Below are 71,933 nucleotides of genomic sequence, written 5' to 3'. Positions count from 1 at the left end.
ACTTGACATTTTGAGAATGATATCTCTTTGATCTTATATGATAGTGCTATATATTTTGGGGCTGGCTTAGTACACCAACACCCTCTTACAAGCCTATTCTGCATGGAGCCCGAGTTTTGTTTCATGGTACGTGCGGTTTCAGTGGGAAAGAGTGCAGGGCGATGGTGAACTAAATGACAATTAACGGGCCCTTCTGCTCCACTCTTAATTTCATCGCGTCAATTCTTCTTGTGGGTTGAGAAGGAAGTTGTTACGAAGAAAGGGACAAGGAGAAGAGAGTCAGCTAGTACCACCTACTGGTTTCCATCCTCTTTTAATCATACCTCTCTCCTTTGTAGTTCGCATTTGTCGGACAATGGCCGCGGTGCTGCCCTACACGCGGTAATCAAGCAAGCAAGCACGTCTTTCGTACCCACCAAGTGCGTCTTCTTCCATTCACGATGGTGGATGCTGTTGGTGTAAGGAAGTTTTACTTGATTTCCGAGGAGCATGCATCGTAGATTAATTCTTCAGTTTGTTTCGATAACGGAGTTAAAGTTGCATTTGGTAGCTGATAATTTATTTAAATTATTAATAATTTAAAATAAATTAATTAAATTATTATATTTTATATATTTTTTAAAATAACAATCTAAATTAAATTATCTTGATAATTCAGATTGTTTTTAGGAGGTAATTTAGATTGCCTTGAGGAGAGATAGTTATTCAGATTATCATTTGTTGGACAATATTGTAAAAAAATTTTTGAACAAAATTACTTCTGAAAAAAAAATCACACAAAACCCACCCTTCAACTCTTCCTCCGTTGGTTCTCACCCTTCTCTTCTTCTTCGAGCTCCTTCGTGCCCTCGCCGTCCTCGACCACCTCCCCTTCACTTATGCCCTTATCATCTCCGACTATGGCTCCCACTTCTATGCTGACAACGATATTTTTTTCTCACCTCCATCATCGCCTCCCCCTCATCTGACAATTTAGCCGTCGCCCTCTTCTCTTGTCAGGTGTATTTTAAAAATTTTGATTTAAATTTTAAAAATAAAATCAAACCCTTCTTAGTAGTTCAAAATTGTATAAAATTTTATGAGAATATTTTAAAATTTTTATTTTATATTATTGATAATATGATTTTCATACTAAACATGTCTGTTGCGGCCAACTCCCTATCGCCTGTCGTTAGTGATGAGCATCTGCAAAAACAACGTCCTCACAGATCGAAATTGTGTCCGATGGAGATCCTTCGATGCTCAAATCAGAGAGGAAATTGGTGAACTGTAGATTTCTGAATATTGAGAGTAGCAGAGCTCTAGTTCAGAAATATCTTACCGGTGCTGATCACTTACCCTCCTTTTATAGATGATTCTGATGTAACTATCGAGCACGTGATCTTGCTTTTTATGACGCTAAATTATCGAATCATAGTTGTGAAATTAATAGGTCATTAATTTTTACTAATTACCATGACACATAGTCGATAACCGTTCATAACGGTTACAGTATGTTGAGCAGATTGGCCGACTATATGTCGGTAATATTGATATATCGGTAGAACGTCCAAGTGACCATCGGCTAGTAACTCTGATATGTCGATGGTCTTAGATTGGAGGTTGATCAAGTCGTTTGCTTATTGATCGATACTTTCCGACTGTAAGTTGGTCAACTGATTATGTGTAGGTGCGATATGTTCAGTCGGCCGATGTAGAGTCGGAGTCGGCCGTCGTAGAGTCGGAGTCGTCGTTGTAGAGTTAGTCAGAGATCGTTTGATTTGCACCAACAGTTGCCCTCCACTCCCAAGTCCAAGATGATCTGACGTGTATATCATCACATGGTCTGTTATGTTGGACGAAGGGAGTCATCATGTGTCGAATCGAGCCCCGACTTGACTGCTAGTCTCTTTGGAGTATGAGAGTTGGCTGTTTTGTCATTTTGATGACTGTAGAACTATCATTAAACAGTCATGTTGATGGGATAATTGTATCGGATGTTCGTATCGGACGTCGTTTTAGAAAAATGACTCAACGTCGGATGATACGATTCTGACAAGTAATTTCATCCATGTGTCAGAACGACATTGGATCGGAGCTGTTCACGCAGATGATGGTGAGGTGACATGATCAGAAGTAGGTGTATCGAACCGTCCGATCTACGGTCGGTCTGGATGTTGCCACATGTCGTCATCTGATGAGATTTCGATTTGATCGCTTTCATCTTGGCTGTTGAGGGATCCTATATATATATAGGGTCGCTTTCGACCAAGCTTTTACTTTGCATTTTGTCTTCATCTCTGCTGCAGAAACTCTGTCGGAAGATCGTCCTAGTGCCAGAAGACCCTCCTTCGCCTTTTTGTTTTTAGCTTCAGGTTAAGTCTTTTGTCTTTTTTGAAGCTTCCCTTCATGCTAGGGTGATCTAAGGATCGACCCCAACAGAAACAGTCGAGTGGAGGTCGATGATCGGGAAGACTTCCTCCGATTGAAGGACATGGCAGTGCCTTTGTATTGATTGCAGCTATACAGTCGAGGGCAAGAGTATCGAGCATCAATATTTATCAGCATACTACCAAGAAGAGGAGACTATCCAAAGCTGGACCTTTCCGACTGAAAAAGATCGGGCAGCTGCTTCATCTGCACCAGGAGAATCTGACTTACCATCGGCGTTAGTTTTTAAGCCAGTTTTGGCGCTGTTGGCTCGAACAGTGCTCCCTGAGGTACCATCCATTGAAGGCGAGATGTCGAAGACTATTACTGGATTTCAGACACATTCTACTCCTGTCTTACTTGCAGCGGGTGAACGAGCTACCATTATATGCTTTATATCATTATCTTAGCTATACAGCCAAGGATGCTAATGACAGTGGATGAAAAATCTGAAGCCCTTCTCTGTTCCCGTAAGAGTGGGTCAGGCTATTGATGTGATTGGCCAGGTGAGTCGGTCGGAAAGTTGTATCCGAATCTTGACTTGAGCAGCATCATCCTTCTTGCTCCCGAAGGTAGAGCTGCTGAAGAAGTCGCACCTACTGCAGACAGTACCGACAATACCAGAAGTTGTTCAAATCATCGATGCTACACCGGAGCAAAGAGATGGAGATGATGACTGATGATCGGTGTAATTTTTTACTTTCTTTTTGTAGTCAAACTATTTTATAATCGGACTTCGGTCTAATTTTGCAATGAATGAAAAAAACTTTTTTCTAAGTCCAAACTCTTTCTTTTGTATGTCTACAATGTTATAGAGTAATCATTTAATTATCGAACCTCAATCGGCGAACCGAATGTTTGATAGTAATTGTAGGATCATCCGTTGGTCGCATATTCGTTTGACATACTTTAAGCATTAGGATAAACGGTAATAAGCCATTCCCTCCATTCAATCTTAGTCGGATTAGTACGTCAGGTTATTTAATAATCTGTGGTAAGCCGAATATCCTTCGATTGATTGTAGTCGAATTGGTATGATTTCAATGCGACCTTGGTCATATTGGCATAGCATTCTGCTTAGTTAAGACTAAATCGGCATAATCGGCTTTTACAGTGAAAAGTCAAAATATGTTTAGTATCGAGGCATAGTCGGTATTATGGCTTTTACAGTGAAAGCTAAAGTATAGTTGAAGTCAGTTTTTACAGTGACAAATCGAGGTAAGTTCTGTACCGAGACACAGTCGATAGTTTGGCTTTTACAGTGAAAGCTGAAATATATTCTGTATCAAGATAAAGTCGATTCTTTGATTTTTACAATGAAAGTCAAAATATAGTCGATGTCGAGATAAAGTCGATCTTCTGATTTTTACAGTGAAAATCAAAATATATTCTCTAATAAAGTTGATCTTCTGATTTTTACAGTGAAAATCAAAATATATTCTCTATGTTGGTTTTTATAGTAAAAATTGAAATATTGATGTCGATAGAAATTGATCGTCTATCACTTAATAGTTGGCCGAATTTAGTGATTTTGAAATTTAGTATTTTATTGATGGACGTGGGCAATGCAGTATATTGAATTCATCGAGTAGTCGCATTCAGGAAAAAGTCGAGTAGAATAAAACATCCGTCGAGGTTTTATTAGCTAATTGTTGTTGAAACAACGACAGCATCGTCATGGAGAGTTTAAATTCTTCGAACATCTTCTTTCAAAAAAGTTATTACATCATCAAATTGTTGCTTTTTTGCTGACTTTTCTTTGGAAGTTGCTCCTCCAATTTGGTCATCCAGAGATCATATTAATGGCTCCTGCAATTGGTCGATTATTGATAATCTCCTCGGGTTATGGCTGAGGTTGTCGATTAGCAGGAGTTAAGTCGGTTGATCTTTTCAAAATTTTTTGAGGTAGTCTCGTCGGATCAAAGTCTCTATCTCATCTCTGAGCTGAATGCATTATTCGGTATCATGATTATGATCACGACAGAACCGACAGTACTTCCTTCGATCACGTTCTTCGATGGCACTTTCATTGGTAGGGGGTGCTGTAGGTACTTTGCTTCTTCGATCTTCATGAGAATCTGCACACGAGGAGTAGAGAGAGGAGTATAGGAGTCATACCTATCGTAGTTCGACTTTGGACTAGGTGAAGCTCGCTTATTGAGAGGTGACTGACATGATTCGGCTGGAGTTTCACTTTTCTTCTGTTTTTTCTTCTGATCTTTTTCACTTGTTTGGTGTCGGTCAGAAGCAGCTTTTTTCACATGAATGTGCTTGTATGCGTGCTCTAGAAGTTCAGCATAGATCCGAGAAAAAATTTTATCCAAAGAGTAGGCGAATCTGGATCTCCTCAGACCCCTCTTCATGGCCAATATAGCCATATCTTCATTGAGATTCTTGATCTCAAGCGTGGCTGTATTGAAGCGGGCCACAAAGTCTCTTAATATCTTAGTCTCTCCTTGTTTGATCGAAAAGAGACTGTCGGATGTTCGTGACGATCTTCGGCTAGTGCTGAAGTAGGCCACGAAAAAATATTCAAGCTGCTCAAAAGAGTCAATACTTTTCGAAATACTAGGTCAGAGCAGCTTTTCGAAGAGTTGCCAGAAAGCTAATGCATAAGAGAGTATCGATTGCCCCCTGGATCATTATGAGAGCTTTATAGCTCTCCAGGTGGTCGATTGGGTCGGTAGAGCCGTCGTATGGCTCCACTTGCAGCATCTTGAATCGAGATAGGATCGGCTTGTCTAAGATCTGTTGAGAGAGAGGTTGAATGGTGTGAAAGTCGTAGTCACTAGAGGACTTATCGATCTTTCACCTGAAGTCGAACAAGTCGATGATCGATTTTTTGAAACTTGTGTTCATTGTCGTCCAACTGCTGTTGCTGAGAAACTCTGGAAGTAGAACCTCCCGACAAGCTTGAAAGAGAAGCAGAATGTGTCCACGGACGTTTTCCCTTCCTAACACTGTGGAGATGGGAAGGAGAGGGAAAACGCCGCAAGTGGTGGGTGGTACGATGAGAGTACCGAGAATGTGGTTGTCCATCTTGATGAGAGTGTCGAGATGGTCGCTCCGAAGAGAAAGAAGATGATCGCCATGGAGGACGGTGGCTGTGCCTGGAAGGCACAGATTGTTCCACCGATTTTCCACCGGCGGTTGCTGCTATGTTGGGTTTGCTGCTGTTGGAGGCTTTTGACCACCTCCATCAAAATATTCATCTGCTACACAAGTGCAGTGATCTGGGCATCCGTAGTGACCACAGGACGTGAGAAACTAAGCTCTGCTACTGGAGGTGGGGGAGGAGGATCTTTCCTGCGGGAAGAGTGCCTCACCGAGCCAGTTGAATATTGGGCTCTGATTTTCGACATGATCGACTGCATATCTCTCCATACCTGATGCACCAATCTGTTGCGGCCAACTCCCTATCACCTATCATCGATGATGAGCACCTGCAAAATAATGTCCTCACAGAATGAAATTGTGTCCGATAGGAACTCTCTGATGCTTAAGTCAGAGAGAAAATTGATGAACAGTAGATTTCTGAATATTGAGAATAGCAGAGCTTTGGCTCAGAAGTGTCTTACCAGTGCTGTTCACTTACCCTCCTTTTATAGACGATTCTGATGTAACTGTCGAGCATGTGGTCCCACTTTTTATGATGCTTAATTATCGGGCCATAATTATGGTGTTAGTAGGTTGTTAATTCTCACTAATTACCGTGACACGTAGTCGATAATCATTCATAACAGTTACAGTATGTTGAGCAGATTGGCCGACTATATATCAGTAATATTGATATGTCAGTAGAACGTCCGAGTGACTATCGGCTAGTAACTCTAATATATCGATGGTCTTGGGTCGGAGATTGATCAAATCATTTGTTTGTTGATCGATAGTTGCCGACTGTAAGTCGATCAACTGATTGTGAATAGGTACGATATGTTCAGTCGGCTGATGTAGAGTCAGAGTTGGTGAAATACATTCAATCGACATTCGATCGTAGAGTCGAAATCGATCGTCGTAGAGTTGGAGTAAGTCGTTGTGGAGTCGAAGTCGGTTAATTTATTCTAATAATATTAATTAAAATTTTTAATAATTTTATTGCAACATCATCTATGTATATCAAATATAATGATCAATATTATAAATAATTTAATAATAATAATTGATTTTAAAATATTTTATATTATTTTCAATAATTATCTGATGGTGCATCGAACACAATCTTAAGGTATGTTTATTTTTTATAAATTTTTTATTTTTTTAAAGAAGAAAGATGAAGGAATTAAAACGGTTGGGGGGCGGTGGGTGGGGTGGTGCGCACGCCGAGATGTCTCATGAAACTCTTTTTCGAAGTGGATTGTGGAAATCAGTCAGAATATCCTCTGGCCGGATTACGCTTCGCACTCTTGACGCACGAGAGCGGCCACCCTGGAGAAGTTTTTAGCTTTGTGAATCCATTTGCCGGACCCGGCAACCCGTCGCAGTGGTAGGATGGGCCTGATGCTGGTTTTTCTATTCATCGTTGTTGATGTGGCGAAGCGTGATTAGGCGTGAGCGAAGGTGGTTCTCGTCTATTGGACGATGGAACGCAAATTGTATGTCGTCATCGGCGTCATATCTCGGCACTGCTGCGCCGAAGCGACAGGACGGCATGACTTCTTGAGCGAGTAGCTGCCGGTCGCACAAGTTCTTCTCTCTCTCAGGAGGAAAGCTGACGCGGCCACGTGGCGCGCCCCATCCGTCCTGCCGCGTAAAGATGTACGTCCGGTGACGTGCCGCCGTGCCACTCGGTGCTTCCCTCTCATCCTGAAAGTGATCGGTTTTTGTAACATGGCGATCGATCACCGTCCGCTCGGTCCGATCTCACGATAGGAGCCACTGGATATCTCACGCCAAGGAGAGGAAGGGCATCTTCACGGGTTTGCCTCACTACCGTACCGTACGTAGGTCGTCGACCTGGTCCCTGGACGCTGGAACTCCGAGGCGAGGAGGTTGCTTTATTTACCGGCCCTGACCTCATAAACACTGTGCCACACGAACAAACACTGTTTTGGCGTGAATATCAAACCTTTACTGTGTGGAACAATAATGCCCTGGGCAATCAGGAGTACTTGGGCATATATATATATATATATATATATTTATTTATTTATTTATTTATCCGCGCTCTTCCATATCTAAGGTACGATGGAGTGTGATCGATGGTTTGATGTGTGCATGAGGGTCCCGCTAAGAGCGGCCGGATTTCTGAAAGTGTTGCTGACAAACTGCAATTGGTCAAAGCGCGTGCTCTAGCTTCATCTAATTCATAAACTTTCCTTGTTATTTTATGGCACGAGATATTGTCATGTGTATGTGCTGTCATGAGATTAATTTGTTTATTTCTGATTGCGGGCTTGCTGTATATGCAATCTTCGATTTGATCATTTGTATCATCTCACATTCAAATAAGTGGCTATGTTTTATATTACCCTTATACTAAGTTGGGCAGAGATAGCAGGACCTTAAATTTAAGAGGATAAATTATATTTTCTTTCGCTTTAATGTTTCAGAATATCAGTATTTTATTTGAGAACATATTAACATACATCTAAGTACTAGTGCAAAGCTTTCTTCTAATTCCTAGTGTTCATTTTATATATCAAGTAAGTTCCATATAAGTGCATCGATCTTTCTGCTGGGCTCCTTACATAAGAAATTCCCTTTTTGGTTAAATGGTCAGCTTTCGGAAAGGAAAACATATTATTGACGATAAGTAATGACAAGTTTTTATGATAAATTACTTTGATTCGTTAATCTGAAGAAGGTGTTGTTGGGGGTAGATCCCCGCCGCTTCTGTGAGCAGTTTGCCACCTCATTCCCTATTGATTAGAAGTGTTACGCCAACTAAGCTATTGTGGCTTGTTCTAACTCAGATTATTAGATCCCGTCAGATCGGCACTTCGCCGACTACCGTTGACGATATTTGACCAATTGGAGACAATGGGCATGATTAAGTTGGTAGACTGTCTGTGGTAAATGACATTCGGTATAGCTAACTATCTCTTATTTGACATTAAGCCGACTACACCAACCGACAACAAACTGCTATCCTACGACGAGCTTATTTTACCAACTCTCCAGACACAAATTCTAACTGATTAGCTGAGAGCCAAACGTACACATCACGTCATTCTGACAGACCATGTCAGGTCACGTCATGCAGACATCATACCCTGATCAGCTGGCTGTGTGCCGTGATGACACACTATGAATTCATTAATTGCGCCCACGAGATCATTTATTACGTTCCATGTACAGTAGCATCCATCGTCGCAACCACGTGTACGCCAAATAAAAGATGCGCCCGCCGTCAGAGTTATTTAAAGCCGTCCATGTGGTGTCCTACAACAGGATGTGATTGATTGATCGTTTGTTCTCCCACCATCAGCTTTGCTCCCTCTATAAATGAAGATAAGCGAGGACCCCCCCCAGATAAGCAATACTGATCTTACGTCGAAACTCTATCGTTCTTTTTTTTCGACTGAATCACTTCACTGATTTAAGCATCGGAGGATCCTTCTTGGAGTCATCTTCAATAAAATTTTGTTTGCAGATTTTTTTTTTTTTTTCTCTGACGATGAATAAAAACTAATATCACTGTTCATTATCAGTCCTTGTTCTCGTTCTAAGCCCTGATTGTATGCATCTCCTTTGGCGACGGACTATTTCCTTTCAAAATTCTACCGTTTTCGCATTTAGGTGCGATTCTTAGTCGGCTCCTGGCTAACTGTCTTTCGACCAGAGGAAAGCCGCGACAGGTATCTTTGCTCATCTTGAACATAAGTTCCTTCATACGTATGATTGTGTTGTCCGTACTTCCATGCAAGATTGCAAGTCGTTGTGTGCGGAGTTATATTTATATCCGCTTATAAGCGAACATTTGCATTAATAACTTGACTGTCTTTTTTAATTTCTGGCCTGGTTCTCTAAAGCAAAAATGTCTAATTTTCACGCAGCTATCTTTTGGGAATGCCGTCTATATGAAATTCTCCATGGGCGTAGTTTTTTTTTTTGGATTTTTTTTTTGTTTCGAACAAATCGGAAATATTTGAAAATCATGTGAACAAACTTTGGTCCTGGTACGTACCAGGACTTTCCATGACCTTGAATGACAAGAGCTTTCGATTAAAATAAAGAGGCTCTGGAATTTTTACTCATATTAATTATAATTATAACCATTAATTAGCTTCAAACCTTGACCAAGCTACTTTGGGCTATTTTATGAATTGTCATTTTCCCATATCTCCAGGAAGGGCTACTACTTGGTTTCCAAGCCTTTCCAAATTTTTGATGAGAAATTCTTTATACACGGCAGATGGTACAAAAAATCAAACGTGGAGTGCATTACTTTATTTGATTGATTCACATAGTCATCACTTTTCAATACGTATTTATTGTTTGTAATATTTTTATTTTTTATTTAAAAATTTTGAATGACAAAAATATTTTTATTTTTAAAAAAAAATTATGATATTTTATGTGTATATTATGATATCCTGTCTGTAGAAAGTCATAATTTAGACATAGCATGTTATAATTTTTTCTAAAGAGTAAAGATATTTTCATCATTCAAAATTTTCAAACGAAAAAGTAAAACTGCAAGCATTAAATACGCGTTGAAAAGTAGTTAAATAAAAATGCTCTTCCCATATTATGATATTCTAGACTATATTATGATATCCTAAATGCAGGAAGTCATAATTTGACGTAGGATGTCATAATTTTGTGGGCCATATTGTGACATCCTACATGTAAAAAATCATAATTTGATACAAGATGTCATAATGCGATAAGATATCATAATTTTTTTCAAAGAGGATGGATATTTTCATTATTCAAAATTTTAAATAAAAAAGTGAAACTGCAGGTATTAAATACGCATCGAAAAGTAATGACTACATGGACCAATCGGACAAGGTGATGCACTCCACCTCAAATTTTCTACATTGCCACCGGTGCATAAAGAATTTTCCATCTTTGATTGGTATCCCTGAAAACAGCCCAAAAGGTACAATTGGTTCAATAGGCAGTCCGCCAGTTAGTTGATGATTATCGTTATCCTCAGGATCTCATTCAAAAGTTAGATGTTGTGTATAATAAAAAAAAAATCATCTTTTGCTAAAACCAGCTCTTAGTGATGGTTTCTTGATCATTGCGCGCGACATACCGAAATCACATATGTTGGGTATTTGTTTGGTATTTTGCATGACCAAGATGGCAACTTGCGTTGGGAGTTCTCCTGGGATCTTTGGTTTAGAGTTTTTGGTATAAGCGATTAAGCTTGTTTTAGATGTAACGGAGAGCAGGAGATAACGGACGAAGAAAAATGCTGCGTTACAAAGAAGTGTAGGAAAGCTCTTGCTTTCAAGTCTGCGCTTTTTTGATCGGAAAAACAATTCTTCATAGGGAGAGTTCTCCTATGAGACATTTATTAAGAAATAGGTGAAAGGAGACAATTTTTTTAGGGTGAAGCTCTTAGCAAATGTTAGTAGTTTTGTTCAAAGGATTCTCCTATAAAGAGATTGTTATTTTATCCATATAGAACCCCTCTGAAGTCAAAAGGGACTGAACCTAAGAGAGGGATACATGAGTGCCAGCACTCACACGAAAATAAAGATACAGATAACCGTTTGAGGTGAATACTATTGGAGGTATGCACTTCAATTATGGGGAGTTGGATGCCATTATGTTTGTGTTTGTACATGAAATTAAAGGTAGTATTGACTGATTTGTTTTGGTCTAAGCTGATTTCATGGCTCAGCGACGAGTGACTCTCAATTCAAGTTGAACAGATGGTCTGGTCGAGGGGAAGGAAGCAAGGAGGGCTTCAGCAGCAAAAGGAAGAACCTGTATGAACGCACTACCATTTTTGGTCTTTGCTTAGGAATAATGGGGAAAATAGCTAGGACTCATGAAGTAATCCTAAGTGAGATAAGGCTGGCTATTTGTTTATGTCTTAATTTCACACCTGCTCAATGATCCATGTTAAGCACGCATGGTCATGCGCAGGAAATATTTCACTTCTTATATACTGTTCCCAGAATTGGACACTTAGGCCTATCTTCTCTTTTTTTTTTTTTTTTTTCTGAAATAACTCTCCTTTCATTTTATGAATCAAGGAAAAGTGGGTTTTGTTCTGACCGTCATTTTATTTATCTATTTATAGTATTTTCAAAACTCAATATTTTGGATCCAACTGTTGCGGTCAAAGGCTCATAGCTCGGCATGTGAATTATTAACCACTTTGGCTCATAAATCTCACGATTTTGTCCTTTAAAAAACATCTCATGTGGGAATGATGGCCCTTTAAATATGAGCTAGAGTTCTCCTTGATCACAACCAATGTCGGATTTATGATATCCTTTTTTCTACACCACAATATAGCCTCCTAATCAAAGAAGAGTCTGTATACGGATGGAAGGTATCCTCCTTATTTTTACCACAGTCCCTCCACTAAAGGAAGAATCTGTGTACAGATGGGAGGTGTCTTCCTCCTTATTTTTATCATAGTAGTATATGGATGGAAATAGCTCTACAGTTTCAGAGATAATTCCCTACCTAGTACACAACTATTGCGGTCAAAGGCTCATGGCTTAGTATGTGAGGTATTATTCGATCTGGCTCATAAGCCTTGCGATTTTGCCTTTCAAAAGACACTTCACATAAAAAGGATGATCTCTTCCTATATAAGCGAAAGTCTTCTTTGACTCACAACCAATGTATGACTTATTGGGGCAATTGAATCTGCTCTCCCGATTCACAGTCGGGCAACCAACTACCTATTGGTTACGGGCAATGGACCATTAAAGCTACAGTGTAGAATGAGTTTCGGCTTAATTACAGTACATTACCCAACTTTCAATCGACCTAATAGGTACAGACCACTGACTATCAATCGATAAATCGACTGATAGTCGGCAACTCTCAACCAACTTTTTTGGTAGATATAATTCAACTATAGCGACTCGATCGATTTCAAAATCGACTGTCAATCGGTATACCAGAGTCTCTAACCAATGGTCATCCAGAACCCTACAAGCACCGACATATAGTCGGCACATTCAGATTACCGATATAAAATCAGCATATCAGAAATCGCCAACGCAGAAAGTGCGTAACGGCTATATATCATGATTATCAGTGGGCATTAACTGTCCACCTCATGATCATAGAGTGCCGAAACAAGTGAGACCCACATGTCAAACCATTACAAATGGTTATCAATAATTCATCTATAAAAGGAAGATAAATGAATAGCATTAGTAAGACACTTCTGGACTGATATTCTACCATTACGAATATTCTATTTACTGTTCATCGTTTTTCACTGACTTAAACATCGGAGAGTCTCCGTCGGACACGATTTTGATCAGTGGATTTTTTTTGCAGATTGCTTTTTATCGAAACTAGGTGCAATAGAAAATTGACCGTAACATGATTAATAATGCCTTTCTTTCTGCACCACAACACAAACATACATACGAGCAAGCTAAATTTTATGGCCAATATTGTTTATCTACTCTAGAGTCGAAATTTCATGTACTTATTTCCGTAATGGAGTAAGGTTATTATATTAGCTGAATTGATTAACTGCTCTTTTCAATATCTTAGGCCGCGTGATTATTTCATTGCTAAGTATTAATGTGTCTCACCCGACCAGATTAAACTGCTGGATCATCAGAGCAGGAATTCAGTGGAAGAGCAATAGAGGCGCAGGAGTCGCACCTAAAAAGAGAAGATAGGACAAGCTTCTCTGCAAATCCAGTGGTTACTTGAGTAGCTTGAAGCAGGAGTTCTCAAAGATGAAGAAGAAAGCAAAGTTGCCAAAATTAAGACGCACGGCAGAAGCTGCTTGATTGGGGGGAAGCGCACTATAGATGGCCATACCCAACAGTAAGTACATATGATCTTCTCCAATTGTCTAGCACGACTGAGACTACTTGAAGACGTTTATGCAATATATTAGTCATCCTGGAGTGGTGACAAGGGGCTGTGAATTAGTGATCTGCCCGGGGCCATCATGCTAATTGCCGGACTTTCAGATCACATCTGAGTTCCAAAAGACGAGTCACCCAGGAGAGTGGAGAACCTTTTGTATATAGTTTCAACATCTGCTCAAATGCTCTCCTATTTTCTGTGGACATCTTACTATTAGTGCACTAGCTAACTCATCGGAAGTGGTGTGTGTGTGTGTATATATATATATGCTTATGAATTTGTTTCACATGCATGGGATATAATGAAAATACATGCACCGCTGGTTCTGATAACACATTTTTTCCACTTCACAGAGTACTTGTACCGAATGTTTTATTTTATTTTATTTTGGCAGGATTCCCTAACGATTTATCGTAGTTGTCTAATATCACTGGAACCGATTATATGAAGAAGTGTTTTTTTTCTATTTGAACATGTGAAAAAACGACGAATTTTGTCGATCGAAGCAAGGGAAATGATCTAATTTGATCTGTTTTAATTGCTTATGAAATTCAAGGTGGTGAAAAGATGGCATTGGCAGCATCAAGGGCCCTGGACCAGAAGCAGATAAATAACTGGTTCATAAATAAGCAGAAGCGTCACCGGAAACCGCCTGAGAATATGCATGCAGTTTGCCGTCCTGCGCAGTCGTACCCTTTCATGTTGATGGCTTGTTGGTAACATGGATCGTTATTGCTTTTTTGGTTAGGACGTCATCGATCCTAAGGTGGCTTGTTGCCCTATTTTTCAGTGCATTTTCTTGAACCAGCCCATGATTTGGCGCCTTGCGATGCAATCCTAATGATGTTTTGTAGTTTACACATCAGCTCTCTGATGCTTGCAGCTGGTTTGTTGCTATGAAGATGTGGTATTTGCTCGTCATGTTTGATTTGTGAATTGTTTATTATGTTTTCAAGTTACCGCATCAAGCTTATGACTGGCCAGTTCTATCTTAAACTTTCCTTCTCATGTAAGCGCGGGGCTTATAGCATCATACATCCACAAATTAAGTATATATATCCTGTTGGAGAATACCCACCGACCGACCGACCGATGGCCAGAAGAACCGACCGACCGACTTACGGTCGAAGGGACCGACCGACCGACTGCCGGAGGGACCGACTGACCAACGGTCGAGCGGACCGACCGACCGACTGACGGTCGGAGCGACCGACTGACGGACGCCACCATCGGCTAATTATCGGCTCACGACCGACTGAGGATATGTCGGGCACACCTTCCCCGACCGACTGAACCCAGAGGTCTGATGGCCGACTCACGTAAGACTCCCCGACTAACGGAGGGGTCCGACGCCACTCAGCTGGCCACCGACTCAGGGTCGGTCGACTCCTCCTATCGCCGTACAGCCGCCAGACCTTGTCAGTTCTGACAGCAACATGCGGCGCGGCTATCTAGGGGCATTGTCCCGCCAAGGGCATTGTCAACCCTGGTGATTTGACAGCCCCACGGCGACATGACGTTTTCACGGCGACTCTGACAGTCTACAGTGAGTTGACAGTTCCTCACTCGTCTGCGCCATTAATGACGGCGCCATACCGTGCTCCACTATATAAATCGGGGAAGACAACAGTGCAAGGGATCCGCTCCATCTCTCCACTTCTCGACTTCGAAACCACAGGCTCGCTCCTCTCCCCCTCTCCCCCTCTCGACCGAGCTCTCTTCATTTCACTGTTGCCCAGTCACCACTCTGACTTGACCGTCGGAGGGTCCCTGCCGGAGCCACTTCCGGTCAGTGCAGACTTCTCATTTTTGCAGGTGCACGCTCCCCGACGATCGGACGACGAAGCGATTGGCCGCAACATATCCAATTATGTCATATTTTACTTGATCTGGCTTATAATTAATAAAACCCTAATAAAATGACTTGCTCGGTTTATCTAATTCTGAAGTGTCGCTTGGAAATCTCCGAGCAGTTTTTGACCTAAGATAGTGGTGCGGACCGAGACATCTAGATCCAGTAAGACATGCAGATCTTCAAGGTTGGCTTTTTTAACGTTTGTCAAAAAAAAAAAAAAAAAAAAAAAAAGAAGAAGGAAGAAGGTTGGCTTTTTAACGTCTTCAGCATTTTGCAATTGGGCTACAAGATCTTTTGCAGTTATAAGCTTCAGCTAGCGGAGTCGAACACAATGGGTATCTGAAGGCTATCTGGGAGCAGGCAAGCCGAAATGTTGCAGAGGTTGCAACAGATTTCCATTTTTTACGCAGGCGAAAGGAGCTCGAGGGAGGAAGCCAGGAATGGACCCTTTCAGCTCATCGAAGGAGGCGGCGGATCCCAAATGAGAGTCCTCTAGAGCCTCTCTCTTCCTGGTTTTCCCTGTAAAAGGACTCGTGTTTACTCCGAAAGGCACTTCCCGGTGTTTGGGCTGCAAGATATGTCAGCCTTCCCGAAGATATTCAAACCGTACGTTCAAAATTAATGGACTTGGGGAAGATTTACTGTTCAAAATAAGTGGACCCTCAGGTTAAGGCCTGGGAGTGTCCAAGAGAAACCAAGTAGCTAGCTAGCCCCCGGGAACTATTGATGGGTTAGGTTAGGCGTCACGAACATTTCCTTCCCATGCCCTGCCAGCCAAGCGTCTCCTTGCTCTTTTGCGTGTTGAGCGCTGCTTCACGACAAGATCCCCATGTATCCTTTTACGTATACTTCTCGGTCGAGGACGTGGGTATTCGATAGATAGAATTTTGCCTCGCCGATTGTGAGAGCTTGTTGTTATCGACTCGATCGATCGTACGTGCTCGATCATGCATGATCCTTATCATGGCCCAACTTTCGAGCCTGTCAGTGCCCTGGCATAAATCGAAGTCTATGCCTATCTATGTATATAGCCAGGGGAGAGAGACAGCCCTTCTTAGGCCTAATAGTAGCGTTCTGTCCCCCCCTGCCAGCTCTGCGTGTGGCTGCCATAAAATAAAGCGCGATGGCGTTGAGTTGTGAAGTGACCGCATGCGTTTGGATCCGAATTTTTGGAAAGATTCACCCAAACCGGATCCAGATTTGGACGGCAAACGTGTCCGCCGGCATCCTCCCTAGTGATCATGTGCACACAGGACGCGTCTTGGAAGATATGGGCCGAGAGCTACCTAGCTGACGGAACGCCTCGTGGGAGATGATGAGACGTGGGAGGCAAGCTTTTCATGCACTGGCTGCTCTTCATATATAAATTCCTTTGCTCATCTTGATACTTAGATCGATTGGTTATATATATATATATAAAAGAGATCAATGAGAATGAGAACGATGATGACATTCTGGTGGCATAGAATGAAAAGGAAGAGTACAAAAATGTTGGGTATATATCGTGCTAGATTTTAATCAAAAAGGGAAACGGCGTTCTTTTTTCTAGGATGATATCATGCAGTAGAATTGATTCGATGCACAGAGCTCTTGCATGTCGGTCACATGGAATAGATCGGACATATAACTTCTTTGATTTAATATCACATGGATACCCAAACGCTTTGCCGTGTAATTATAAAATTATTTAGTACTAAATTGGAGACTATCACTTTTATATAAAACAAGAAATCATCGACATGGTACTTGAGATGCTCGGGTTGGGGCATCGAAAGAATTTCCTCATTATAGGAGATATTTAGAAACGCCAATTAAACTCTCACAAGCAAAACCCATGTAGAAAGGGGGCCCCGGGTCCCCGTGATCGGGTGGCGTTTGCTCCTTTATTGGCAGAGACTGAACTCTGCTGCATGCATGTAGCTACGTTTGTCCATTAGTTTTGCGATCCTCTTCCGGTTCGGTTTTCGATGTTTTTAAATGGGTCTGGAAAATTATATCGGCTGGCCGGGCTACTAGATCATGCCCCTTCGTGGATTCAGAATAATATTGGAGGACGCCAAACGCAGATCCCGACCAATAGGAACAGGAAACAAACAAAACGGGGGGGGGGGGGGGTGGGCGCCAGAAGAAAACAACAAAAGTCTACCAGCTCCTCTCCTCTCTCACTCAAATGTCCAATCAGGAGTTGTATATATTCACATCATCCACCAATTATATTCTCCGCCAAACAGACAGGAGAGAGGGAGGAGCGAGGGTGATGAAGTGCCCAAAGGTGGTGCTGATGATCTCTATCGTGTATCTAATTCTGAAGGCGAGTCCCCTCCTCGTCTCGGTGAAGGTAGTAGGAAAGTACTCCTCCGGCTCCGCCTCTAAAGAAACCCCGATAGAGAGGTGGAGAGCCGTAGACTCCATCAGCTTCCAATACGGAAAGTTCGGCCGCGGCACCGACAGACGAGAACAGGGCTTCCAAGATGATAAGAGATTCTCGCCGACTGGCTCCAACCCACTCCACAATTTATAGCTGCAGTAGCTCCTGGGGAAAGTTAGCATCGCGCGGAGTCCTCTCCGTGCATGGCTTGCAAGGCGCCTAACGAGCTGAGTGTGTTTTTGTGCTTTTTCTTCTTCTTCTTCTTCTTTTTAATAACTAGTTAAAAATCGATTTATTGTTTGGAGCCTTGATGTATTTGAATGGTCCTTCTAATATTTCGTTCTACGACTTTAATAATATTAGATAACTTTTATGCAAGTTTCGCCCGACTTTCTCTCTCCACTCTCGAATTGGGTGGTTCCTTGATTGCCTTTTTCCTAAGAAAATGGCAAGCCGTGTCTGCTGACATGTTATGTTCTCTCCAGATAGCAACGAAACAAAAATATTATCACAAACTGCTGAAGTTGACTACCTGGGATATTTACTGGTCACAAAAAATTTTAAAATGTATATATACAGTTTTAAGTGCTGTGTTGTCTTTCTTTTCTTTTCTTCTTCTTCTTTTTCTTTTTTTTTTGAAAGAACTCAAAAATGCATTTGTCGTATTACATTCATATATTAAAACAACTTTTATCAAAAGAAATATCTCCAATACATAATAGCTTGTAGATATATGATGCATCATATATTTTGTTTCATTTTTTTGATGAAAATGCCATCATATATTTTATATAAAGAAATCTTTATATTTAATCTACATTTACCTTATACCAATTAATGTTGTATATATAACTAGGGAATATGGCTATTTTTTTGGTCATATTTGGGAGAAAATTAAGGAACGATGATAGAATGATTATGGGCCGATTTGAAAGTGCAGAAGCATAAATTATTTGGAGAATATGTCCAGATACTTTTACCGGTCAAGAAAGGATGGTGGTGGAAGGATAACATCAAACTCTCTCCTCATATGCAAAATAATCTATATTGGGGATCGCCTAAATCAGTTTTGACAGGAAAAATATAGTATCCTAGGTTTTGGACATCATGTGATTCGTGGGCTTCCCCAATTGCAACAATTTCTTCTTTTAATGTCACTCCTCTATTTTTCACCTTCAAACACGAGCCAGTTGTGAATGATTTATTCTGTCAACTAAATAGATCTTAAATAAAAAATTAAAATAATTTGATGCATCTTTTTGTATACTTTGTTGGATGTAATGCCTTTGGCTTATCCAAATAATATAAGCTGTTCGCCATACCGACGTAGATCAACGTTTTAAGAGTTTAAACTGGCTGATAGGTTTCCACTCTAAAGCATGCACGGAAGTTTAAACTTCATCAATTTTTGAACTTTTTTTTTTTAAGAAAGAAAAGGAGTTACTTCTCACTTCGCCATCCTATGTGGATGGGTCCGGTTGTATCTTATGCATTGGAGAATGAATAATGTTCTTTCACGATATTAGTTATTGGATCATATTTCACATTGATCTTGCCTGCTGCGGATAGGATTTAAATAAAAATTATGGTTTCCTTTTCTTTTAGTGCAGGACTTTGAGTTTTTTTTTTTTTTTTTTTGAGATTACTGCAATAGGATCAACAGATTAATTTTTGATTTATCACGTATCAGATACCATTAAGGCCTTTCAGACCCACATCAGTTTCAAAACCCACCTTCCCGACAGCTACAAATTTTGGGACGGGCCCAAGGCATACTGCACATCCACATATCAAGGAAAAACAATACCGTGCTCCGCACAAACTCAAAGGTGACGCGCAGCAGGGTGTCAGGGCCCAGGACGAGGTAACTCCAGCGACATAAAGGATTCACCAAATTGCCAGCCATTATATATATATATATATATATATATATGCTATTTGGTCGTACATGATGTGCGGGAATCACGGAAAGATTGGTGAGGGGAAGATAATACAAGGACATGTGACCCCTCATGCCATCCTCCAATGCCCTTCCCTCGTTCCCCTTCGCGACGCAGCGCTGGTGAATCCGAACACATAAGATTCCCTACCACTGCTCAATAATTCTTCATCTCTTCATTTTGTTTTTTTATTTTAGTTTAATATGAGAGGATGCTATTCCTTTCAACTTCCTGATCTTCTCAATCATCCGAGCGCCTTCGCGAGGGATCGTTGTGATTCACTGGAGAAAAGTACGGTTTATGACCATTCGCAGGATATTTGTCAATGTCACTCCCATGCTGCATTAGATCGTGGAAGTGATTTGAACAATATCATGCAGGCATCACCCTAGTGCCACATCAGAACACTTCACATGTGTTTTTTCTTTTTTTTTAAAAAAAAAATACTTTTCTCCTTTGCATGGTAACTGTGGAGGACATCAGCGTGAAAGTTGGATTATTGATTTTGTGAGGATGCTTATATATTATCCATTCAATCATGTCAAACTCATTTTAAGGATAACAAATTTCAGAACTTTTAACCGAGTCATGAAACCTCGATACATTGGAGATGCCACCATAATTATTGAGATACTTTAATTATCTAATGTTTTAAACATGACAAATGTATATGCTACAATATTTACTCTCCACCGAGGTAGAATCTAAACAACCCCATTTTGTGAAACATTATATATGAAAAATTAGGATGGCACAAAAATTTATTTTATTTTGTATAACTACATCAAATTTGAACTCCGTGAATTATAAACAGTACCATCCAGTTATGAGCCCAAAAACAATTAGATGGTTTACATTTATAACTTTGAAAGTATTCATTTAATTAAATATATTTTTTTAAATTCATATTTTTATTAATATCTTCTTATTGTTATTGTTATTATTACTCTTGTTGCTTCTTCTTCTTCTCCGCCTCTCACTACTATTAATATTTCTCCATTGTTGCTGTTATTGTTTCTACCATTGCTACATGCTTTTTGGGATAATCTTAGAATCCACCGTAAGAGTCTGTATTAAATTCAAGCCTGGCCCAATACATAACTTTTCTTTGTACCTATCTTGCAAATGAATAAACAGGAGTCTCAGAAAATTTTTACATCTTCTGTAGATGGTTGATTTTTTAATTTTTTGGACTGACTTATCGATAGAAGAGGCATAACAAGCGTATAAAAAAGATTTGTAAATTTCATCAAAGAAAGGGAACTTTTAAAAAGAAAACATGTAAATTATCCGTATAATCTAAAATAACCTACTATATACTGGGGAAGTCAAATTGTGGAGGATACGTGCCGCACAAATAAACCAACTTATCAATGGGCTCAGGTCCGCTCTCACCCAATTCGCCTGGGGGCTATTGGTCTCCTTCCTCCCGCTTAACAAACCCTTAAAACCCTAAAACCCTTCCCCCGCCAAACGCAAAACCCTCTCTCTCTCCCCCGCTCTCTTTCTGTTTCTCGGCGTTGCCCCTTTTCCTTCTTCTTCTCATTACGCCATGGCGGTGGCGGCTCTGAGGGGGAGGGCGTACCCTCTGATGTCGTCGGTGCCCTCCTTCCTCACGTGGCGCCGCCTCGGCTTCCGTTCCTTCTGCAGTGGCCACCTCGGCTTCCTCTCCCAGCCCCCGGAGGCAGAGTCCACCGCGGCCGCTGGTCCCGTCCCCGGCTCGAAGATCCTAGAGACTTTCAGGGAGGAGTTCGAGATCGGATCCCGCACCATCTCCATCGAGACCGGTAAGGTTGCTAGGTTCGCCAACGGATCCGTCGTCATCACCATGGACGAGACCAACGTGCTCTCCACCGTCGCCTCCGCCAGGGGGGACGGGGCTCGCGATTTCTTGCCCCTCACCGTATGTGCTCCATCTGAATCCTTTCTTTCCTGATCCCGTTCTTCGAAATTGTTGTTTCATCATCATCCAATCGAGGGAACAAGCCGGATCGACTGTCGAATTTAATGAACTGCGATCAGAGACAAAAAAAAAAAGAAGAAGGAATCATCTTTTGGTGCTAGAGCTTTAAAGACTGCGTTTCGTTTACCGCTTAACTAGTCCCTCTTTACAAATAAATATTTGACGACCTTTAGTAGATCGAGTAAAAGGTCATGGTTCGATACCATCTGGAAATATGACGAGACAAATTCTTCATTGATATCCTGTTGCATACTGTGCTGAGGTGAAAAAACGTACAACGTAGCGTTCTGCCAATCTGTATTCAAGGAAATCTATAAGGTAGTTGATTTTGATATATGATGAATTGTTATAAAACCAGGCATTCAAATATTACCTTGATTATTTGATCTGGTATATTTTTGGTGGGTGGTAGTAGAATCTATGCTTCATTAAAGCATTATCCTCTCCCCCTGTCGGCAGTACCAGTGCCTGCCTCTATAGATATGCACCTGGACCCAATTCAAATAGGATAATTTAGAGTGTCGTGTTGTAATTGTGTTTCAAATCACTTCAACATCCCTAGCTTAGAGAAGGGAGGATCAAGAAAATTCAGATGTAACTTTCTTTCCTTTAGCTTATTTAATAACTTTGTATGTTTGCCATGGGACATTGGGCCCTTGATTCTTCTGATTTTTATTTTTTATTTTTTCTTATCTATCTACCTTCTGTTTCTAGCTAATAAGTTTCTTGCAGATTCTCTTCCTTCATTTAATTTTTGAGTATTTTCTTGTCCAAAGGTTGATTATCAAGAAAAGCAATATGCACAAGGTGTCATTCCTACCACATTCATGCGCAGGGAGGGTGCCCCCAAGGAACGCGAACTTTTATGTGGTCGTCTTATTGACCGACCTATCCGTCCACTCTTTCCTCCAGGCTTTTACCATGATGTCCAGGTCTTCTTTGCTATGCAAATTTCTCCTTGTGTTTGTTTACAAGGATTGTCAATTGTGCCTGGTCTGGATAAATTTTGGTGTTTCATAGGTCATGGTAAATGTTCTTTCGTCTGATGGGAAGCATGATCCAGACGTAATGGCAGCGAATGCCACATCTGCTGCTCTTATGCTATCTGGTATCCCTTGGAATGGGCCTATTGGTGTGATACGTGTGGGGAGGATAGATGGGAAATTTGTTTTTAATCCAACCATGGATGAGGTAATATTATCAGTTATCTGTAAGTATTTTAATTATTCTGATCCATAGTTGGTTATTGTTTTCAGTGACCATATCCATTTCACCATATATTGTGTTGCAGTCTTGCACCACCCTATATTCTTTAATAAGATGTTTTTGCTATGATTTCAGATGTCTTATGCTATTTTAATGCATACTATGCAGCTAAGCTTAAGTGATCTCAACTTGGTCTATGCATGTACAAGGGACAGGACACTAATGATAGATGTACAAGCTCGTGAGATCTCAGAAAAAGATCTACAAGCTGGATTAAAGCTTGCACATCCTGAGGTTGGTGCAGTGGACGGTTGTTGTTGTGTTGAACAATTTCATTGATAAAATGAGCTAATAAGATCATGATTCTGATGTGCAGGCTGTCAAATACATTGACCCCCAGATTAGATTGGCTGAAAAAGCTGGCAAAAAGAAGAAAGAATATAAATTATCAATGATTTCAGATAGGACACTAGAGAAGATACGGAGCTTGGCGGAAGCACCTATTGAAGCTGTCTTTACGGATTCGACATATGGCAAGGTTCCATAGTGCATACTGTTTATTTTCTTGTAACAGGATGTCCTCTATTTTTAATAATGGAAGTTTAATCTGGAAATGTCTTAGCCCAACTACTTAACTGATCTATGCATTGTGTTTTGTTAGTTTGAACGTGGAGAGGCCTTGGATAAAATTACTCATGCTGTAAAAGCCAAACTTGAAGAAGAAGGTGATGAAGAGAGCTTGAATGTTCTGCCAAAGGCAATTGATATGGTTAGGAAAAAGGTACTGATATGTCTTCATAATAATGATTTTGTTTGCATGCCCTTTTATGTCTGGTCTCATTACTAGATAGGAATGAACCTTGCTAACTGACACAGGCACAGTTACATGACTACATGCATGCACACATGGTACACATTGTTTAGGTACAACCATATTCGTGACTTTTGATGTTATCTAACAAAACTTTGCTAATTTAACCGATCCATTGTTTATTTTTCCAACCTCATAAATTTGATCATCATCATCATCATTGTCATTATCTCTCTCTTTTTTTTTTACAACTGGTTACTTAACAAATCTTTTGATTATCAAGTGCATTATGCAATTTATTGTGGTTTTATGTTCACTTGTGAAACTATATATAATTTGAGTATGTCAGTTTTTGCTTCATAAAAACCTTTTTTTTATGTTTGTAGATAATTCGCCATAGGATCATCAAGGAAGGTGTTAGAGTTGATGGTAGACAACTTGATGAAGTTAGACCTTTGTATTGTGAATCTGGTACATATCCCATTTTACATGGATCCTCACTTTTCTCACGTGGAGACACTCAGGTATTTAGCATTCTCCTTTTTCTGCTTGCTTCTTTTTACAAGGGCAACACTATTATCTCTTGTACTAGAATACTGTCAAATGTTTAGCTTTCTCCTTTTCTGCTTGTTTCTTCATAAAAGGAGAACACTATTTTTTCCTTGTATTAGTATGCGAGCTAAAGGAGCAGTCTTTTTTCTCTCTTTTTTTATAATTCCATTCTAGGTACTATGCACAGTTACACTTGGGGCTCCTGGAGATGCTCAACGACTGGACTCTATTGTTGGCCCCCCTACAAAACGTTTCATGCTTCACTATAGTTTTCCACCATTCTCAATCAATGAGGTTGGCAAGCGCGGTGGTTTGAATAGGCGCGAAGTTGGACATGGTACTTCATCTATTTCATGTTGTTAATAGAAAGCTAAGCATATAACCAAGCCACTTTTCTCACTAGATTTATTTCCCTCTATATTTTGTCTGAATTGAACATAGGAAATAACAGCATGCTTATTCAAGATTATCTGGGGTTGTCAGATTAAGAATTTATTTGTTCATATCAAGGACCGCCGAACTGAAATCGGATGCTGTGCCGGCTAGGCGGCGGTACGGTTCCATATAGTTCCATACCAGTCCGTGTCAGGCTGAACCGACCAGGCAAAGAAGGGGAGAGGGAGAAGAGAGGAAGAGAGAGAGAGAGTGAGGGAGGGGGGAGAAGGAGAGGGAGAGGAAGAGATGGCCTCCGACGGCCAGAGGGGAGGAGAGGGAGAGGAAGAGATGGCCTTCGACGGCCGTCAGAGGCTATCCGAGCTCGGCAAGAGAGAGAGAGAGAGAGAGAGGGAGGGGGGAGGAGGGGGAGAGGAAGAGATGGCCTCCGACGGCCGGGGGGAGAAGGAGAGGGAGAGGAAGAGATGGCCTCCGACGGCCTAAGGCTATTCGAGCTCTTGCCGAGCTCGATAAGGGTGGAGGGAGGGAAGGGCCGAAGGAGAGAGAGGGGGAGTCCTTATCTGGTGTTCGGAGGATGTCAGAGGTCTTTGGATGGATGACGACGCCATCACGACATCTCCGATAGCCAGTGAGCGAATGGCGAGGGCGATTGAGGCCGGAGGGGCCAAGGAGGGCCTTCGCTGTGGAACAGGCATTCGTGCCTGTTCTGTATTTTTTTTTTTTTTTTTGGTTTTATTGCGCAAAATTGGCAACGCAATTGTCGACTTTGCCGTATTTTATTTTTTTATGATTTCGCAGTTGTCGATTTCGCGCGATAAAACTGAAAAAATATAGAATAGGGGCGAACCCTTGTTCTGCAGTGGAGGAGGGCGGAGGTCCCTAGATTCTCTGGCCTCAGCTACCCTCGCTGCTCGCTCACTAGCTGTTGGAGATGTTGCACCGGCGTCGCTATCCATTCGGAGACCTCCGACAGCCTCTAGACATCTAGTAAGGAGGATCTCCCCCTCTCTCCTTCGGTCCTTCCCTCCTATCCTTATCGAGCTCGGCAAGAGCTCGGATGGCCTTCGAAGGCCACTGGAGGCCCTCTCTTCCTCTCCCTCTCCTTTTCCCCCCTCTCTCTTCCTCTCTTTCTTCTCCCTCCCTCCGAGACCGCCGCCGTGCCATTTTCTATGCCGGAACCAGACCAGTTTTTCATTAGTACAGTTCAGCATGGCCCGAACCGTCTGGTCCGGGATGGTTCGGAAAACCTTGGTTCCTACTCTATAAGTATCATTCATAAGAAGATCTAAGTATGCCATTTTAAAAGAAGTTGAATTGGCTGCTAAAGCCAAGGTGCCTATTGGATGCCTGTGGCCTGTCAAATAAAGACATTTCAAGAGAACATGTTCTTCAACCACTAAGTTGTACTTAGTGTTATTGTTATGTGTGGGCGCCTTCACGACCTATCCATGTTTCTTGTCCATTTATTGTCCATGAGAACTTGCATCTTAGCTTTGCTGTTCCTGTCATGGCATTTGACTGCATCTCTTGCCATGTGTGACATCTGTTGTTGGTTCAGTTCATGTGCCACATGCATTTATTATTTGTGAATATGATTTCTTTTGCATGGGGCCAAGTAGAAACCTGCTGATTGTTTGTCAGCAAAGTCACCTATCACTTGACATTGTCATCCAATTTGTTGCGAGACTGCTTGGCCAGCCTCAGTGACCTATAATTGTATGTGGCTGTGCCACTGTTTTAAGTGTGTTGTCTGATTACTCTATGAGCTTTCATTATGAGGCATGGCCATGCTTGCAGTGAATTTCATGAACCCTCACAACGGTGTGGTGCTTCTCTGCTTATTGATCATGCTATGTGACCACCATGTGCTATATCATTTTGCCTATTGACCTACCCTTACCTCTAACTTCATACCATCTCATTTACTTCTTGTGCTTTCTTTCTTGCCAGTCGTTTGATACTTCTTTTTATGACCATGCCTCTTTGATAATCATGATAGCTCAGTATTTGTTCTTCAGTGAGGTTGAATTATATACCTTATGCTCACTTATTCTTTCTCATGTCAATCACTTGCCAAGTGATCCGCCTTTACTTTGGGCAGAAAGGTGGACAGGAGGTAGAGAAGGTAATCTCTAGCCTTTTGTATCTTCATGCTGTCTATGCTTCGTTTTTATGTGTCTACGTCTATTGTAGCGTTTATATGGTAACATTGCTTGTCTGTGGAAGCATTATTCCTTGTAGTGGTCGAGCTGTTTGTCTTGTGCACATTGCTTATGCATGAATAATAGCACACACTCACTCTCCTTTGACACCTTGGCTTCCAACTTAGATTCTGCCAAATGCAGATAACAAGATTTCTTCATTCCTTGTTCTTTTTCCCTTCAGAGGAGTTTTTCCTTTTTTGGAACTTCTTGAGCAAATCTTACCTTTCTTAAATGATCACAGAATTTGATTCATTGGACTGTATAGCTGCAACTAGTCTTCTTTATTCTAATGAATGTGTATTCGTGGATGTGTCTCATTTGGAGACCCCTCTAGGAGTTTAACTGCTGGTTTGAAGATTGAAAAGTTTATGCTACCAGTAAAAAAACCGCTTCCTTATTGTATGGGATACTGTGCATGTTGCAATGCCAGGTGGGCCAGTCTATTGATTTTTGCAGAAAAGTTCATGAAGAACCATCATGTCATATGCTAACTAGTTCGACTTGCATTGGATATGACATTATTTTAAAGGAATAATGGCTTGGTGGTTGTTGCTGTTTGTTGACTTGTTTGGTTTTTTGCTCATTTAGAACATGGTTCTTTTATCACATACTGAATAAATCAAGTAATGAAACAATCATATATGCGATACCTGCTGTTAGATATCTCACTACTGCTTGAAGCATTAACATGATTTCTGAAAATGTTTTTCTTTCACTGTATGTGATGAAATTTGAGATATTTTACTCCAACTGCATTAATATTTGCAACATATAGCTAGATTTGGGCCTGTGATGTCATGGAGTAATGCAATTCTCAATCTGTTTATGTGTCAAACTTAAACTTACTGTGAATATTTGTGCATTTCTAATTGACTGTTTGTAGGTACTCTGGCGGAGAAGGCTTTGCTTGCGGTGTTACCTCCAGAGAATGACTTCCCGTACACCGTTCGTGTCAATTCAGAAGTCATGGCCTCTGATGGTTCAACTTCAATGGCAACTGTATGTGGAGGTACCACCATTTAGACCCAAGTAGTGGGGTGTCCTTTGGATGATTGAACTCTAGTTTAGGATATAGTTTATAAAGTAACACTAGTGACTTTGATGGAAGCTTTCTGTCGGCACTTGGTTAGGTGGTTTTTGTTCTATCGAGTGTTGATAGTGTTTCTTAGTTATTCTTATTTTACTTTATTGCTTTCAATATTAGAAATGTTTGTATTTATCAAAATTAAGATCCTATGGACTGTAAATATGGCTGTAGGAATGGCCTATCCTATGTTTCTGAATGTCAGCACTTGTTTTGATGGTTTTTGCTCTATTGTTGATAGTGTTTATTTTGCTTATTGTCCTTGATTTCTTTCAACATTAGTAACCTTCACATTTATCAAATTTAAGATCTTGAATGAATCCATGGACTGCAAATATTGCTGTGGGTATGACCTATTCTGTGTTTCTGCCCCATAACCTATATGTTGTATCCTGGATGGCTAATAGCCAATAAAAATTATTTGTTGTTTTGCGACCTGATGCATGAATGTTGTACACTGCATTCACATGGGTGAAACTTACAACTTTGTAACCTATGTACCATCAAGAGAACATGCTTGTATGCTTTGGTGTTGAGTGCAATGCTTAATGACACATTTCATCTATAGATTGTTAAATCCTGACCTGCAAATATTTTAGTGGGTAAGGTGAGGTCCAGTCAAAGAAACTCCATGGTTTCAAACTCAAAGAGCCCCCACCCCCGTGTATATTTGACAGAAGGAGCAGAGATTTAATTTGGGAGGCTTCCTTTTCTTTCATGATTTTGTCCCCATGTCTCATAGGGGCATTGCATGTTCTTCGTACTTGTTCCATCTGAAATTGCAACTTTCTTGGCAGGATGTTGTAATTCATCATTTTCATTTTTTAACTGCTATGAGCTGAACAGTTTTTCTTGATGGGGTTCATATTCATAGAAGTTAAGAGTAACAGTGTTCTTGTTTCGAGCAATCATTGCTACATGATGACATTTTTTTTTTCAGTATTACGACATTAACAAGGGAAATCTTCAAGATCAATATTTCAGTTTCTAGAGTTGTATTCTTGTGTCAATGTATGTAAGAAATTGTTTTAGATAATTCTGGTTGCAACTAACATGGTATGATCGTAATATGATTTGAATATGCCTATAGCTATATGTGCTGGATAGAGTCAGTGTTTTTGATCATTGATACAGTAACATCCCAAGATGTCATCCAAAAAGGCTGGCAAAAAAGTGTTATTTGGGCTCCTAGGCTTTGTATAAGTATCCAAGATCTATTCGATGCATAACCAATGCGAGATTAAACACACACCCGCATGGGTCTTCATATATACTCCCCCATTTAAGCGATGGCATCCTTGTCAGAGTAAGGGTCCAAATCTAGTCAAATCCAACCTGGAACACCACAATCAGCTGATTGTCAGCCTCAAATGGATCCACGCTGCAGTGCCCCCTAGTTTGTGTGGGCTATGGGTTGGGTTTGCTTTGATACTATTTGTAAGAGCTCGGGACTTCATCCAAAAATGCTAGCGGAAAAGTATTAGTTGGGTCCCTTGACCTTGTATAAGTATCTAAAATCTACTCAATGCATAATTGATATAGGAGCAAACGCATGCTATATAAGTGCTCACATATACTTATCATAGAATTGTTCTCTTCATTGTTGTAAATGGCAATTTTATCCATTGTAGTTATTTTATTCCTGAAGGGAGAAATCATTCTTAGTCATTTTCCTTGTCATCAGATATCTGTGCCAAATACTTACTGTTATTGTTATGCTTTTCTTAGGAAGTATGGCTTTGATGGATGCTGGCATTCCTGTAAGGGAACATGTCGCTGGTGTTTCAGTGGGCCTTGTTACAGAAGTGGATCCATCAACTGGGATGATAAATGATTATCGCATACTGACAGATATATTGGTAGGATTGCAATATATTTCCTTTTTTTTTTGTTGACCTCAGACAATTAATTAAAAACTCGAGTATCCAAACTTAGTCTCATGCTTTCATTTCTTCTTCTTCTTCTTTTTAAGTTGAAGGAATGAAAATAATTACCATTTCAACCTTGTTCTGTTCCCACATGTTAAGATTTTCCCACATATGCAATGTCACAGTTCTCAGAACTCTTTTATCGTTTTAGCTGTACCTTGACTGTTTTTGAAAATTCCAGGGTCTTGAAGATCACCTAGGGGACATGGACTTCAAAATTGCCGGAACAAGAAAAGGAATTACTGCAATTCAGTTAGATATAAAACCTGCTGGAATACCTGTAGACATAATTTGCGAATGTTTAGAACCAGCACGAAAGGGCCGCAATCATATCCTTGACCGCATGGAGCAAGAAATATGTGCGCCACGTACCATGGGTGATGGAAGTACCCCTCGATTAGGTAGCTTAATTTGTTTCTTTTTTCTCCTTGCTTTCTGCTTTAGTGCAGTCAGGTTTTGGTAGGTTTGTTAGATTTAAACCTGCTGTACTGCTACTTTCTTTTTGCAGCAACTTTGAAGTTTAGCAATAACTCCATTCAACGTTTGCTTGGGCCTCTAGGTTCTCAAAGGAAAAAAATTGAACAAGAAACAGGTGCCTTTTAATCTTTGCTCTCAAATCTTCATTTAGGAACTTCAAAGGAGAAAAGATGCTTTTTGACTGACTGCATATGTGCCTGTTCCAATGAACACATTTTTGCATTTGAAACTCTTTTTATTTTTGGCTTACATGTTATCCAAATGAAACATATTCTCTATGGTTACATGAGCTTAAACAGCATTGTTAAAATTTCATTTTCTTTTAAATGAATTTGTTGCTGTATGATTTATCTATTTATCTATGCATGTGGCACAGTTTGTGCTTCCAACTGTCTAAACACAAATAAGTATCTAAAGCCATGGCCATGGCTATTGTGATGGACATTTTGAAATACAAACACAACACTCTAATTGTATTTTCATTTGAGAACTTGTCATAGTCAGGAGCTGGTGTGGGAGTGGATGTGGGTGTGAGTTCAGAGAATTGGATATTTTAGAAACATTTATAGTAAGAAGGCACGTAGGAAGCAGCTCTGGGTTTGAGATTGCTGGAAGATTCTGAAGTAGGTGCATGACCCTAGGTAGAAGATTCTGGCTACTAAAGTTGAGCAATGCCACCTCCAGAAGGGTTCCTTTTACATGGTTTATTGCAAGAGCTAAGAGAATATCATTTGCTCCTGCTGAGTTTGCAGTCTAGCTGCTGTATCTTGTCTTTTTCATGGCAATTATTGCTGGAATGTTTTCGTAACTCTGCAAGCATATGTCTAGAGCTGTAACTATAGAAATTCATTCGTGGTTTTTCCTTAGGTCTTCAAGTTTGTGCTCACATTAAGGTTTTATTTCCTTGAGTGATTGCACATGTGTGCCAGGTGCATGATGTATTCCCTTGATTGCTATTTCTGGATATGTTGTACTTAGTAGGGATCCTGTTAATGGCTATTCCTAGGCATAGATATAATCTCAATGACATGATTATATTGTTTTAATGTTAGGACAGGACATACTTTCTCCATAGTGATATATACTTGTGGAACAGATTCTTATTTTTTATATATAGATCTCAAGTACAATTGAAATTTTCTAAATATTTATGTATATACCTGTATTGTATGAGTCCACCATCCCACAACTTGATGTTCCATATTTCTCATATCTTTACAGTGATACATTTCTTTCAAAACGAATTAGTTATAATATTAATCATGATTTTATACTATTTGATGTTACCTTTTTTTCAAAAAAAATTGATTAAGGTGCACGAATTGCTGTAAGTGATGGGACAGTTACTATAGTTGCGAAAAATCGGTCAGTTATGGAAAAAGCCAAAGAACAGGTATTGTGCTTTTAATCATTTCACTTATTTCTTCCATTCAAGAAGCTATAGCCTGTTTTCTAGTCTACTATACTACTATATCTCCTTGTAGGCTTTAGCTTTGGATGTTTTTATCTTTCAAACTGTTGAGTCTTATACCAATTTCAAACATGATTTATGAATGATATGCAAGTTTTTAAAGGGCACTGAAAAAGATTAAATGCTTGAGGTGGGAGAAAACTGTGAAAAATGAAGTTAACTTGAATTCACTATTTTTGACAAAGCTCTAGTGTCCTCTTCACCATGGCCTCGGAATTAAAAAAACTGATGTTTTAGATGGATGAGATATTTGTTTTATACATCTAGGTTGATTTTCTTATTGGACGTGAAATTGAAGTTGGTGGAATTTACAAAGGTGTCATCTCATCAATTAAAGAATATGGTGCTTTTGTGGAATTCAATGGTGGTCAACAAGGTCTTCTTCACATCTCTGAGCTGTCGCATGAACCGGTATGTTATGCCGCTGTAGCGGCTCCATATGATCTGATCATGTTATTCTTTCATTAGTTGTCAATTACTGTCTCTTTTTGGTTTTATTTGATCTAGTTGCACACATAATGGCGTGCTAAACTTATTTCATAATGTCACCTTTTTCTTTCTTCCAATTGCTTGATAGCATTCTCGATCTATTGGGATTCCTGAATTTAATTGGACATAGCTTGTTTGTACCTACTGATTGTATTTAGTGTGGTGGCCTATATGTTAGACATATTTTATATGCTGCCTGTTCAGTCTTTATTTTTCCCCCTTGTTTTTGCGATTTATTCTTTATTTATGGACATCGGTCCCATGAATAGTGCTTGCATTTACGTTCATCTCTAACGGGGCATCTATTGGACGAGTCTGTTGCTGTATATTCATTGTTGCATGCCTTTCATTTTGAACATGTCAAATTCAGATGGTGTTTGAGCTCAGCCACAGCCCAGAAACATTGTGTAGATCTAGAGTCTTTAGTAGATTGATCAACTTAAGGGTGACCGTAATATCACATAAATTGATGCTGTATGATGACCATCAGGCATCTTTGCTGATGCTTTTTGTTGATTTGGGGGCATTCTTTCATACTTCAAAAATTCACTTTATAATGCTGGTATCAAGAAATTAGGACCAAAAGAAACTGCATTTTTAGGAAAAACAAAGTCTTCCATCAAGTATATGGTCTTTTTTCAAGATTGTGATATTAGAATGCATCTATTGCTTATTCTGTGAAGGATAGTAATATTTATAATCTTTTTGGACATGGGCACCCAAAAATATGCACCTGGGACACGAGGGAAGTCTTCATAGTAGTCATGACCTAGATTATGAGCAAGCTACATACAAAGGACAGAGGAAGAGAAAGAAATTGAACATTTGGCGGCAACACAATAATGATGTGACTTGCCATTTGGAATACAAGAAAGTAAAAGGCTGTCAGCACATCATCTTAGTCTTCTCAGGGAACCATGTGTGAATGAAGAGATTGCATGAGTTCTAGAAAATGCATGTCAGAAGCTAGGTTTGTGAGAGTGAGAGTTGATGGATGGTTTATCTATTTACTTTTGTAGTTAGAAGTTCCACAAAAAACATGAGCACATGTGCACTTCATGACCTGATTTGGGCATCATGACATAATCATCCTTGCTTATAAGGGGTGTTGCTAAAATGGATATTTGGGCAGTATTTTTGGTTTTTTCAGAAATCTTTGACATTGTAGGAACAAAAGGGCTGGAGACAAGTACATTGGAGGAATATCGTGAGACACATTGGGCAGTTGATGAATAACTGATTGAATTGCTTCCTATCATGTGCTGAAAAGGGCAAGAGACGTTATCTTTGAAGGCAAGAGCTAGAAGGCTTATCATGTTATGAAAGGGAATTGGGAGATCTTGTAAAAGACTAAAAGATGGAGTGCAACTTGTCAGAGAGGAATGTAGGATGTTATGAATGGCAAGAGTTGATGTTTCTAGCTCGTTATTCTTGATGAATTGGTGGTTGCGGTTACTGGTTAGGAAATTGTTGTATTTCAGTTCAAAGCATATTTATTTCCATATGGTGTTAAGGTTTTTCTTATTTCCTTTAAGTAGAGATGGCTATCATCCATATTTATGGTTTAACAGCATATATCATTTTTTCAAATTTAGAACGTTGATGCTATTTTTTTCAGTATGGTCAATTTATTTATTACGTCCTTTGCTCTCAGCACATGTATCAGCAAGTCTGGCTGTAGGCTCAAATCCAGCACATGTATAAGCGGACTGCATAAGTCTTGTTGGTTGTTTTTTGCAGCTTCCTTTTTTACTTTATCTGAATAATAGCCAGCAGAAACCTATGGAAGTTCCAGTATTATTTAACAATTGGTTTCATACATTGGCTGGATTTGTTAAAATCATTTTTTTCAGGTATCTAGAGTCTCGGATGTTGTATCTGTTGGCCAAGATCTATCAGTAATGTGCATTGGGCAGGATGTGAGAGGTAATATCAAACTGTCTCTGAAGGCCATGCTTCCCTGGGCTGGATCTGAAAAGAAGAATTTGGAGAGTCAAGATTCTGTTCCTCCAAAACAAGAAGTTAATGTTTGGGCCTCTGTGGAGAATGTGCCTATGTGCCAAGAAAATCAAGACAGTGAAGTTGAGCCTGCAACAAATTCCATGCCAGCAGTGGTAATCCGGAGTGCTGCAGAATGTGATGCACAGGACATTGCTGCTGGTCAACATTCCATCAATAAGTCTGGAAAGGGTACAAAAACTTCGCCTAGGCCTTATAATGCTTCGTCAAGACATCGGGATGATTTCAGATCAACCCTCACTAAGAGAAAGCCTATAAGCTCACCAAATCAGATACCAATGAAGAAGGAGAGTGAACCGAAAGATTTCTGTGGAAGCAAGCCAGAAACTGACAGTGGACCTGGAACCTTGTTGCATGCACTGATGCAGAATGATGCAGATGTGAAGCCTAAATCTTTAGGCTCTACCAGTGTTCGCGCAGGTTCACTGAAGCTGGGAGACCGTGTAATAGCAAAGGTATACCAGATACGCACACATGGGCTGGTACTTGAATTGGGTGGTGGATTGCGAGGAATGTATAAATTTGAGGTACTTTCTATCGTGATGTTGAATCTTTGTTCAGTATGGTTTCAATTGCATTTGAATCAGTTATTTAGATTAGGGGTGCAATGAGCTGAGTGGCTTATAAGCTGCTCGAGTTTGACTCAACTAGATTATTACTGAGCACTCGAGCTCGAGTCGCAAAAATACTTGACCCAGACTTGTGAGCCTAGACCTGCATATTTTTTTAATAATATTATATTTTATTTATAATACATCTTATTAATTTATTTTTTTTAAAAATATAATATTATGCTATATTTTGTTTTAACTATATTTTTTAATTATGATCAAGGCTTGAATTTAAGCTTAAGTATGGCTCAATTGATATTTGAGCTTAGCCGATCTCGAGTTTTTTTTTATTACACATGCATACACACACAAACTGAGTTGAATTTGAGCTTGGATATTAAGGCTCAGTTAATCTTGAGTGGAGTTTCAAGCCTGAATATTTTAAATCGAGTCAAGCTCGAGCCTCTAGTTAGTCGGCTCAATTCAATTTGATTGCACCCCTAGTTTGGATCATGCATCCTTGCTTATACATATGGTGTCTCTAATCTATGCTTATGTCCTGCTCGACTTTGTGCTTGAATTGGGAACAGGTGTCTTTACATTTGTTTTGACCAAGAGCAGGTGATGCCTTCTCAGATATTTGGATACATTCAGTAGCATTTTACATGAATTTGGAACCACAACCTGTTCTTAAGAATGAGATCTTACACATTGTTTCAAGTAATTCATGGAATTTAACATGACAAGAATCAAACCCTGCTTTTGTAGCTATAACAATATCACCGATAGAAAGCATTGATTTTGCTCTGTTTACAAGTATTAATTTTTGAAGAATACTACACTATAATGCTGATTTCTGCTTTCAGATAAATGGCCGAAGGGATTTTGAGGTAGGTAAGGAGCTCCATGTGCAGTGTTCCAGCTTCTCTAGCAAGGGCATTCCGGTATTTTCGTTATTGGAAGATGAGTAGTTTCGCGATGGAGTCCCATTTTTCAACGTGACAGTCCGTTTGGACCTGCCATAAAAATTTTTGGCTGATATTATCCACCATTTAGTAGAAAAGAGAAATGACAAATTTTGGTCAGGATTTTGGCTTAGCCCCAAATGCCTTGCATTGAAATTTTGTAGGGTTGCGATTTCCCCAAGGGACTCAAATTTGTAGATTACCATGAGCATTCCTCTAGTTGGAAAATATCTGGATGTTTGTTAGCTGGGTTTCTGCGCAGGCCAATTGGTAGTGTTAAAAGATGGCCATAGTTTTGTTGGTTTTGGTGGCTGAAAATGCTGTGTTGGGCTTCTTAGAACCACCACTGATAGACTCACCATCGTGGGATTAGTTTTGAAATCCTCTGGTGTTGCATGTACATTAGAGTTATTACTTATCTATTTATTATTATTGTTGTTGTTGTTGTTGTTATTTGTGATGGGATAGGTAGAGCACATGATGAGATTGTTATCTAGTTCCTTTTTTTAATTATTTTTTATTGCTTTAATCAACAGAAGATGCACAAAAAAATGGTTTCAGCAGAGATTTGATGCTCGAGCAGTTCCCAGTTGACTCTGAAACTTTCCTAATTGTTTTATTGGTGCTTGACAGACTGGTTTTTGTATATGGAAGATTATTTTAATTTTTTTAAAAAATGTTATAATCTTATGCTGTACCTGATACTTTTAGATGTGTCGAGTTTTAATGTTCCGCCACCTACAGGCATCCTCTCCGATGCATATACCGTTGATTAATTTTAAGCTTAAATGATACCTGTCTATTGATTCTTAGGGGCCTTACCTTGTTTATGGCGGTGATTTGTGATCTTGAGAAAGTGTGGGAGATTTGATTGATTCTTCCTTCAGATTAGTTGTACTCATTAAAGACTGATTAAACTTGTTATCTTTCAGATTCCTGTATAAATTCCTGTTATATCATTGTACATGAGTTGTGGCCACACATTGGGGTAGATCTCTTATAAAGTTGATCCTTTCCTTGATTGATCTGATACATTGCCACCGTTAGGAGTGAAATTTATATTGAGGATTTGTATTTTGAACAATTTCTTTGCTCAATGCAAAGAGGACCGCAGGTGATGGGTCACGCAGTGTAGGTTTGCCCTTCCCTCAATATCCCCAATCCTCTCGACATTTTAAGGCCAGGATTTAAGCATAGATATTTGGTACGGTTATGAACTTTGCTGGCCAGGTAGCTTGGTACTAACGACTGAAGAGATTTGTGTATATATAATTTATTGAGTTACATTTTTCCCCTTATACATGGTCAATTTTTCATGAACATTATTTCTAGTTTTGTCCTTCAAAACTCTCCGTTTGCATGGATTCTCCTGCCATTATGGTTTGTTGGTTGATGTTAGCTTAGCTAGATTTAACAGAGTTAAAAATTAAGTGGAATAGAAATAGAGTATTGAGCAATCAAATTTTACCTTTGGTTAGGAGTGTTTTATTTATTTTTTTTAAACAATTCAATTTTGACGATATTAATTGTAAATAGGGAAGGGTCTTGAAGGGTATACCAACATTTTCGAAAGGGCATTGATGCAATTAGGAAGAGGGTGTAAATGAAAAGACGCTTTATCTGGTGACTCTCTCAAAGTAATTAGAAATTTTCAATAAAAAATGATAGTATGTCAGTGTAGAATTATGTTTTTGATTCAAAGTAAGTGATGTAATTTTTCCATGACACGCTTTGCTCACCCTTGTTGATTGTATTTGATTGATTTTTTCCCCATTTCTCTCAGCCTTTCGTTTCTGTAGGGTTGGGCAAGGGAGGAAATAGGGTCTTCCTGCAACTTGCACGGGTTGGACCAATATTTTTTTTTTCTATATTTTTAGTATATATTTAATTTTATTGCTGCACGTGTTGGTAATGCGTGCTGATATTAGTTGATGCATGTATAAATGTTGCAGTGACAGTCGCAATAGATATTAACTAATAATCTAATAAGGTGAAAATTCAACCATTTGTATTGCAAAATTATTTTTTATAAATATAATAAAAAAATATTTCGTTGCAAATATTTTATTTTTTTTTTCTAGCCTACTTATTGCTACAAGCTTCGGGCTCTGTCCGATCTCTTGCCTTTTCAATTTTATCATTTTCTTATCCATGAATTCTCCTCTCCGATGTTAAGAACGATATACATGATGGTTTGACTTAAGATGCTACAATTATCTGATTTAGAACATTCCCGCAAGGGAAAAAAAAAAGAATGTCTACCTGAAAGCATACTAAGCTCAATAATTATACATCAAACATGAATGATAATATGGCATTATTAATATATTATAATATAATATATATCATAAACATAATATATGGAATATCAATATGATATAATTATATGATATTGATATAATATATTAGGTATATTGATGTATTTTTTTTTTAATGGTTGTAGAAGTATTTTTGTCCCACAATTTCAGCCTAAGATTATTGTCTTTAGGAGATCTTGGATATTTAATCTGAAGGATAGGCTTTCTTTTTTCTTATTGGATTAGAAAGTGAGAGTCATTTGGGATTACTATCATAATAGGATTATTGTGATACAATCAAATATGGTGATCTTATTATTTCTACTCATATCATTTTTTTTAAATACAAATGGGTGCTTACACCACTTTAATGTGAGCATACCTAATAAAGTTAAAACATAAAATGTTTTACAGGACTCACGGGCACGTTTGACACTGTCGCTAGGTCCAGTCTATGATATACCCAGCAATATAAGAGGTGGCCTAGTCAGTGGCGTTGTTTGCTTTTCGGAAGATATGCCGAACGACATCGTAATGGAGTCATGAAGGAAAGTCCAGATGTCGTAGAGGAGCAGATGGGGCTTCAACTACTTTGTGTCGTCCTGGATCTAGCTAATAACGATGGTATAATCTTTCTTAATGAGGATGCTCTTCATCCGTAGCTCCTATCTGGCATAGATAATGTCTGCTCAAACAGCTCGAAGCTTAGCTTTCGAGATGAAGGGTTTGAAAAGATATAAGCTCTCACTATCAGTAACCTGGTATTTGGACTCTAGATGATAAAATCAGCACCACCCCTATCATCCCTGATGCTATCATCAAAATTAATCTTAACAAATCCCGAAGGAAGGATCTCTTAGGATATGAAGATAACCTTCCGGATTGCTACAGGAGCAGCATGCGAATTCTAGAAATCGAAGGCATCAAGGAACAGACTGGTATCGTCGAAATGGTTGCACTCCGTAGCTAAGCAAATGACTCTCTTCAGCATCCAATGTGCAGGCACCACCTCAGCTTCAAAGATCAGACTGTTCTTAAATAGCCAGATCTAATAGGTGAGATATGCCATCTTATCCCTCGAGATATAGATCGGCCCCTCAGCTGTACTCCAATTGATTGCATCTAGGAAGGGGTTTAGCCAAGGGCCGCTGTTCGCCTCCCACAACTAACCACCCATCCTCTAAATCAACCTCATCCTTGGACAGTGCAGGAGGATATGCTTCGTCGACTTATCCTTTAATCCACACCAGATAAGAAATCGAAAGCTCTATACCTCCGTCCCTGAGTAATATACGCGTTGGAAGCTAGTCCCAAGCAACCTTTCAGAGAAAAAGTTTCACTCTGGCATAAGTAGCCACTCTCTAGATCCAAACTGTCTTGATCCTTCTATTCACCACAGGCTTGCACATCTCAAATAGGTCCCTTGTGTGAGCCTTAGGGCAATGTAAATGGCCCACACCCTAAAGTCTTAGCTTCGATAGATCGGGATCAGGATGTCGAGAATTTGATCAGCGATCGAACCATCCAAAAGATGGATGATATCTTGCACTCTCCTGCCCCTACCATTGACAGTGAACAAGTCACAGATCCGAAGTTGGTCATCCACCTCCGTGCTGATGTAAGTCAGCTAATGAGAGAGAGACAAGTTGAAAATTCAGGTATCCTGACTAATATCAACTGACTTTCCGTCCCCAATCAACCATCTGATCTGGGCCAAAGCTATTGGGGTGCGGGTACAAATCTCTTTACATATGAAGGAGCAATCAAGAACAGCTCGGATCTTGGACTATTGACTCCACATCCCATATTGATCCTTTATCATCCTGTTCCACAAACAATCAAGTTGGATAAGGAATCTGGCTACATGTCTGCCAATCACAACCCCCCTCCTGACAAACAAGGATAGAATCCCAAGATCCTCATCCTTCATAGGCTGGTAGACCACCTCCCAGGATAATAGGTGGAGCACACGACCATCGTACCTTGAGCCTCATAAGAAGTTTTGGAATAGCTGCTCCAACCCTTTAAGATAAGAGTTTGGCACAACAGTACTCGCTAAGAGGTAGATTGGAATGCAGCTCAAGATCGATCTCACGAGTGTCATTCTGCCCATCCTGAAAGAGATGTTGGCTTGCTAGCCCTCGAGATGATCTTGGATCCATTATCTCATGGGCCTGCAGTCAGTCCTTCAAAGTCGCCATCCTATGATAGAAACCCTCAGATAGGTCAGGATCCCGATCTGCTCCTAGATCCCTAGCCCATCTTGAATCGTCTGCTTCACCTGGATCTTCATCTTGGGGCTGAGGATGACTGTGGACTTTTACAAATTCACTAGCTGGCCTAAAGTTTGATAATAGGCTTCGACAATAAACACAAAGTACCCTATGTTTCGAATTGAGGTCCAGCCAAAAAGAAGGCAATCATCTACAAAAAGGAGGTGCGAAAGTGACTGAACCCCAAAGATGGACCAGTAGGGCTCCCACTCCGACCCTTGAACCGTCGCCCTCAATGTCCAAAAGAGGATTAGCACATAAAATGAATAGATAGAAAGGGAGAAGGCAATATTGGCGAAGCCCAACTGTCAAATGAAAGGGCTCTGTTGGGGCACCGTTGATTAGAATGGCTAAGCTCGAGATTTTCACATAGTCCATGATCCAGACGATCCATTTATCCTTGATGCCGAGCTTCTGTAGCATCCGATATAAGAAGTGCTAGCTCATTCGATTATAAGTCTGTTTCATATTCAGCTTGATCGCCAAAAGGCTTCGACGAATGGGTGCTCACCTCAGATCATGCATGAACACTTGGACGAACAAGATACTGTAGGTGATGCAGTGGCTGCTGACAAAAGCATCCTGCTTTGGATTGATCAAATAAGGCACAATCGGCTTTAGTCACCCAACTAAGATTCTGGCACATATTTTATAAAGAGTGGTGCAGAGATTGATTGGTCTGAAGTGCCCTAAGATAGATGAATCAGATCACTTTGGGATGAGGATGATCAGCATCTTCTTCCATTTTTTTAGGAGGTCTCTGGAATCGAAGACCATCTATATTGCCTTCACCACCTCTCCCTTGACAATAGGCCAATACCGACGGAAAAAAAGGGGGGAACCCATTCGATCCTATAGCCTTATTCTCTTCAAGAGATCAGAGGGCCCTCCGTATCTTCTTAGTAGACATCGAGTGAGTCAGGATCTCATTCTCTTGATCAGAGATATGGATCACGGGCTAAGACCCCTAGAGGGGGTATCTTTGTCCAAAAGGTGCTGTCCATCACGATCTAAAGAACTGAAAGATATGCCCCTTGATCTCCTCACTGTCGTCCACCATTCTATCATTGCTCTCCTTTAGCTGCCTAATGCGATTGGAAGACCTTCAGATCATAGTGGGTTGGTAAAAGAACTTGATATTTTGGTCACCTTCCTTGATTTACTGAATCTTTGACTTTTGCCTCTACAACATCTCTTACAATCTCAGCAAAAAATAGTACACCGAGAGCTTGTGATGAAACTCCCTTAAGTCAAACTCTTGGAGGCCCCCCTCTTGATCCATTCTTATCTGCAACTTCGCAATATCCATCTCTACTTTCTTGATCTGCCTAAAGATGTCACCAACCTTAAGCCAGTTCCATGGAAGGAGTCTACGTGTAGCAAGCTCCAATCTTTTGGTCATCCGATACCTCGCATCTTCATAGATCGGCATCCTCCATACCTTTCTAATCAAATCCACGATCTCTCAGATAGAAGGTCCGAAATTCTTAAACATGAACAAAGCCCTGGGCATGTGCGGACCGTTAGTGGTGATGAGAATTGAATAGTGATCCGATCTGATCCGATTCTTAGGAGGTACTGAATCTGGTGCTCAAAAAAATACTGGAGCTAGTCAGCGATAGTAAGCATCTGATCAATCCTCTTCCAAATACTAGCCATCCCCTATCGGTTGTTGCACCAGATGAATCTGGATCCAGAGTAGAGTAGCCAAGATTAATTAGGCCCACATTGCTAATGAACCCCCTAAATTCTCTAAAATCAATGTTGTCCTCATACTGCCTACCACCCATCTTCTCATAGGACCCCATAATGTAGTTGAAGTCTTTGGCGATGAGAGAGAGAGCAAGTCCTGCGACACCATTCTAGAGATCTCATACCAAAGCACCCTTTGCTCCTTGTATTCGATGCTCGTGTACACTCCAAATAGAAGCTAAGGACCTCTGGTTTGTTTCGAGATGACTAAAGCCACATGCCGCTTGCATTTATGGAAGGTGTTCATCCTGACCAAGCCATGTATCCACATCATTAGGATCCCTTTCAATAGACCCCTAGATTCTACTGCATAGATGCTCCATGCCACTGGAATCTGTCATTTGGCACGAACAAGATTCACCCCTGATAGTCGGGTCTCGAGAAGGATACAAATGTCAGGGTCATGCTATTGGATCATTCTGTCAAATGTTGACCAGAACGAGGGCTTGCCCATCCCCCAGGTATTTCAGATCAGCAGCCTTATAGGACAATTAGTCGGGAAGAGGATTTGCTCTAGTGCCCCCTCGGCCTAAATATTTGCCTCTGTTTCGAATGCCGCCAAGTCCATCGCTGACGATCTCTCCCCCTTCCCCTGGATGGCCCATCTCAGTCGGACAATAGCATCCTCATGGTCTCTGTCCTGACCTCCCACTGATGCATCCATATACACCAGATCCTCTCTCCTAAGAGGTGCAGATCATACTCCATCAAAGGCTCCAGCCTCTGCTCAGAATGCCCCTCCTCGATTGGGGCTCCAGGATTACACGTCAACTTCTTTGGCTGAGCTGATGCCCCCCCTCCTCCCTTAGGGTCGTGTTTGAGAAAATGAAGACCTCAGGCCTTCAATGCCAGTTACCGACTCCGCTCGAACCTCCGGGAGGGCCAGGTCCCTGTCTTGGGCCTATTCTTCTTCACAAATCCTTTTGTGGACTCAGTAGGCCCTGAATCCTATCCACTGAGCTTCACAGGCGCCCGACTCACATCAAAATCAAGGGGCCAAGCCCTCTTTAGTTGGGCTGAGCCTGCCCCAAAAAACCCCACTAGCTTGCCCCCAACCGAGCCCTCGATCGTGTCCCAGCTTAGCACCAGCGGGCCAAATTGGTTGGTAGGCCGGATCGTGCTCGGGCTTAGGCCCGAAGAGCTCCCCACACCAAGCTCAGTGCCTTTATCACCCAATTCGGATTCGGGCCTGGATCGGATGGATGATCTTCGCCGCGCGATCTTGGTCGGCTTGATCCAACCGTCGGATCCCGCCATTGAGTCAGCTTGATCTGAGCCCGCCTGACTCATCTTTGGCTTGGACTTAGGGGGTCGAGTCGACTCGACCTCCTTTCTCAAACCAGCCAGCCTGTCCAATTTGGACTGCCACTAGCCACGGCCCCATACACGAACCTTCAGCTACCACTTCCAACTCCTCTCCTTCAACTCGGTCATATTCTTCGAGCTCAAACCGACCTCCAAGACTCCTCCATTTTCGATCAGGCACATCTCCTCCAAAAAATGCAATCGACCACACCAGAGGCAAATACCGTCGAGATTTTTATAGATGAACCTCTGCTAGAAGAGGCCCTTTAGACCCTTGATTTGCACCCCTGTCAATAGTCGGGAGATGTCGATCTTCATGCATGCTCAAGCAAATTCGAGCCTCCTCTGCTCCACCATGCAGTCATCCACCAAGAAAAGCTCTCCGATCGGGCGAAGAATTTCCCAGATTGCCATCTCTTCTCAGAACTCTATCAAGAGCCGTGGTAGTCGGACCCAAATCATGGCTGATCTTATGGCCCCTTTTGATGGAAAAAATTTAGGCTGCAAGGACTCCACTACCATCACTTGTTCGGCGACCACCTATGGCTGGTGGAGAACCAGATCCCTCTCTCCAGCCTTCTTAAACTTGAAGAATAGAAAATCATTCTCAAGCCCGTACCCCACCACCTCCCCTTTAAGCCTAGTCTGTAGCCGAAACTCCCTAGCCATCGGTTCCACCGTACTCTTCGGCTAAAACTCCTCGCTACCACTGTCGAGGCTACCTAACTCTTCAATTCCTCTCTTAGATCCTCCTCTGGGAGCTCGACCACCTTTGGGAACCATCTGATGAGCTCCTTCATCTCCTCCGATGATGACTCCTATGAGATCCACATGGTGCGCCCTTGCACCACCCTCTTCCGGCTCGAATCTAGCTTGTCCCCCACCTTTAAGGCCCCAAGGTGGTTCCAGGATTGTTCGCCATCCTTTCCGGCACCGATGCTTGCTGCAGCCGAGCAGATTATCAACGATCAAACAGGAAGTGGATCATATCATTAATCTCAAAGCACTAGGAAAAAATGTAACGGTCACTATTCAAACTGTATCACTCTATCACTCTTGATCTAATAATACTCCGCATCGGATTTTCTGCACCTATCACAAAGAATTTCTCTTATCCCATATCAAACAACCCCTAAAATGCATTGTGTAAAGTACAACAAAATCCAACTCTTATCAAAGGTAGGCCGATTGAGTAGCTCATGGAACGCCCTGCTTTCAACAAATCTTCCTGTTTGCGATGGCAATGACCAATCCTCATTCTTGCATCCAGCAAACAATCTCTGCGTGAACTCTCGTTCACAAACTTCCAACACATCCCGAAACAATGAACGCTTGAATTTGACTGTCCAACAGAAGCCGCAAAGAAACTGTCATTGGTATTTGGGGCCTGAATGATCGAATTTTTACGGTTTCCATCGAAATCCTTGTCACTGATGGTCGCATGGTAAGAGCTTCAAACAGTAATGCGATGAAGCATAAAATCAACAAAGAAGCTCAATCAATTTCGGAATATGAACATCACATAAGTAGATACAGCGGTCCACCCTCTCTATTATACGACCAGTTAGGAAATCAAACGGTGCGGAAAATGTTGCAAATGAATCAAAATAAAATAAAATAAGAAAACAAAAACGAAATTGATTGTACAACACTCTTCCAAGAAGAGATCCTTCCCTGGCGACTCTCTCTATGGGGAGGCCTTGCAAGATGCACTCACCAGAAGCAATAATCGAATAGCCTCTTTACCGGAATTGCTATCCTTTCGAGCAATTTCCCAGGCAAAGTGGAGGGATAGATCTGAGATTCTTTCAGTCCACTATTCTTTTACCTGTTCAAGTTGTCAGATTAACATTATGTTCTATATTGAACTCTGCCTTTCATCCATCCTCTACTTCTTCTACTCATTCTGGCAACCAGGACATTCTTATGCACCGATCACAGCATGGATTGTCTCCTAAACAAGTTACTTAGATGCCCCCTTCCCCAGGTGTTTTCAAAATCAATTTTGATGCTATCGTCAAAGCAGGTGGGGGGATGTTTGGTGTGGGCTGCCGATAATGTTTCATCTTATAGTTCAATTACATATTGCAGAACTTGCTGCAGCCTGGGCAGGAATCAAGTTTGTCATGTTTCACTATCACCCTACAGGTCTGGGTTGAGGGGGATTTTCTTGTTATTGATTGGATTTCCTCAGCTGATCATCTTACCTTTCGATCTAGCCCACTGTTACTAGACATTTCACAATGTAAGTGCCTTCTACCTGTTTTTCCGGTGTCACAAATTTTCAGGGAAGGAAACGGGGCAGCACGTTGGGTAGCTTCGCAAGCCCTAGCGAGGGATTTTGTGTTGCCAGAATCCTCATCTATTCCGTCTGAATTTTGTTCCATTCTGTTTTCAGATCCTTGTGGTGTGATAACGTACAGAGTTTGAGCTTTGCCTCTTTTCTTGTACCCAAAAAGAAGAAGAAGAAGAAGAACAGCCTGATCTTTCAAGCTAAAATTCATCCAAAGCACTGACGGACTCGACCATTATTTTACAGTCTGAAGGAAGCGAGGGCCAAGACCAGGGGCAGCATACAACCCTCACCACAAATAGACACATGATTAACACTGTTTTCACTTTGTATAAGCTTTCCAGATTCACATCGTAAACACATTCCTTTTATCAATTGATACATTGTCAGTGACCTCAGGCTAGACATCAGCAGAGCAATCGCATGTCCGTCAACTGATCACATTGTCCACTCATTTTGTGCTGCTGGACTGAAACATCTTGATAATCATAAATGCTACCAACAAGCAGCAGCAGACCAAACTTCCAAGAGGTAAAGTCATGCTCAGATACGCCTGCTATATTTTTTATAATTGTACATCTGATGTAATTCTTTATGCAGCCACAAAAACGAAAAAAGCAAATAGAAGTCCAAGGAGAAAGATACACTTCAGACTTTGAGATGGAAGGATAAAAGTTACTCAGCTGAAAAAGAACAAAGATATCATTTTTACACACTGTACAATCCAGATATCACCACATGAAGCAAGCAGTTGAAGTGTTGATCCGTTCCAAATGCAATCTGTCATTCAAGCAGGTAGTGGTTCCTCCAAAACTGCAATTGCAATAATATAAGTAATCAAAATGTGTGTGTGTGTGTGTGTGTGTGTCTCAGAGAGAGAGAGAGAGAGAGAGAGAGAGAGAGAGACCTTTTGTCCTTGTTGCTTTAGTTGAGATGTCATCCAATGCCACTGGGACTGGGGTTGTGGTAGGCACATCAGGAAGCTCAAGAACCTCATCTTCTTTGCCTTCAACTTGGAGTCCTGCTTCTGGCTGCACTTTAGGTGTCTCTCTAGCTACTTCTGTGGATGGTACCGATGAAGCAGGAACTGCTGGCAAAGACTGCAGTGTGATCTGCCAAGTTGAAAAAGGCAAATTTTGTATTAGATAAGAAAGAGTTTACTGAAATGTTGACATATGGATAAATGAACTTTATCTCTGATTGTTGCAAGCAGAACATTTTTTAGTAGTATAAATTCGGTTGTATGGGAGACTATGATTAAACTCAGTGATGTTGACTTGATTAATCAGAAATTAAGATTTGGTTTGATGCTCCTGTTACCAAAGACTCAAGAAGCTGCCTATTGATTTCTAATATTTAACACAAGCTATCAGTATGGCCCTCATGTGAAGGTATAAAAGGTTATTATCCCCTTGAACTTGTCACTACCGATACTGGGATATGAATTAACCACTGAAGCAAATTCTATCGGAAATAAAATGATAATACAATAAACCTTAAGGGACTTGATTCCATAAAGAAATTAACAAACATACCTCACTTTCCAAGTTCTCAAATTCTGCTAAAACATCTTCCTCATCCTCAGCAGATAACCGCTCGCCTAGGATTGCATTTATTTCCTTTGGTAACAAAAGAAAATGTAAGTCAAACTTCATAACAGTGAACAGGTAAGCTGAGAAAGTATTGTTCAGACATTAACTTGGTCAATAACTTGCTGTAGAATATAATTATAAGGATCCAGGTTTGCCTGAACATTTGAGATTTCATGCTTGCAGGATGCATTTATTTATTTTTATTTTCTAAAAAAAAGCCAGGAAAGACAATTGAAAGAAAGCACCATTTATTCTACGAAATAAAGTGCATTAACAAGACAAGTTTGTGCATCAAACAACAATGTCATAATATAGTAACCATGGTAGAAGCCAACATATGCTTTCAGCAAGAGATCAGGGCATGATTTAGAAAACCATAATCATGGTCTGTGTCTATGAAGACCAAACCTATCCATTAAATCTTCTACCAAATCTGAGAGTCTGCAGAAATTAGCCTCTACATTTTCATAAGTAAAAAGAAGAAGATTTCCATTTTTGGACTATTTTTTATTGCTTTAGCTGGTAATAAGTTGGATCAGCTGCATGAAATTAGGCATTACTTAATTTCTCGTGGTGTCCATTTGGCTGCTAATCATAGTTGCAATTCAAAATCCATGATTATGCAATTGCATATCGGCAACATTCTCAGTCTGCATAGGAAGCCCATGTGATCTGAATCATTATCTTGTGTATGATAAAACCAGAACACACACTGAAAAGATGAAAAGGAAAGGAAATTAAGAAAGAAAGAAAGAAGACACAGAAAGCATGAAAAAAGTTGAAGACGAGGGGACAACCAGAAGAGGGTCCCATCTACATGCATCAGGGGATAGAAAACCGGAGAAGACAATAAGATATAAAACTAAAAGAGAGGAGGTTAAAGCACCATCGTCTTAGGCTTTTTGTCACCAACTGATTACAGGAGGGAAGATTTGATTGAGCATCTGTAGGGAAGTGACAAGTCAGGTATAATTGTGCCATGAGGGTTAGAAGCCAGATTGGGCATTGCAAGAGGCAGAAATTGTCGGTTCCATTGCCACCATGGATATGTGGAAGGTGTGAGGACAAGGATATGTTTAAGGCTTCTCAGAAGAGAGAAGTCATGGGTTCCATCACCACTGTGCTGAATGCTCCAGGGTGGGAGAAAGTTTCAGAATTTGTTTCTGTGTCGGTATCGGGAATAGGAGCTCCATCAGCTTTTGGTGAAGGAAAGAGTTGAAATCAGTTCAGTATATGAACTAAGCATCATGAATCTTAGTTACCTGAAGCAGAAGCAGGTGTAGCCATGTAGGAGCAAATTTAGGTGTGAGAAAGCTAACCTCTCAAAAATTTAGAATAAGTAATGTCTTGACAGTGAGTGTGGAAGTAAGTTTCTAAAGAGATTCCAGAGGAGGTGCAATTCCCTAAGTATGAGTTTCCTCCTAACAAGTTGTAAATTATAAGAGAGCTGGTAATGGCATCGTAGGGCACTGAAAGCACAAAAGGGTATTGTAAGAGCAGTACAAGCATAAAAATTTGCGAGATTCTTGGTAGATAAGTTACTGCTAAATCCATGCATGCATGCGTTGCACACACCAGCACCCACACAACTGTGCATGTGCACAAACCACACCATGTTTTGCTGATCTCTTCTCTTCATTCTCTTTCACAATCCAGGCTGCACAATAAAATAATTTCACTACTGCAGATAATGGTAAAGCAATTCCTTGCTACAAGAAGAATTACAGTATTACATCTCACATAGCCATTTCAGTTAGGCAAATTGGGGCTCTACATGATTTTCCTTGAACCTAATCTCTTTGTTCGATAGCCATAGACTGTAACACATTATTTCAATATACCATGACATGAGTAAATGATGATGTAAATATTTTAGAATGTACACAAATATGGTATTTGTCAAAATCTTAAGACCTCTTTGGATGCAAACTGGCAGATCCCAGGATAATCCCCACATTTTAAGGGGTTACCATAGGCGGAGGAATGGAAGATAAGTAGTACAATTCATGAGTCCTATAACCTGCAATCCAAAAGTTTTTGGATCACAAAACCCATCTAAGAAAGGTGACCATCAAAAATGGAAAGAATTTTAGATTGTGCAAGCAACTGGCCTCCAAAATCTCAACAATTCCCCTTCCATCATCTCCTCTTCACAATCATTCCCATCTTACAGGAGATATGCTGCAGATACAACAACCTATAGAGAATCTGGAGCTGTAACATACAGCTGACAGGCTGATTTCTGCCATGCCACATCATTCCAAAAGCACATTCAAGCCAGATTCATGTAGCCAACCACAGGTGATTGGGCTAAGAATTGCTTTTCATCATTCATGAGATGAATATTGAATGCTTTGTATTTATAGAGAGATATCTGTATCTAGTTAGTTGCATGCTAGTCTGTGCATCGATTTCTACTTGCTATCTAATGTGAAACTCCAAATGGTTCAACTAAAAGCAACATTAATGCAAAAAATAAAAAAGAAAAAGAAAAAAGAGTACTAGGACTCACATCTTGATAAGCCTTTGCCTCTTCTGTATCATCCATCAACTTGTGAACATCTTCCAGATTGATCTCACTTTGTATAGCTTTAATGGCATTATTGCCTGCCTTCAAGCTTTCAAATACAGCTTTCTGTCTACTTGTCAGTTCAATATCTGCCAACTGAAGCAAGCCAAAAAAGCAGACAGATATTACTATATGATTTGGGAAAGAGGACAGCTACAATTAGGTCATTTTTATGTAGTTCAACCAAAAAATATCCACCATACAAAATCTTGCACTGCTACAACACATGCATTCCTTCACATGTGACTACATACTTGTTGCTCAACATTAATTAACCAAGCATCAACTTGCTTCAATAATTCTTCCTGAGCTTTCTTCTTCTTTAGTGCAAGGAGGGCCCTGTCTTTCCTCCTCTCTCGAATCAGGTCCCTTGCAGCTTGCTTCTCAGCTTCAATAACAGCATCAAGCTGGAGGGGGAAAAACAGAGAACAAGAGCAGAACAATGAAGTTAATAGTGTAAAAATGCCTTAGATGTTAATAAAGCGCATTTCCTATAAGTTCATCAAACAAAGATTCAGTGCATAAAGCTTTGGAGCTTATGCAGATGGTCTAAGACACAGTACCACTATATCCAATGACCTTCACATATGAAAACCAAAAGGGCGTATCCTTTCCAAATTTGCTGAAGGCAAACAAGCATTGCAGAAAAACAAAAAGCAACCTTCATGATTTAACAAAAAAATATAAAAAGCTTAACTTTACCAGCATGGAGGACCTTGAGCACTCCTATCATAAAATTAGATATTGGTCTCTAAGTTATCTGAAAAAGCATAATTGTGGTGCTAAAACGGAGGCTTTGTATTTGTAATTTAGGATATGCATTACATACTAAACAAGCTGCAAATACTTTGGTTCCTAACCATGACAACCAAATGATTGGTGTCACATAACCAATGGGAAGAAAACAGACACCAGTTCCCAATCCAGAGTTAGGCAAAGGAGTGCATCTCATTGCTCAGAAAAGGATTAAAATGGGTTAGAAAAAATGGATTTTCTTTTCCAGGCCAAAAAGGCTAAAGCCTATGGAGTTATATGCAGTGCAAAGCTCCCCAGGCAAATCAGAAGTCCAATGCATGCTGGTCCATTCCCGGGTGCCCAACTTGGAAAGCCAGTCAGTAGGTTGATTGGCTTCTAGATAGACATGAGTGATATTTACCATGGAAATGGATTTCAGAATAAGTAAAATATCATGCAACAAAGGGCTGGAGGCCTGGAATGATTAATCCAAGAAGTGGATGGTCAGTTGAACTCGAAACCACAAAGACCTCATGGATAAGTTATCTCGACTGACCAAATGATCTTATAACATACTCGTGAATGGAAATCAGAATTTACAGGCAACACAGTTTGCCAAAGAAACAGAATCCATAGGATACAACAGTGCTCAAAAAGGCATTCCCACAAACTATAGTGAATAAGCAATTGAGACTAAGTAAATAATTATATCAGTATACCAAGAAACTGATAGGCAACAAGTCAAGGATCCAAATGGAAATAAACTGATCTGAAGTTGCATCCTCCAAGACTTTGACCCCGATACATCGAGGGTTGTTGTCAGGTTGAGAGCTGACCAACCATAATACGTCATAAAGGTATATGGATCATGCCTTGATCTTTGAAGCCTCTCATTGGTTCAGGCAATACGGAAAGAGAAGAAAATTAACAAAACTCAGACGGAACATAACTAATTAAAAAGAATATTTGGAGGATTTTAGCTTTAATTCGTGACTGTAACAAAAGAAAAGGATACATATATTCTGAGATTGGTGTATGATAAGTACTCTCCCCTTGTGGCCAATAAGAAGAAAGGAATGCAGAGAAAGGAACCAGTATATTCTTTAAGTGTTCATGAGTGCCTTGCTTTGGCATGAAATATGATCACATTTAAAGATATCAAATGACAAACTTATTTGTTTTTTTTTTCCGTTTTTGTGGGTTGCGGAGCAGCATCGCCCATTAAAGAGAAAAAGAAAGAAGAAAATAGCAGCTCTGATTGGTTAATTATCGGTGACGCTTAGTCAGAGCAGCATCTAAAATGAACTCCCTCGATCCACATGATGCATTTCACTGTTAATCAATTGTCCCAGTATTATATGAGAATACTTCATGGAACATATCCAGAGAAGAACCGGAGTTATAACTCACCAGCAGCTTCTCATTCTCCTGGGAAAGGTCAAGGAAAACATGGGGGGGTGGTCGAATTATTAATCTTTGATGGCATGGAGACAGAGCCAAAAGATGTGATTTATAAAAACCAGATCGTGGCTCGGTTCAGCAGAGAATACGTTCTAGGAGACACAATGATCGAGGAACCGAGATATATTAAAAGCCCTCTCCTCTTCTAGCAGCCATTATTGGATCATCGACGAACAAATAAGAAATCAAGAATCCAGCGAAAAAGACATCTTATTGTTTTCCGATCATGCAGAAACACGGGAACATATAAATAGATTGAAGGAAAGCGGGAGGAAGAAGGGCGCGAGGGGACCTGCTGCTGGTATCGAGCGAGCTTGTGGCGTTGGGTCTTGAGGGAGAGGATGGCGCGATCCACGTCCGTGATCTTGGGTTTCTTCACGAATATATTCCCCATCTCGGCACCTCTCCAAAGTAATCCCCAAACCCTAATGCTTGCTCTCCTGTTAAAAGAGAGGGGTCAGGGAAATCCAAGGAAGGAAGGGGGAAATCGGTGCGCCTTCCCCCCCCCTATCTCTCTCCCGCTTGGAGTTGAGGAAGGAAGGAGAGAAGACGAGCTACCCTTGTCGGCTCCTCTCTCTCGTCTTTCCTTTTTCTTTTGGCTTCGCTGCTCGCCCCACCTCGCTCTCGCTCTCTCGGGGCCTCAGAAGCGTGTTGGCATTTGGTCTCCGCCGGCCAGCGAGAACACGAGTTTCTTTTCGCTGGCCATCCGCCAAGATGCGTGCCCCCATTTATCGTCCACCCACTATCATCGCGAAGTTATACGTATGATGCTATACAAGAAGAACAAAAATTATAATACGTCTCTCTGTATCTGGAGGAATGAATGCCTTCGTCAAGTCCGCACTGATATCGTCACATGGTTCGCCGATGTCAGTACATGCTGTAATCGGAGATCATTTGGCAAACAATTTTCCGATGTTAGTTCGTGCTAATTTTAGGTTCTATACGTGGGATCGATCGTTCCTGTAGAAAAACTGCTCGGCAGATTTGTGCTGGTTTCAGTAACCTTCTATTTCTGTCGAACCTGGTGTTGGGTGGTGTTGCAATTTGCAAGTATCCCTTCTGCTACTGAAATTAGCTAGTCAGGGTGCTTTGTGTGATCCCGATCATATGAAGTTTAGGGAACCAGTTCAAAATTTCAAATCTGATAGACGACACAGTTTCTGTAGTTCTTATAATTTTAGAGTTTTCATTTTGACATTGTAATGCTGGAATTTTGAACTAGTTGCTACATGCATGTTCCACGAACAGTTCCAAGTGCGGTATGTGATGTTTTCTTTGTGATGTATGAATAGTTCAGAGCAATTCCGGTAATAGTTCCAGGTTTTGGGGCTTGCTGGGCTGTTTGTTTTTTCTTCCTCCTCGTAAGTCCAGTGGAACCGTTTTGATTATTGTCCTGGTTGTATTCCCCCTTTTTTTTTTTTTTTTTGGTTTCCAGGTTGAAGATATAACCCCTTTACCAAATAAATAAATAAATAACAATCATATTGAGTTCGAGCTAAATCCCACTCCCAGCAAGCCATGTACCCACCGCCGAGATTATTATTACAATAAAACCCTATCAAATATGAAGAATTATAATTTATTTTCTTATTTCTTAATATGCTGATCAGACGGTGGGAGTTGGGGACGACAACTTAATATGCCCCTTCTACGCTCTTTCCTCCTTGTCTGTTCCGGTCGTTCTTCTCCATATTCACCACCAACGTGACAGACAAACAGAAAACGTGACACTGACCTGCTGCTCATCTATGACACAACGACACAAATCATGTAAACCCCACAATTTTCCTATGTCGCTCGGTTGAATTGGCACCACCAATCTGCATGCAAATAAATTAAGCGGGGAGATAACACCACTCAACAAACACACACCCCCCTTCTTGGTTGGTCGTGAATCATGCTCAAAGAGCTAGCAAACCCGTAACACATACAGACTTCTGGTTTCTTGAGCTGGGAATTATTGAAGAGAGAAGAAATCTCCTAAATATGAGCCAAGAGCAACCAAAGTACTAACAGATCAGCTCATGTACCTATAGAGGATATGCCTATATTGCAGATATATATAGGATTTCATTATGCACTGCATTGAGGACTTTCTATGTGTAGCTCATGTTACTCATTGATGACTACACTTATCTCACCCTTCTCGAGCAGGCCGTAGAACTCCAGGGTTCTTCTTTGGTTGTTCTATCGCTGCATCTTCCTTCCAAACAATCTAACAACTTAAGGCCAAGGCTCATCTCTTTGATGACACTCATCCCCTTAGAATTGGCATGGCCAACGATCCTATGAGCAGAAGCCATTTGCTCTTGAATCAACCCTCTATAAGGAGGATATCAAGAGTAGATAAGATCTACTATAAGAAATTTTATTATTTGCAACATTAGTTTAGTTGTATTTTAAAAAATATTAGAAAATTAGATTTTATTCTGTATTTATGATAAAATATTGGGTATAAGTTTATCCACGATATTGCTTTAGTTGTATTTCTAAAAAATATTGAAAAATTAGATCTTGCCTCATATTTATGATAAAATATTGGGTATAAATTTTTTCTGCCCCATTAATTTAATCATATTTCTGAAAAATGATGAAAAATTATATCTTGCCTTGCATTATGATAAATACTAAATATAAATTCACAAATATTGTTGCTTGATAGATTAATAAATAAGAAATACCCTATTTAGCCGGCATAAAATAATAATGCCGACTATAAGTATATATTATTGTTAGCAAATTTTAAGACATATATGCCATAAGTTTTTTTTGTGTGTCCCCTCTTGTCTTTCATCAGCATTTTTCTTAATCTAACACTATATATATATATATATATATATATATATATATATATAATGAATCTTCTCTATTTGAAATGTGTATATGTATATTATTCTATTATATACTTGCAATACTGTCAATAGCATACGCTTCTATTTACCCTTAGGATCTCTTTTTTGGATAAGTAACGAATCTTCTTTATTTGAACTTTATTTTTCCTTCACATGGCATCGGAGCTAGGTTGTCTCATCTTATTGCCGAAAAGTTGGTGGTCCTTCTCCACAAACCTAATCGGCTCTCTCTCTATCTCACGTGTAGCTCATCCGTCTCTGACTATCGCAGTCCAATGGCAGAGCATCGACATTCCTTGTGGATTGACCTACTGTTGAGTAATAAACCAGAGCTCCTTGTCGATTGATGTACTATTGAGTAATAACCAGAGCATTCTCTTTGCACTGAGACAAAGATCAGGACAAGATGGACCACATCCATTCGGTGATTTTCGCGGTCCCCACCACTAAACAACGATTCAGATCAAGTCCTTCCGACCACATTGGATATTGAGGAAGCTTTTGAGTTGAACCTGCACAGAATCCCTAATAACGCAGCAAAGGGAAGGCCCATCACGTCAACCTAGCAGCTGTCATCCCTATAGAAAGGATGACCTGGGCCTTCCATCGTAACCCGTGAAAAGAGGGCTCACAACAACTCCAACCCCAGAATATGCTGATAGGCTAAATCGAACACTGAACAAGCGAAGACTGAACCCTCACCGATTAAGACAGCATCTTGCTGATTGACTTCTCTGGCCTTGCTTTTCTGGCATAATACACGCAATAAAATCTCTGTTATTAACTAGATTGTGTGGCTGTACTGAAATAGAAAAACTGGAGTCCTGGACAAACTTCTAAGACAGCCTACTCTTAGGTTCAAGAGACTGATCCATACCATGCAAAATTCAGTGCCAAAAGCACAAAATAGAAATATGAACATTATCATTCAGGTATATTACTATTCAACCACCATTAATCAAAATTTTGCCGCAAAAGATATAGAACATAATATCCATCACAAGATCTAATGAAGAAACTCTAGAAAAAGATGAGTTTAAGGTTACACGAACTGGAGGGGTGAAACGTAAGCACGTGTTCTCAATCCATATCCCCCGTCAAGTGCCAGGCATAATCCACCAATTTACACCATACGGAACATGGTCCCAATCCAGTACATGTTTCACGCATTACAGAAGCAAATAAATCTCTCGTTGGACGATTACACGGTTTCAAAGGTATTTACACCCTGAAACAAATTGAAGCCCCAAAGAAGACAATTTATAACAGAATTCAGAGCTCAGGGGCTGTTAAAACACGATGAGTAAACATGGGCACTCTGATCTACCGGCATTTTGTTATATGCATCTAGGGAAGTAGATCTGACCCACATAACCTCCAGCCATTGCCCTTCTCACGTTGCTCTCAAACAACTTAGGATTGTCACGTAAAACAGCCGCTGCGTCATGATTCAAGGGGTCCTCATCATTGGGTTGCTGCGTACATAATAAGGTTAAATAAAGATAACATTTTACTCATATAAAAACTGTGAAAAATAAGCTCAATTCATATAAAATCAAACCAGCAGAGCCTTTTTTTTCCCCCAATTTTTTTAAGTGATAACTTAAATCTGAAAGGATAAACTGATGGTGAAATGCGGATGTCAAGAATGGAGAAGGCAAAGTAGTCCCATGTGCAACAACCCCATGGTGCTCTAGATGCAGCTGTCTTCCACATCAGAAGATCTATAGACATGATCAAATTCATGTACAAACAAGGAAATGATAAGTTTCACGAAACACCCTTGTGCTAAGTTCATCTAAGCACCAAAACAAGATCATACAACAATATCACATGGCAGGTGTCAAACATGTAGCATTAACCTTTAACATGATGACTAGAATTATCTTCTCCTCACCAGATCTTCAGCAATTCTCTGCTTGCAATAAAGTCCCCCCCCCCCAACACACACACACACATGGCAGGGGTCAAACATGTAGCATTAACCTTTCACATGATGACTAGAATTATCTTCTCCTCACCAGAGCTTCAGCAATTCTCTGCTTGCAATAAAATCCCCCCCCCCCCCCCCCACACACACACAGTGCCATCATTTATGCCATAACTCTTAATTCCATCCATCATGACCTACTCAGTGCACACCCTATCATCTACATTTCAGTCAAGAACCCAAAATCACTGCACCCAAGGTTTTAAAGTTAGGATGGCGGGGGACCGGGCACCATCCAAAGTGCCAGGATGAGATGTAAAGGAATGGACTAGGATGGGATATCTATGACATCCCATTCCCAGGAAAAATCAGGATGACCCCATTCTGGCGGCATTTAAATCCTTGCCCTCGCCCTTACTCAAAGCTGGCCATCTTTTACCCAAATCCTCCAAAAATTTCTTAGTTGTTAACCAGGTTCATCTTCCCTTGGATTGATTCTTGGTTATTTCTATTTCCCGATCCTCAGTTATATTCATCGTTCAGCTTGCAAGAAACATCTCTAGATACCCCCCCTTGCTTCTTTATGACCATAACCTCCTCCACAGATTTCACTCTTATTTCAAATTCCCTGGCTCAATCATCAGATGCGCATGAATATGTGAAGGTTCTAATAAAATGTTACTATTCTTGCAAAAAAACTTAATGTAAAAAAAAAGATTAAAAATACTGTTTAAGCATACAATATGTATTGGCTAAATTCAATAGCTGCAAACTGCTCAAAGAGAATGTAAAGTAGCTATATTTCAGAACATTTGCAATAGTCACCCTAGCCTGTAGGCCTCTCTTGTTTTCATCCCTTTATGCAACTCAAATTCAGACAAAATACATACTAGTCATATGAGTAACTAATCATTATCCTTAAACCATAAAAAAGCAGCTTAATTTCCAATTTTTTCCATTCCAAAAAAAAAAAAAAACTCTAATTAGAATTCTCTTTTAGATGACCTAAAGCATTCTAGACTTTTATAGAAGAAAGGAATCTTAAAAAGATATCTTAGCATATTTAGACTCTGAGAATTCAAGGGTAAGAAGTAGAGAAATACTTCTGAACCAAGAGACAAAGGTGAGATATACTTTACCAGATTTTAGGTGATTATGAATTAGTTATTTTCAGGTATTTTCAGAAATTCAGATTTTAGTTAAATTATCTAAAATGTAAAATCTTTCACAGTCATTCGCATCTCCACATGCATTATCACTAGTAGCAGGAAATAGTCCACATGAAAATAATCCTTTAAGCAAGGAATGGAACAGAGTCGGAGAGGATGGAGTTTCAAAGTAGCGCAGCCATGGGAGCATGACTCTTATCTGCCACCAATACCATAATCTGTACGGTACTAATTGTTACAAACTAAAGTTTTCACATATCCCTTGCTGTGTCATGGCCTAGCCCACCTGTAAGGCATATAAATCTATAAACATCCTTTATTATCAAGAAAACTTAATGTCACCCATCCAGTAATATAATACTTGCGATCACTTTATAAGACTTCAATACTGTGCTATCAGCTGTTAATAGAAATAGGAATAAGTGCAGGACTTACGAGGAATATATGAGAGGCCTAGAAGGAAAATAACAAAAAATCACCATACGTAAAACCAGAAAGAGAACTAACAAGAGATGGTACAAGCATTACATATTTGGATTTTAGTGTGAAAGAAATCAATCTCAGGCATGCTATACAAGGAAAGCAAATGGACAATTGACAAAGGTCATACACCAACTGATTGTTATCAAGATATATCCACGGTCAAACATAACCACCTGAATCAAGTCAGCGAACACTATAATATATAAAATGATATATGATGTACTAGAAGGCCAATGAAGGCTATATAAACTATTTCCTGTGATTGGACTGATATAGAAAATCCATGATCACCCATACGAATGAAAAGAAAGAAGTACCGTGAAAAGAAGATTCAAGCCATAAATAACAGTGTTTATGTTGAGGACAGGTTTCCAGTCTTCGCGCAGAATGTTTAGGCACACATTTCCCTCCAAGTCAATATTTGGATGGTAGACCTGGATTAAACATTAATTAGATATTTATGAAATCAGCAAGTATTTGAAAAGTAGAGAACCACCTTAAAATAATTAACACAGAAAAATGAACACCAAGATTTGGTACCTTTGTCTTGCACTTCACCTTCGGTGGCTCATGAGGATATGAAGGAGAGACTTGAAAGGTGAAAATAAATGTACCGCCTCTAAAAAAAATAGAAGTCGGCTAACTTACATCAGATAAACAGTATAAAGTCTTCAAGACAACAAAAATATGTTAAAAAAAAAAAAGGAGCATAGATGTCAATAAGAAGCAAAACAAAAAGGATATGAAGAATTTCCATGAATTTGAAAACTTAATATCTACTATTATTGACATTCAACATCACACAAAATGCAATATTAAATCAAAAAGGATTTTCCCAAGATAGTTGGTAAATTAGCAAAAGATCACTTACTGATAATATCCTTCATCAGGTCGAATGCTGATTTCGAAGTTCATCAGATCATCCTTTCCATTGGGAAATGATATAGTAGTGGTTTTAGGTAGGTTAAGCTCACTAATATCTGCAAAATATGAAATGCCAATACCAAATATAAAAAAAGCTCCTGACTGATAATATTATAAAGAAAAGCTCATGAAACAGAAATTTAAAGGTATTACAAATAAAGAATTGCACACCTAGAACACAATTTAGCATTAGATTAAAATAGTAAAAATTCTTAAACTCTTTTTATTTTTTATATATTTTACCATTGCAATTTGAGAGCTAAAATCCATGCTTCTCATTGCCTTTCATGGATATTATGGCAGAAATGGAGACAATGGAGCAAAAATGGATGCTGAGAAATAAAGAGAAAGCAAAAAAAACAAAAGCGGTCAGTCAAGACTCCAGAATTAGATATCCTTGTGTTTGTGCAGCTCGAGTCCCAGATAATAGATTAAATGAATGGGTGAGAGATTTCCTTATTCAATTATGTGCATTGACTAGATTAATTAACTTTCAATAGCTTGACATTTGTTTCCACCAATAAGTTGTATGCAAAAATCAAGATGAATACAACTTGATTTTTATGGATTGGACAAAATTACAGAAAGAATTTTTTGATATCTGTCAAAACAGAATTAGTTCTAAAGCAACAAGGAGTTAAACAAATAGCCACTAAAAGATCATTTTCAAGTACAAACAGACCTTTATGAAGACGCAGTTCCCCTGCACTTTGTTTCTTAACAGGAGCCCTTCCATTGGCATTTGCAGCATCTTCTCTCTTCTGGCCCTTTATCTTAAAAAGATTAATCATTTTTCTTCAAAAAAAAAAAAAGCAACAAAAAAAATAGAAATTAGGAAAAGATAAACAATCATTACACGGAAATTAACAAAGAAGATGGTCCAATAATGCAAAGCTTATATGGTGATCCCACAAGAAGTGACGTGCCATCACAGCATGAGCTCAAAATAGAAAACTACATTCCAGAAGAAAAAAAACAGCAGAAAATGTTTAAATTTCTAAACACAAAGGACAGTCATTTGAGGTCCTCTTTTGTTTTGATTTTCTTGAAGCAGCACACAACAATGCATTAGAAACAATCAAACAAATATAAAATGAGAAGGCACGCAGATCTGTTCCTGATGCGGGGATCTGCAGCTTGTCATTTCAGCATTGACGGCTCAAACATTAGTCCGCAATTTGACATGGTGCAGAAATCTGATGCATACACCAAAAACTAGGGAGTCTCAAACAGCAATGAGTGGAGGCCATTAGATGTTGAGGTTGTACGGTAGAAATTATGTTTCAGCATTCTTAGTTGCTGCAAGATAACTAGCTATTCGTGTTTACGGACTTGCTAAAACTCTAATACATCAGAAGATCAGATATAACAAGTGTTCGTCCCAAATGCATCGTCTGAATTGTAACATTCAAAAACACATCCTCTATTTGTGAAGAAAGAAAGAACAAAAATATAATACAAAGTTTGGAACATAATATATGTCCAATCATCACCCAGTATACAAGTTCATCAAACAAGATCATCAATCAATCTTATAAGAATAAGACATAGACCAAGCGTTATTCAAAATGCGATCAAAGAATCCACATGATCCCTATCATTTGAGGCAAAAAGGAAGAACGTATCATATGCAAAGTCTATAAAAAGGCAACCCATAATTTACTTTGGAATATTTAGAATACCAAGACGAAATTGCCTGAACAACCTCACCAAATAAATAAGCTCATGGAGTAAAAAGAAAAGGCAAAATTTAAAAAGAAAAAAAAAACCCTAAAATGATCGACGAAATTTGCAGTGGAAAAAGGAGGGAGTGGAGAAGCTAGATATCGAAAGATCATTCGGCGACAAGATCGGGAACATATATTAGGGTTTCACACGGACTGATGAGAAGAGGACGAAAGATCGGGAGTCACCTTTTCGACGAGAGCCAGAAGACGAGAGAGAGCGACCGCAGGAGGAGGAGAGAGTCGCGTAAAGGAGGCTTCAGGCACTCGGCCTCTCTAAAGGCGACGCCCAGTTCATTCCCAGACAGAGACCAACGGAGCTTACGCCCCACGATATCCGCATACAAATTCATACGCGAAACCGTCGATCTCCCATCGGCTTTCGCTTGATAAAAATATCCTTCCCGTCAGTCTGTCGCATGTAATGCACGGACGGATGAGATCGCCATGAGGGTAAACGGACGGTAGATTTTATACTTTCCTACAGAATTTGTACGCGGTCACACGGAATCTGAGATTTTATCCGGACGAGACCATGGGCCCGTCTCATCGCCCGCTTGAAAAGTTGGAATCGTCAATGTAGCGGACAACAATGGTCCTCTCATTTCTCTGGAATGACGAATGTATCCTCGAGCACATCTACTCTCCTCTCCAAACTGCTCTCTCGATCACCGTCCACCAGCGTTGCCATCGTTCCCACCTACGGCCCTGATCAGCGTTTTCCAGGAGGGTGACGCGCTTCTAGCAACGCCATTCCATACGTTCTCGCCTGTGGAGCCCGTACCCCCGAATTTAAGAGCCATTGGTCGAAAGTGTGATCCGGGAGAGTTTCTGTACGAGCGTTGCTATCAGCCGTGCTCTCTCTCTTGGCTGGCAAAACCCGGACGCGCCGCGCTCCAACGCTGATCTGCGACGCCGCCCTCTCGTGGTCTCTTTCCCGTTCCCTGAAACGCCTTCCAAAAGGTGAGCACCCCACCCTTCTCTCCTCTTTCGTGATATGACCAGACAAAATGTAGAATTTCCCCTTCTCCTTTATGCTCCTTTCCTCGCTTTCTATTAGCCTAGGGTTTGAGTAGCGAACTTGTGATCTCCATTCTGCTCCCATTCTTTTGCAAAAGAGGCTCTCTTTTGGAGTATTTGTGAGTGATTTCTCTGAAATTCTTTGATTTTGTTCCCTGAAACTCACGATAGAGGCGGCCGAGAACTCCATTTAGTTTTAAATCTGTAACTAACCTTCCAGCGAGCGATCTACTGAAACTTTTGTTGTCATTAGAAGGAAACCTGAATTTTTTATAATTTAGATGGGAAACATAGAAAAGCAAGAAGAATAATAAGTGCTGTTCTTTCCTCTAATTTGAGAGGAAAAAATAATATAATCTAAATAATTGTTAGTTGTTGTGCCCTTTAACGATGGGCCTTTCGACAAACAAGTTTTGACTACTAATTTGACTGAAAATGTCTTGTAGTTGTTGTGAACATGTGTTAGATGTGAAATTAATGTGACGATGGTAGATTTTTCCACCATTATTGCTCTTGAAGGTCATAGCATGGAAAGCACCAATGATGGGAGCTCTCAAAAGCTGGCAAATGTTGATGACATTGAGTTGGCTGCTGAAACTGGCTTGGCTGATGATGATGACGACGACGACGACGATGATGATGATGATGAGGAGGAGGAGGAGGAGGGGGAAGAGGCTTCTATAATAAGGGATTCAGCTGCCATCGAACTAGGTGACCCTAACACTAGCACTGACTTGGAAGTGAATTCTCTGGCAGGGAACCTTGAGGAGGTTGGAGGCACAAGGTCAGAGCCTTCCATTGGTATGATGTTCCAGTCAGCAGTGGCAGCATATCGGCTTTACAATGAGTATGCTAAGGACATGGGTTTTGGGGTGAGGAAGAAATTGTGCCGCCGTTCTAAGACAAATAATGAGATGATTGCAGCATGGTATGTCTGCACTAGAGAAGGCAAAATTGCAGCTAGTGAGAAAGCGGAGTGTCCCAGAGTGCAAGGAGGACCGGTTGTTGTGCAGCGTTGAAAGTGAAGAGAATGGCTAATAAGGAATGGAAGGTAGTTCATTTTGCCAAGGAACATAACCATGAGCTTGATCCAGAGAATGTGTGTTTGTTTCGATCTCATATGAAGAATCGTATGCACAACAAGAATAGGATCAACAAGGCAGGTGTCGGACACAAATACACGACATCTGCCTCTAGCAAACAATCTGGTGGTCAAGATGGAGAATGCCAAAACCTTGTGGATAGAGGGCAGCGAAGGTTCTTTGCACCAGCAGATGCACATGCTATTCACATGCTGTTCATTCACATGCATTCAAAAAACCCTGCTTTTTTCTATGCAGTGGATTTCGATGAGGAGCAACACTTGAAAAATGTATTGTGGGCTGATGCCAAGGCTAAGGTGGCATACACTCATTTTGGTGATGTAGTAACCTTTGATACCACTTATCTGACTGATGGGTATAAGTTGCCATTTGCTCCTTTTGTAGGAGTTAACCATCACGGGCAGACTGTTTTGCTTGGATGTGCACTGCTTGCAGATCAGAGTACAGCATCATTTGTGTGGTTGTTTAAAACGTGGCTTGATGCGATGTCAGGCAGGCCTCCAAAGGCAATAATTACTGACTATAACAAAGATATAGCTGCAGCAATGGCACTGCTATTCCCTGAGACTCATCACCGTTATTGCCTGTGGCATATCCTTAAAAGGGTCCCTGAGAAACTAGGTGATGTTTGTGAAGCCCGTGAAAACTTTTTGAAAAAACTCAATAAATGCATTTATGACTCTACAACAGCTGTTGAGTTTGAGAGGAGGTGGTGGAACTTAATTCATCGTTTTGGTCTTGCAAATGAGGAGTGGCTGCAAAGTTTATACAAGGATCGGCAACAATGGGTCCCCTTGTATCTAAAGGACACCTTTTTTGCAGGGATGTCAATCTCACAACGAAATGAAAGTGTAAGCACCATATTTCATAAGTTCATCACCCGTGAAACTGGTTTGAAGGAGTTTTTAGATAAGTATGAGGTAGCTTTAGAAAGTAAATTTGAAGATGAAGCCCAAGAAGATTTCTGGTCATTTCACTCCAAGACCAAGGAGATAACACATCCATCACCATTTGAGTTGCAATTGGCAGATGTCTACACAAGAAACATGTTTGAAAATTTCAAATGGAGGTTCTAGGAATCTCTTCAGTTTTTGCATCAAAAGTTGAAGAAAATGGAGACATAGCAACATATATGGTAAAGGCCTATGAAGTGCAAGAAAAGATGAAAGCCAGAAGGCTGTTAGAGAAGGAGTACCAAGTTGTGTGGAATGCCATAGAGAGAAAAATACGTTGTGCATGCCGCTTGTTCGAATTTAAAGGTTATCTTTGTCGACATGCATTAGCTGTTTTCCTTGCATTAGGTGTTCTGGAAGTTCCATCTTCCTATATACTGAAACGGTGGACAAAGGATGCAAAGAGCAGACATGTTTTGGATGAAGGCTACACTGTGCATGGTGACTGCTCAGAATCTGTTGCACAACGTTTTAATGATATATGTGTACGGTCTTTTAAATTTGCAGAGGAAGCATCATTAACAAAGAGGAGTTATGATGTTGCATTACTTGCCCTTCAAGAAGCTTTTAGAAGAGTCACACACGCAAACAACAGTGTCAGAAAAAGTCGTCAACGCAATTATCCACATAATGGAGGTCGGTCAAACAAATGACACTGGAATGATGTTAGTTATCTGTAACCCTCTTTTCTCCAACGTCACTGATGAGCCAAGCACAAAGTTTCAGCCTAGAGCTGAGAATGGAACAAGGAAACAGAACAATGATGTGTGCAGAAGCTATGAGCAACTTGGTCACAATCTTGCTATGTTCAGAGGGGTTGGCCATAATTGTATTTATTGCTGTGTTCCAATCCTTCTTATGTTGCATCATGTGTGGATTTACATGTTCATATACTGTGTAAAGTCTGTGCCTTAAATTAGAGATCATATGCATGATGTAGATTCATGTGCCTTTTGATAGCTAACTCTTACCAATAAGCATTTCATGCCACAGGCATTTCAGTAATAAAAAGAAGCTCTATTTAAACCTTTTTTCTTAAAAAAAAAGGGTTGTCTGATTTATAATAATCATAGAATTCATCTTTCCCTTAGGGGCAATAATCAGCTACAGTTAGTCAATATAACTCATTAAAAAGTTTAATCAAGTTACTTTTGTCTTTTTTTATACAAAAAAAGGAAATACAGTGATTGGCGCCTTCCTGGTTCAAATCTGGAACCTCTCACCAGTGCATGCACTGGGATGAGCTGACCCAAGATCTTTTGGCATCATTTGAGTCACGCGCTCCCATAGTAACAGCAATAAGCATTTCACATATATTTTGTACATGTTGACTTTCTGGCATGTTATGGGTATGAAATTCTCCCAGACCTAGCTTAAGAGAGTCATGTTAAGGTTGATGACTGAGATCGGCAGACACGGTGCTCCTGAACTTAAGAGAGAAAAATCTACGTTTTTCTGTTGGGCAGCACACAGACTCCTCTGTCAGGCCTCCTGGTTTTATTTAACATCGAGGAAGTTTATTGATAAAACAACTTGCAACAACTTGGGAGCTGAAAAAGGCTCGAGACGTATACTGATTTCACAGCTCTGGATTGCCAGCGTCAATTCATAGTACGTTTACATAAATATCATTAAAACAACAGAAGGTCTGTTGAGATGCTGTAAGTTTTGAAACTAATCAGCCCATTTTGACGTAGTTTTAGACAAACTGCATATGTATTTTTCCTCTGCAGGATCTTATTCCAGATAATGCCTGATTTGAGCTCATAATGCATAATATGGATGTTTGCCATACTGATCAGTATCATACCCTCATTGTCTCATACGATACCACATACCGACATGGTAATAGGATGATATTGGTGCAGAGTCTAATATCGAGATGGCGAACCTTGATGCATGTGCATGATGGTCAGACATTCATATCTGCTGTAAAACTCATTACAAACTTATGGACCTTGGAAGTTAGTAATCAGTATTTTAACATCATTAGCATGAGGCCTTTGGACATGGAGGATCTGATAGGTGACTTATTAATGAGCTTGAAACTTATAGGACCACATGCCATCGTCTTGTAATTCTTGTGTGCTTTTAATTCAACTTTCTGACCTTTAATTGTTTTAAATGGCTGAAATGAAGGCTGAATAACTCTTGGGTTTAATTAAAGCTCATTTTTCAAGAGGAAACCTGGGAATTTCCTATATTGTTCATGCCCGAGCTATATCCTGTCTGATAGAGGTGGTTGTCAGGGAAGCAAAAGGGTGGGGTGTGGTTGCACTTTCTTATATGCTTACTGTTCTCCAAGAAACACATGGTCAGATCACATCGTTTAATGAGCAGATGAAAATTAGCATCCCATGGTTTTCTTGTTGCCTCTATGGTTTTTACAATTGCAAGTAGGTGGTGAAATTATTGATATACTTTACCAATTTGATTTGTCAGATTTATTTGGTGGTCTGAAAATGTTTTATTCGCATATTTTCTGCTGTTATATTGGACTGCCATTTTAAGGTTGATTGCAACTCCACATCTAAACTGAATAAGCATGATTATTTCTGGCAGAGATCACCTTTTACGCTAAGCATACCTTCGCCCATATTTTTTATCATTGTGATTTTAACCGGATTTTATTATGTTGAATTGTTATTAAATAAAATCATCACTCGTCAATAATTTCATGCCCTAATGAGTGAGTTTGTTAAGGTTATCTTCCTAGTAGCAATCATTTGCAATGCATAAGGAATTGTGGGGAGAGAAATCTGGATTTGACAGCAATAAAGTCTACAGCCTGATAATGTCCAGTTAAGACAGGATGATAGGGTAGCAGGCCTTTAAAAGTCAAAACATTCTCATATTGCGTGTAAGTTTGCTATTGAAGAATAAAGGGTAGGTATTAATGTGATATCTCTTTTTTTTTTTGATTATTCTCGTTTTCTGAGAGAAAAAGAAGCCTTGGACTTATGAATATATTGCTTTTCTGAATGTAGGTTTTGCAAGGGGCTGATCCATGAAGTGTACAACATGGCATTGTTAAGACTAATTTGCCTGGTCTAAATGTTACCATGGAATGAAAGGCTATTGGCTCAAGATTGGGGATTAGTCTCAGAGCTAGCCACATGGAATTTAGACAACCTCTGCTTGAAAGAGGGTCATGATCGTCATAAAATCAATTAATTAGAAGTTAGAGGCCCGACAGAGATAGAGAGAGAGAGAGAGATTAATCAAGTTACCTAAACTATTATAAGTTTAGTGGAATGTTAGTGATGGATTGTCTAAACTTAATGATCTGCTTGTGCATCTTTGACTTGCCAATGCGAAATGCAAGATCGAGGTTATTTGGAGAAAAGTTCTTCACCTTACATCTCTTTGATATTGTCATTATCTAAGGAAACCTCTTTGCATTTCCAGTAAGACAATTTCTGCCCATATCTCCTGAATTTGACGCCTTCTGCCATTTGCTGGGTAATTGTCAAGAGATGATAAGATCTGGAGAAATATTAGATTGTTTAGTTAAACCAAATGGTTAACTAACCAAGGCTTGGTGAGGATCTCATTGTGGAGCATAATTTTGACAGATTTGTCTCCTTGTACGGTAAACCTTACTAGAGTTTCTATTCTCTACAATGCAGACATGATTTCACAGTGGACATGTGAGGAGAGAGGGATGATGTTTTGAGAGAGAAGGGCAGGGTGTCAGGAGGATGGCTTGGGTTGTTATGCGGTGCATTTAATGATATCATTCTGGTTTTCTGAGTGTACACCCGCACAATGATGAACACAGAATAGGACCTTTCATAGCAGACCAACACACACATACAGAGAATATGAGGTGTACTATAAGAAAATACAGAAAAATTAACTAATGGTTTCATATTGAAAAATATGAATAAGGCATAAGGAATCTGCTTAGATGATAGCATAAGTTTGTCATCATCATACCCGAGAAAAGTATACAAATGTGCATACATATATATTATCAGTTTACTTTTTAACCTTTTCATCACACACCTTTATCTTTATTTTTTTGTTGATATCAGGTACAATCTGGTCATATACTTGTGCTGTCACCTAAGTTGATTTCTTAGCCCTTGTTCATTTGCAGCCATATTATAAATTCCTTATAATTCCTATCTGTTTTTTCTATGTCTACTTTCCTCATAACTATTTTCTATAATAATCTAAATACTAAAAACATTAGTGTTAATTTGCTCCTTTTTCTCTATCAAGAAAATATTGGATATTTTTGTATTATTTATTAACTGTCTAGTTGCTCCTGCATGCTTTGAGACTTTTGCTTGAGATTTTTGCTTCTTGTATCATATTAAATAATCTTTCTTAAGATATGCTATGCTACACATCCGTGTAAGAGCCGTGCATGATAACCGGGTCAGGTAAAGGCTCTATTATTGGAATTAGTTTTAAGGTTCATGACTATTTATATCACAACAGGTTTCCTAGAACACCGTTAGGACATACGAAGCATCCTTTCATGTAGCTTTAGAATAACTCTCCCCCCTCTGCTCGACGCACCTACCACCCTTCTTTTTCTCTGTCCGAGCAACATATTAACATAATTGGATCTTATATTTCCCCCTTTTTGGACATGATGATGAAATATCAACTTTTACATGATAAACTCTCATCAATATTATTTGGATTATGGATTTTCATTTTTATTATTTTTGAAATTGTTTTGACTTTCAGATCATTAGCATATATCTCATACATCAGTTTGGCCTTGCGCTCCCCACCCCACCCTTTTTTTTGTGTGCATTCTCATGTTGTTACTGCCCCGGTTTAGTGCATAACTATGTGTCAACAATAATATTGTGAATTAAAATGTTCCTATTAATTTGGTTATCTTTTTCTATTATTTGTAGTTATGGAACTTGCATATGGAAAGCTCTTCCATTGCAATTTTTAAGATAATTGGGTATCTGCGTCCTAAGGTACTTCATTTTTTTTCCCTGCTTATATTGTCAGGGTGCCTACTTTCTGAAATTTGTTTGCATGGGTGTTTGTGTCTATACGTGCATGCATGTGTGAGCTAGCATGCATTCATGCATGTGTATTTGTGTATAATAACATGTTGTTGATAGGAATCTGTTGTAAATTATTCATAACTGACGCAGGATTTATCACCTTGTTCAGATTTTGTAACTCATTGCTTAGGTGTTGCTGTAATTGTCCGCGAGGAAATTTGGTGCTTATTCTTTGTGTTACCTCATTTGATTTTCTATGAATGGTTTCCTTTGTTTAGAAAATGTACCATCAAGGGTAAAGCATGGTGACCTAATGTTGATTGCTTTCTCCGGTGTAAAAGCTTTTGCAAGTAGAAGAAGAATATCTTGTTCTGTTGGATCAATATCTTGAAATCACACACATATCTTCATTCTTGTTGTTTGTGTTTATAATCTAAAATATTATATTGATCCATAACTCTGACTCCTCACACACACACACATATCTTCATTCTTTGTTCATGTTTATAATCTAAAATATTATATTGATCCATAACTCTGACTTCATAGGGATAGGGCTTCTAAATTATATATAAAAAGCCGATTAGGACCATTAATACTTTGGGAGGTACTTAAACTGTTTCTACCCTAGTGTTCCATTGTTGTATATATAGCTTTACAGTATTTTTCAATACCCTGTTGTTGGTATATACCGACTGACCTCCATACGCCGATTATCCTCGGACGACTCCGATCGACGACCGACGGACAACTTCGACGGATGACCTCGACGAACGACTCCGACGGACGACTCCGACCGACGACCAACGGACGACTCGACGGACGACCGATGGATGACTCTGACCGACGTCCGACTCTATCGACCGCACCGACCGACGACTGCCGATAGTAGCTGCCGACATTATCCGACTGAAGGAGTGTCGACCGGACAGATCCATTCTGTTCCCAACCAGCCGAGCGGTGGAGCCCAAATCACCGACTCACTGTAGGGGACGGCATCCGACGTCCGACCTCAGCGAGGTATTAAACCGGCCGACGGTGTCTCCGGTCATCACCCGACGTCCCGACAGCCGAATACCGACGTATGGTCGGCAGCCCGTCCAAGGGCCGTACGACTGCTATGGGCTGTTGTCTTGTCAAGACATGCTGTGCAGTCGTCCTGGGGCATTGTCCTGTCGAGGACATGGGTTCGTTCTGACAACCGCGGTGATTTGACAGTCCACGATGATTTGACAGCTCCCGACGATTTGACAACTCCAGTTGTCTGCACCATTAATGGCGGGATCACGTTGCGTTCTACTATAAAAAGGGGTAAGGCAACAGTCTTGGTAAGCTCTCTCTCTGACGCTCTCTCCAGCTCCCAAGCTTACCCGAGTCCTCTCGAGCTGGGCCTTTGATTTTCTGCTGTTGCCTAGTCTCTCTCTGACTTGACCATCGGAGGGTCCCGCCGGAGGCATCTCCGGTCTGTGAGGACTCCTCTTGCAGGTGCGCGACGCCGGCGTCGGGCGGCGACGGGGGATTGGCCGCAACAGATTTGGCACGCCAGGTAGGGGTCCGCTCGACAGAGGTAAGATAGCGAGCTCCCTAGAGCTTCAGAGACCTCTCGAGATGACGAAAATCAGAGCTCAGCGATCGAGAGCTACCGGATCGGCGAGGCACTCTTCCCGTCGGAAAGACCCTCTCCTTCACCCTCCATGGCGGAGCCCAGCTCTCCGCACCCGACGGTGACCACGGAGGCGCAGATCGCGGCGATCGTGCGGCAAATGACCGTTCTGACGGATGCACTCAAAAATCTCCAGCAACAACTGACTCAGTTGCCGCGACCACCGGCAGAACAACCGGTGGCGCATCCCATGCCGTCCAGAAGCAGCCGCCGACGCCCGCATCCACTTCCATCTCCTCCTTAACAGCAGCCATCTCACCACTCCCACCGAGAAGGGGGGAGGCGGCCACGGCGTGATGCCGCCGGTCTCGACGTCCCTCCCCTTCCCAGCTGGAGCGAGCGAGGAGGGAGAAGCGACCGCGGATGCCGTCCGCCTCACTCTCAAATTCATCGGGAGGATCGACTCCTAGAGTTTCTCAACACCGACGGTTAAACGACTACGAGCGCAAGTTTAAAGAAATCGACCGTCGGCTTGCCCAGCTCCAGGCGGATGGACAGAAGTCGTCGAACGACGTCGATTTTCGAACCACCCAACCTCTCTCCCGATTCATCCTCGACGAACCGATCCCTAGTCGGTTCAAGATGCCTCACGTGGAGCCTTACGATGGCTCCACCGACCCAATTAACCATCTGGAGAGCTACAAGCCTCTCATGACAATCAAGGGGCAACCGATGCCCTTCTTTGCGTCGGCTTCCCGCCACACTCCGCAGAGCTGCCAGGGCCTGATACTCCGCCTCCACTCGGGAAGTATCCACTCCTTCGGCAGCTCGAACATTCTTTCGTGGCCCATTTTAGCACCAGTCGGAAGCCGCGCGAACCTTAGACAGTCTTTTCTCCTTTAAGCAGGGAGAAAATGAAACTCTACGACACTTTGTGGTCCGGTTCAACGCAGCCACACTTGAGGTCCAGGACCTCAACGAAGACATGGCTATCTCAGCCATGAAGAGGGGACTAAGGGGGTTTCGGTTCACCTATTCCTTGGACAAGACCCTCCCCCGGACATATGTCGAATTGCTGGAGCACGCGTACAAATACATGCGCGCGGACGAAGGAGCTTTCGACCGGCGCCTGACCGAGGGCACTGGTCAGAAGGAGAAGCGAAAGAAAAATCAGGCTCCTGCTGAATCCAGCGGGCCCACCGATAGACGGGTCTCATCCCGACAATGGAGTCTGAGACCGACGCATCG

General features: G+C 40.4%; 4 protein-coding genes across 5 annotated transcripts; 2 read left to right on the top strand and 2 right to left on the bottom strand.

Moving 5' to 3' along the window:
• Positions 1-20,942: 20,942 nt before the first annotated feature.
• LOC105058802 (polyribonucleotide nucleotidyltransferase 2, mitochondrial) lies at positions 20,943-36,115 on the top strand. Of its 2 annotated transcripts, none has more exons than XM_010941847.4 (16): positions 20,943-21,452; positions 22,289-22,444; positions 22,533-22,703; positions 22,887-23,012; positions 23,095-23,256; positions 23,380-23,499; positions 23,916-24,053; positions 24,256-24,418; positions 27,562-27,687; positions 29,491-29,621; positions 29,872-30,091; positions 30,199-30,282; positions 31,481-31,560; positions 31,906-32,049; positions 33,981-34,673; positions 35,564-36,115. In XM_010941847.4, the coding sequence occupies exons 1-16, from the start codon at positions 21,102-21,104 to the stop codon at positions 35,666-35,668; spliced, it is 2,970 nt and encodes a 989-aa protein (XP_010940149.1). In that variant the 5' UTR covers positions 20,943-21,101; the 3' UTR covers positions 35,669-36,115. The 2 variants fall into 2 exon arrangements, with proteins under 2 accessions (XP_010940149.1, XP_019710726.1); XM_019855167.3 differs by lacking the exon at positions 20,943-21,452 and adding an exon at positions 21,691-21,830.
• Positions 36,116-46,104: 9,989 nt separating this feature from the next.
• LOC105058801 (vacuolar protein sorting-associated protein 20 homolog 1) lies at positions 46,105-52,654 on the bottom strand. Its single transcript, XM_073249510.1, has 7 exons — positions 52,498-52,654; positions 52,232-52,379; positions 49,998-50,150; positions 49,687-49,839; positions 47,118-47,201; positions 46,490-46,694; positions 46,105-46,395 (listed from the first exon to the last, which is right to left on the bottom strand). The coding sequence occupies exons 2-7, from the start codon at positions 52,331-52,333 to the stop codon at positions 46,370-46,372; spliced, it is 723 nt and encodes a 240-aa protein (XP_073105611.1). The 5' UTR covers positions 52,334-52,379; positions 52,498-52,654; the 3' UTR covers positions 46,105-46,369.
• Positions 52,655-55,775: 3,121 nt separating this feature from the next.
• On the bottom strand, positions 55,776-61,392 carry LOC105058800 (NEDD8-conjugating enzyme Ubc12). Its single transcript, XM_010941845.4, has 6 exons — positions 61,214-61,392; positions 59,983-60,095; positions 59,248-59,356; positions 58,917-58,995; positions 58,694-58,810; positions 55,776-56,269 (listed from the first exon to the last, which is right to left on the bottom strand). The coding sequence occupies exons 1-6, from the start codon at positions 61,375-61,377 to the stop codon at positions 56,132-56,134; spliced, it is 720 nt and encodes a 239-aa protein (XP_010940147.1). The 5' UTR covers positions 61,378-61,392; the 3' UTR covers positions 55,776-56,131.
• Positions 61,393-61,485: 93 nt separating this feature from the next.
• On the top strand, positions 61,486-65,064 carry LOC105058799 (protein FAR1-RELATED SEQUENCE 4). Its single transcript, XM_073248979.1, is given in 6 exon segments — positions 61,486-61,787; positions 61,789-61,891; positions 61,894-61,987; positions 62,564-63,022; positions 63,025-64,197; positions 64,200-65,064. Coding segments are annotated over 6 exon segments (2,532 nt in total). The 5' UTR covers positions 61,486-61,638; the 3' UTR covers positions 64,754-65,064.
• The last annotated feature ends 6,869 nt before the right edge of the window (positions 65,065-71,933 follow it).

Source organism: Elaeis guineensis, chromosome 15 (assembly GCF_000442705.2).
Source record: "Elaeis guineensis isolate ETL-2024a chromosome 15, EG11, whole genome shotgun sequence".
Lineage (NCBI taxonomy): Eukaryota > Viridiplantae > Streptophyta > Magnoliopsida > Arecales > Arecaceae > Elaeis > Elaeis guineensis.
The sequence above is the reverse complement of the archived record's forward strand: the minus strand, read 5'-3'. Positions and strand labels throughout refer to the sequence as shown.

What these genes read in the sequence shown, in the direction of transcription:
- LOC105058800 (XM_010941845.4), bottom strand. Translation starts at nt 61,377, where the DNA reads ATGAATTTGTATGCGGATATCGTGGGGCGTAAGCTCCGTTGGTCTCTG. An exon ending in TTCTGGCTCTCGTCGAAAAG is followed by an intron (nt 60,096 to 61,213) that starts GTGACTCCCGAT and finishes TTTTTTTTGAAG; the next exon opens with AAAAATGATTAATCTTTTTA. An exon ending in CCTGATGAAGGATATTATCA is followed by an intron (nt 58,996 to 59,247) that starts GTAAGTGATCTT and finishes TATTTTTTTTAG; the next exon opens with AGGCGGTACATTTATTTTCA.
- LOC105058802 (XM_010941847.4), top strand. Translation starts at nt 21,102, where the DNA reads ATGGCGGTGGCGGCTCTGAGGGGGAGGGCGTACCCTCTGATGTCGTCG. An exon ending in CGGATTCGACATATGGCAAG is followed by an intron (nt 23,257 to 23,379) that starts GTTCCATAGTGC and finishes GTGTTTTGTTAG; the next exon opens with TTTGAACGTGGAGAGGCCTT. An exon ending in AAAAATTGAACAAGAAACAG is followed by an intron (nt 30,283 to 31,480) that starts GTGCCTTTTAAT and finishes AAATTGATTAAG; the next exon opens with GTGCACGAATTGCTGTAAGT.
- LOC105058801 (XM_073249510.1), bottom strand. Translation starts at nt 52,333, where the DNA reads ATGGGGAATATATTCGTGAAGAAACCCAAGATCACGGACGTGGATCGC. An exon ending in TCGCTCGATACCAGCAGCAG is followed by an intron (nt 50,151 to 52,231) that starts GTCCCCTCGCGC and finishes TTCCCCCTCCAG; the next exon opens with CTTGATGCTGTTATTGAAGC. An exon ending in TAAAGCAACAAGGACAAAAG is followed by an intron (nt 46,396 to 46,489) that starts GTCTCTCTCTCT and finishes TTGCAATTGCAG; the next exon opens with TTTTGGAGGAACCACTACCT.